The sequence below is a fragment of the Trichomycterus rosablanca genome, chromosome 2 (assembly GCF_030014385.1).
Source record: "Trichomycterus rosablanca isolate fTriRos1 chromosome 2, fTriRos1.hap1, whole genome shotgun sequence".
Classification (NCBI taxonomy): Eukaryota; Metazoa; Chordata; class Actinopteri; order Siluriformes; family Trichomycteridae; genus Trichomycterus; species Trichomycterus rosablanca.
Genome location: NC_085989.1, coordinates 29,252,247 through 29,317,355, shown reverse-complemented (window position 1 = coordinate 29,317,355; position 65,109 = coordinate 29,252,247). Strand labels below are relative to the sequence as shown.

Below are 65,109 nucleotides of genomic sequence, written 5' to 3'. Positions count from 1 at the left end.
AACCCTAACACCCTCACCCCCCCCCCACCCCCCCCACCCCCCCCCCCCCCCACCCCCCGCTCAGGTGAACAGGGTGTTCCTTATTTCCAGTTCTGAAAGTTGGCAACCCTAATTAGCGCTGTGTGCAGGGTCAAAACACGGATATTCATCTTTGAGAGGGCTGTTAAGGTAGGCTGCGCCGTGTATTCCCAGCTAACAGGGAACGTTCCCACAACTTGAAGGTTCTCCTAATGTTATGAGCAAACGTTCTCACTAAAGCAATAAGCCACGAGAGACCGTGCGTTACTGTGATTTTAGCACGGGGATGACGTTTTTGCCTAAAACTTCTTTCCCCGTGCTAAAATCATAACAGTAACGCACGGTCTCGAGTGGCTTATTGCTTTTATAAAACGGCGGTAACATAAAATACAATATATACAACAATGTTTAATTCATAAATGTATTTATTGTGTATAAACTTACAATAAAGCATTCTTCCGCGACGCAACGTAGTTCGTTTAACAGTGTTGCTAGGCAACATGAGGGCGAAAATAACATTAACTTTTTCTTTTCAGTGGCGTATTAATATGGAATGATGTGAGGTGGTCCTAGGTGTGCGTTTATCGGGGATTTTACAACGGCTTCGAACGCGGCTCAGCCAATCAGATTTTTGGACCGGAACTATTCGTTTTATAAAATAACGTTAATAGAACGTTCTATAAATGTTACGTGACCTTGATAAATATTCTGTTCAATGTGTAATGTAAAAACAAAATTCTAAAGGAGTATGTGTGTGATATTCTATAGACGCATATTAGGAAAATTTATATATATACATATATATACATATATACATTATATATATACATATATGGGTTTTTAGATACATCGTATCGAAACTCAGCTCTACCTTTCCGACTGGGTTGGGTGGCAGTATGAACAACGTTTGGCTGTTGTTCATGGGCTTAGCGGGAAGAGTCGGAGCATAGGTCCTCATAACTGGTACAACTGCGGCCCCTGCTGGTTGGCTGACGGCGCCTGCACAGGGCTGAGGAATAACATTGAGGGGGGTGTGACCCTCCGTGCGCAGTGTCTCTCGGTGTATGAACTCGGCTCGTGCGGGTGTAAAATGCAAGTCTGTACCGATTGCGTGCCGGAGGGGGCGCAATTCGGTTGAGTGGCGTCCTCAGTCAGCGGCAAGGGGTTGAACCAGTATAGAGTACATAATCAGGGTAATTGGATATGACTAGAATGGGGATAAAAATTGGGGAAAAAAGTGGGAAAAAAATATATATAAAAAAAAAAAATTATTGTTTTACTCACTAAATGTTGTGTCTACTTTTCATATTTAAGTCCGTTCCTCGCTGCCTCCAAAAGTTTACTTTTTGGCATTTTTACAGTGATCCTGAGCATGAGAGTGAGTGATTGACTCCCAATCCCAACCACCCAATCACAGACTAGCATTTAGAGGGCGGACCTTCTGCGATTGGCCAGTGGTAGCACTGTAAGCAGTGAAAGGAGGCTGTTAAACCAATGAAATACAAAGCATTTGTTCTGACATGTACCTGAGCCAATGACAGATAATATTAATCAAAAATGAAACCAGTTTACTCCAAAAGGAGGATTTTTAAGTGTCTGTCCTAGCGTTGCGTGAATGGAGTACTGGCAGCTAAAAAAACCGGACTGTCCGGCCTAAAACCGGACGTCTGGCCACCCTACTGAGAAGCCATGTGACTTTTATGGCAAAAGAACGCGGGGTAGCGTAGTCAGTAATGTAAACAATAATAAATAAATACAAATAATTATCTTTCAGTATAATACCAAACATCGTCTGTAAGTAGTGGCGTTTATATTCTCAGTTGTTTGTAAATGTTTAGTGAGTATATCACAGCGTTTTAGTTACAAATTTACCGTAATTAAATACAATTGTTACTGTTACTATAGCAATTAGTATCTTTACACAAAATGCTAACTCGTTAGCGCTATTTTACGCTTGGTTAAAGCTCATATTGTACCAGATGTAACACTTGACTACAGCTGTGTGCTTTTACTGTATTAAGTTCTTTATTGTTTTTATTGTTTGTATTTTTACTTCATTCTGGTGCACACAGTGTATCACACAGCTGGGAAGCTAATGAAACCGACTGTATTCTGAACAGAGCTGTCTGTCTGTCTGTCTGTCTAGCTGAGAAACGGGGATAAACTATTAGTGAGGGCAGAATGATTGTCTTAAAATACACTGTAAAAGCCTACATAAATGCTGATTTTGTGACCTGCAAAGTGACTGCATCCCACCAGTAGATGATGTTAAGAAATATTTACACATAATCCCAAAATGTAAAAGAAGATAAGTAAGAAAATTAAGCAGAAGGAGGAAATTTAATGAAAGTGAAAACAAGTTTGTGCTTCAGGAAGAAAAACGGTGCGTAATGACTTTTGTGTTATGAGGCCGTGTCTGTGGTAAAGGAGGACAGTATAAATGCAGAATTCAGCCTCCAAGAAAAACAACAGACTGCAATCACAGCAGGATACGTTACAATCGGCCCTTTGAGGGCCACAATAATGCTGATGTGGCCCTCTGTGAAAATGAGTTTGACACCCCTGCTCTAGTCCTTCATCAGTGCAAAAACAGAATTTTATTCATAACTTCAATAGCATTTAAAGTATTCAGCATATTAATAACCTCAATAGCTTTTAAAATATTCATCAGATTGCTCCAAAACAAGTTGTATTTTATCAAGTGTAATCCACATTACATACTACAGCTCTGATACTGACACTTTTACCTTTTATTACATAATAAAAAAGATTTTTATTCATAACTTCAATAGCATTTAAAGTATTTATCATATTAATAACGTCAATAGCTTACAACTTTTCATACTACAACTCTTATACTGACACTTTTACTCTGTGGACTATTCTCAGTGAAAAGAAGATTAATTAGATAAAAAGATTAACACTAAATTAGATATATGTGACATATATCCTACATTTGTCTGAACAGTTTTTAGTCCTAAACTAACGTGTATGCACAAAACAAAAATGCTTCACTTCACATGTAGGGTTGCAACTAACGATTATTTTCCTAATCAATCTGGTGATTATGTTTTTGATTAGTTGCTTAGTTTGATTATTTAAAATACAGAAACAGAAACAATATTTATTACAATTTTTTTTTTTTTAATAAATATTAAAACATTCACAACACTAGTATGATTTCCCTTTTTAATTTAGTTTAATCAAGCTGGCTGTTTAATTATTTTATGGCATATTAAATACCGCCATGTACCTCATGAAATAATGCTATTTCACGATTTTCACTGTAAAATCACACATACGAGTAATTCAACCATTAAAAAAGAGTCACAGACACCTCTTGCACTTTGAAAACTTAAATTAAATTAAAGACTGCAACATAACTTTAAGGAAGCTTTGTATTTTAGCTGCCCAGAATGACTTGGTTACAGTGTAAAATATTTTACATGTACTGATAAATATGCAGAAATACTTAAAAAACCTCTTTGTTTACTTTGCAGGTGGAGAATGCAGAGACGCCCTGAATTACTACCTAACTTTATTTTCCATTTATTTTCCATTACTACCCATTTTCCATTTATTTATTTACATTAGAATTTATATATATTTTTTCCATTTTCCATTGATTAATTAAAATTAATTGCTTGATAATAATAACATATAATAAATACAATATATTCTTACTGATTTTACCTCAGTTTATAATGGATAGAAAAATTTAGGGATTGTTTTTTTTTTCATTTTTCGTTCATTTAATTGAATTTGATTGATGATGATAAAACATGTTTTAAAATAAATATGTTTGCATTGATTTTGCCTCCGTTTATGTCAGTATTATCACATGAATAGTTTGAATTAGACCATCATAGCAAATGTTATCAGAGTGATTCAGATATTTTTTTTAATTAATAATAATGTCTGAGGGGGTTGGGGGGTTCAAGACTGTAGTATATTAGAATTGTATTTGGTGATATATAACTGTAAGTTAGTTAACGGTTAGAAGGTGGCAGTAAATAATTAATGACTATATAAGATAATGAAGGTAGAATTACTAAGCAAATGCACATGTAATGGGTTGTAAGCATGAATGTGTGTGTATGTGTATGTTGCAAATAAATGTGCATAGTTAAACGGATTCTCTCTCTGCCTGCAATCTCCTTCATCCAATATATCACAAAGACAGAGGGATTAACATTGTCTTGGATTAACATTATCTGTAGTTATGTTAAAAGTATGTTAAAGTAACATTTAAAACATTTAAAAATGTTTTTGGGTATGTTCTTTAACTTGTATTAAATGTCTTGAGAATATTAAGAAAACTGACAAAAAACTGACAAAATAACGTTGAAGGAACGTTCTAATAAAACATTCATACAACCAAATGGAACATTAAGGAAACGTTCAGAGGACCTTATTTAAAATGTTCTTAGAACATTCCAAGACAACGTTCCCAGAACATTAAATTATGGTTGCAAATGAGGTTTAGGTAACGTTCTATGAACGTTTTCATAACTTTAAAAAAACGTTCTGAGAACATCAAGAAAACTGGACAAAATAACGTTGAGGGAACATTCCAATGCAACGTTCCCACAACCAAAATGGAACGTTTGGGGAACGTTCTCAGAACGTAATTTTGTTAGCTGGGTTGTAGCTTCCATTAATTCTATAATGTAATTTACGAGTGTAATTTAATGACTGCAATGAATTGTGGCACTTTTCTTTAAAGCAAACTGAATCACTAAGTAAAAACACATCAGAAACGACTCCTTTCAAACGAGTTATTCATTGGAATCGAATCAGGGAGCTGTGCATGTGTTCCAGAGATTCAGTCATGGTTCAGGCCTTAATAAACAGCTGTATAAACCAATCAGAGCTTTTGATTTCAGATTTTAGGTGGGATTTCAGTTGTTCCTCTAATCCAAAGCAAGATATGCTATTTTTAGGATTTCTCCAATGTGCATCATTTAGGTGAGCTGGCAATGAAAAACTCTCTCTTTATTGGTTGTAGAGGTATAAGTGACAGCTTAGATAACAAACTATCAGTTTCAGCTTTTTACCGCGAAAGCCGAGAAAATAAATTATCTGACTAAGACATTAGTTTCATTAGTTAGGTGCACAAACACAGTTGGATATGGATTTATATTCTGGAAATATTCTGGAAACATACAAGATGGCCGCCAAAGTAGAATATATCACTAATGGAACAATACACGGATATAGATTTAGTCTCAATTTGAAAAGGAAAAGCTCAGGTAAGCAGTGGTTATGATTTTATGCTGCTGTGTGGTTGATCAGGGTCGCGGTGCTGCTGTTTACAGTGCGCTTTTAATCTTGCAATAATAGCAAAGCATTATCAAATACTGAACTTTTTCAGGATTTTTTATGCTCAATTATTTGAAGTAAAATGGACAGCATAAGTGTGATTGTGAGATTCTGCAGGTTTGTTTGATATAAATATTGTCAATATTAATACTGACGTTTTACCACACACCACTCAAGCCGAGCCTGAACAAAGCCACAGTCGCACACACGTTGAGTTTAAAGTAATAGTCGAGTTTAAAGGTACAAATTTCTTGATGAAGGGCGTCGAGTTTTAAAGATTTTGAGTTTAGGGGACAGGTTGAGTTACAAGATACCACTGTATAACCAAGTTTTTCACTTACTTGATACAAGAACAAAAATATAACCTGTACAGATTATACATACCAAAGATTGGGGGTGACTATCCTGTGTTTTTATCAGACGGCCTGTTATCTCCATATTCCTGTAAAGTGCAAAAGGAATTTGTGCAAGAATGTGCAGTCTTAATTGTTTTTTAAACATACGGATATAAATTTGGTATTATTTTGAAGAAGGTAAGCTTTTGTATTACTTTTCTTTGTATTTCGGTGCCCGTGATTAACGCTTTTGACAACAAAGCATTGAAGTATTGAACTTTTTGAAGTTCCAATGATAATTCATTTGATGATCATTTGTTTGTCAAATACATTTTTGTAATATTGATTTATTCATTCATTGTCTATTTTATTATCCTTATTTAGGGTCACAGTGGGTCCAATTCACTGGGCGAAAGGCACACACACACACAGACACATATTTCTAGGGGGACTTTAGTATCTCTAATTAACCTGACTGCATGTCTTGTCATGTCACTGTGGGAGGAAACCGGAGCCCACAGAGGAAACCCACACACATGCACACAGAAAAGACTGATCCACCTGGAAAGTTAACCCAGGACCTTTTTGTTGTGAGTGCTACCCGTCGAGCCCAGATCAGAATGTTGTTTTTAAGGTCACATATAGAATAAGCTAAAGTGTACATTGCTGAAAAGTAGGCATTCTTAGTTTTCAAATGGTATCTTTTTTGTATGTTAATGATACAGTCTCTTTAAAGGGCTGAGGTTTAACCCCACACATATGCAAATCACCCATGCTGTTGCACTGATGAACCCCCATTCCATAAGAGATGCAGGCTTTTGCCATTTTTGCTAATAACAGTCTGGAATGTCCTTTTCACCTTTGGCACTGCAAACTCGTCGTCTGTTTTTCCTGAAATAAAGTTAAACTGTAGACTCATCTGACCACAGCACATGCTTTCACTGTCATTTGGTCCATCTGAAATGTGCTTGAGCCCAGATAATTTTGTAGCGTTTCTGCATAAAATTGATGTATGGCTTTGTTGTTGTTTTTTACTGAAATAGGTTCAGTTTGCGTTTTTTGATGCAGCAGTAACTGTGTTAAGTGACAACGCTCTTCTGAAATACTCCAGAGCGTTTGTGGCTACATTTATCATAGTAGCATGGTGGTTTCTCATACAACACCATTTGAGGGCTTAAAGGTCAAGCACATTTAACTGTGATTTCTGGTGTTGTCCTACATGGACTGAGATTTTACAATATTATGTGTGGTAGATGGTGAAAGACTTAATTATTTTTTAAAGTAGTAATACATTAAAATTTAAGTTAAGGAAAGGCTCAAAAGAATAACGAAATTACATGTTAGGAAAATAGGGGTTGAATAAGCACTAAAGAGTTTAACTTTATATTTACAGGTCTAGCTGATGTTAGGCAAAGACTGTTCTCTGCTTTTTCTTCCCTTACATACATGCCTGTTTTAAACCACCAGATGTTGCTAGTCTTTCATTCATAGCGCATGGAAAAAGAGGAAGTAGATGTGTGTTGCAAACAATGCTTTTACCATGATTATGTAAATGATTGTAAAAAAAAACAAAAAAAAACGTTATGCATGAACAACCAAAACGACCAATAAATAGACAGTGCATTTTCTTTATTTATGTTTATTTTACAAAGTTTCTCTTTAAAAGCTTATCTTTATTTTGTTCATTTGCAAAACACATAAAAATTAAGCATATTATTCTGAATAAACCATAAACATGCATTTTTCTTTTCTTTCAGTTTATTTCTCTTTGATTGTCAATGTGGCAAAATTCAGTGTCTCTTTTTTCCTCCTTCCTTGTCTGGTAAAATCATTTGACTTTAAGAATAGGGGGAGGTGCAGCATGCCTTAGATTTTTCAGTTTTGTTCCAGGACTTTTAAGATTATATAGAGCTCTGTCCGTTTGTATTAAAGATCATGCATTAAAAACAACATAAATATACCATTTAGACAAAAACCAACAATTGTAAAAATATATGATTCAGTATTGCCGTTGTATAATGTTTACATAAAGTCATACATACCAACATAAGGCACACACTCCACTCTAAATAAGTCAGTCAGCTGCAGAAGCACTCTTAGTAAAGACAAGTTTAAAGAAAGATAATAACGATGTATTTTTAGTTAATTACTTCTCTTACACTATAATATGATAGAGTATAGGTGAAAAATAAAAATGAAAATAATTATGTGGCACAATAACTGGGATCCTTAAGGACTTTTTGTAACCTGGTACTTCGTGTTCTTGATTATTTGTCTTTCCAGAGGATCCAACCACAATAGTTTTAGATTTTTAGCAAGTCAATCAGATTTGAATTGAAAGCTAAAAAGATCACAAAGAAGTCACTTTATTTTAATACCATTTGTTTTTTAACTGGAATGTCCAACAAGGTGTCCAAATACTTTTAGCAATATAGTGTATGTGGTTAAACAAAAGAAAATGACACACCTTCATTTAAAAATGTGATTTCCCAATAGCTTTCTCAATCAGCAAGTTCACTAAATTTAATTCGCAAGCCAGTTTAGCTAATTAAATACAATTAGGCTTTATTCCAGTCATCTCACTTATCTTAAATCTTACCATCAAGGTCAAACGGTCACCTTAGATTTTCTACATGAAAAAGTTTTACAATCCAGTAAATCACAATGAGGGAAATTATAGCCAAATGCCTATACACCAAACAGTAGTGAATCTACCCAGTAGTGGCCATTATTTATCAATTTTTAGAAAAGGATGAATTCCACAATATTAGTTTTATTATTAAAAAAAGTCTTTTGTCTGGGAGCTAATGATAATGTCAAATTAGTTTTTGTGATCCAAAACCAAAACAGCAAGTTTATTCTTAGATAGTTGTAAAGAAACATACTGAAGGTTTGGTGGTCTTATCAAAGTCCTAAAAAAACCTAGCAGTGTCTCAATTTAAAGCTGTTGTGTTATGTTGCTGACATTGCTGCTAAGTGTGGTGTAACCATTTATTATTAATTCCACAAGGTTAAGCATGTTATTTAAATAAATACAATATTTTATGTTTTTTAATTAATTTATTTATTTTTTATCAATGTTTAATTGATGTTTTAAGATGAAGGGCACCAATACCTTTTCACAGTATGTACTGTAATTTTCTCAGTGCCATGTCAGCAAGGTCTCAAAATGACAAATGCATTATTCCTATGAGCCAGCTTGTATTTGCACAATAATAAATAGCTGAGGTTAGAGTTAGGGGCAGATTTAGATGCTTTTTTTGTTCATTTGTTCATTTTGTTCAACTGCACTTTGTTACCAACTTATTTGTCAATGTTACCCTTACACGTATCTTTCTTTTGGTTTTAAACATACCGTTTAATTTGGGCAGAAAGTTTCCTTAGCTACTGAGACATACCCTTCTGCCCTGCACCAACCACGTCAAGTTTAACCTCACACAGAGTATGCACTAAAAGAGACAGAGCTGGGAAAATGCATGAAAGAGGAGGCATAAGAGACAGGGAGGGAAAAGAAGGAAAAAGACAACGTGGCAGACAGCAATGCAGTTTAGCTATTGGTAAAGGTAAAACTAAGGTTGTCGAGGTCACTGTGTCAACTATAGAAAATAATTTTTACTAAATTAACTATACAATACAAAAAAATACATAGTTCAAGCAGTTCAACACTGATGCATTAAATTTTGGCTTTTAACTAAAACAAACTGCACTTGTAATGTATTTATTTGTTTTCACTAACCACTTCATCCTAATCAGGATGGCCATGAAGCATCCCAAGACTAGACAGACAAACAAGGAATGGCAGGAATACATCCCACATAACACACCAGTCCATTGTAGGGCATAACGCACTCACACATTTATTTACTTACTAATACAGGCAATTTAGAGTACCGATATTTATGTGTGAAGGGTGTACTCAGAGAAACACTACCTGGACATCGTAGACCATACCAAGCTTCTCACAGACAGTGACTAAATGTGATGTTCATATGCAGGTCAAGATGACTTGACTGTGACACCACCTGTAATAAATGGCAGAGTTGTTGTGTTAGACCTAGATTCAAGTTAAAGGTGGAAAATAAGTGCAATATGACAGCTGTAATTTGAGGACTTGCAGAAGTATAGCTTTTTATGAATGTTTTTCATACTTCAGTACATCCAAAATAATTTGACAATTGGCAACTCGGTTATTTACTGATAATTTGTGGGTCGCGTCAATAGTTAATCAGTTGTTAGTTAATCAGTAAATCGTTTGAAATGAATTCTGTGTTTATTTTTGAAGTCTGTTACCTGTTTCTCTTGTGGTTAATTATGGGACTTATGACTAATTAAACAGAGGTATGGGGTGGCATGGTGGAAAAACCAGCTACTGTAGGTAGGGCATTGCTCCTGGCCTCTGAGTTCCATCTATGGGTTTATTTATGTCAGGTATAAAGTATGATAAGTTGTATATATGTCCATATTGTGGTTAATAAGGGTGATTGATTGAAAGCATGTGGAGTACTGAGTCAGTGGCTTAATAAATAACTTAATCTGTTAAAAATGGGGTCATGGGCATACTTAACTGCTACAGTGATTGACTTTGAGATCTTTAAAATAGGTAGGTAACCAAATTAGGGTAAATGCTCTAAAATTCAAACTAGCAATGTGCTATAAAAGCTCAATGTGCTTGAGGCTCAATGTTTCATTTTACACCCAGTGTGCTGAGGTATGACATACAAACAAGAAAAAAAAGTTGTAAAGTTTAAAATGCTGTTTAAATTAAGTATAGTAATTTTCTTTTTGCAGTATAATACTGTCGTTTAATGTAATTTACACAACAGAGCCTTTCTCATGAGAATCTCTTGTAACAGCAGACTTTCCTGTTTATAATCTTCTGTTTACTATGTCTGTGGCATGGTGGCTAAGTGGGTAGCACTGTTGCCTCACAGCAAGAAGGTCCTGGGTTCGATCCCCAGGTGGGGCGGTCGGGGTCCTTTCTGTGTGGAGTTTGCATGTTCTCCCTATGTCTGCGTGGGTTTCCTCCCACAGTCCAAAGACATGCAAGTGAGGTGAATTGGAGATACCATGAATATGTTCGATATAAACTTGTGAACTGATGAATCTTGACGTTAAAAAATTACGTTAAAATTCTAATAAAACAAACAAAACCTATGACAGTGGAAAACAGATATCTGTGATCGCCTTAACTTCTCTGTTGACCTGACCTGAATTTTACTATGTTTGCAAATCTTACTGTAAAGTTTTAATCTTAATGTTAAAGTTAGTTTTCTTTTCTTGACTTGAAACATTGTCATTTGAATTTTCAGGAGAGCAGACACAGACTTCTGACAGAGCCTACATGATCCAACCTCCAAAACCTCCAAAGTTTATTACCCTAGAAATGGTGCAGTTCTCTCAACATGCAATCACAGTGCACATGCCTCTTGGGAGTCGCTTTACTCAACGCAGGCACAAAGTTGTGCAAAATACTTGAATTTTTAAATAGTTCATTACACTTACACTTACACTTAGTTTGGTACTATTACACCATTTAATTTGGGCAGAAAGTTTCCTTAGGTACTGAGACATACCCTCTTGCCCCGCACCAACCACATCAAGTTAAACTTTACAAAGAGTATGCATGTCTCCTGCTAGTCGCTTTACTCCACACAGGCAGTAAAAGGTACAAAGTTGTGCAAAATACTTGCATTTTTAATAGTTCAATTAAATACGCTGTCCTTAACATGTTAAGAGCTGTCCAGAAGAGCTGTCCTTAACATGTTAATTACGTATTCTGTCAAAAGAGGGGTGATGTATTTTAAATACATTTTCAAACATTTTAAAAATATATATTCTGAAAGACACAGATAAAACACCTAGGCCACAGAATCCCATAGTGTCATTGGTGATGATGTTTCTAGGGGGGGGTTGGGAATTAGGAGATAAAGTTTTCCTTTGGGCATTTGTCAGGGACAAATTTTATCAGAACAACAGTAAAGTTTCACTGAATGGAGCAAATGCCATTGTAACACAAGCTATTGCATTGCATTGCCATTAACTTATATGACATATACAGTGTAGATAAAAGTCTACACACCCCTGTTACAATGCCAGGTTTTTGTAATGTAATAAAAATTAGACCACCCTACCCCATAGTCCATATTGTCACATGTATGTAATATACAACCAGTACTTGCCAGAAATTACTGCAGCTCCTTTAATTTTGCTGTAGGCAACATTAAGAGATATGCAGCTGTTCAGAGTTTGGATTGCTAAGGTAGGTAGCAAGTGAAGAAGTCATTGGGGTGGTTGGTAAGGTCGTCAGATTGGGCAGTAATATTTGTTGTGGTAGATAGCTCTTTAGATGTCTTTTGCAGTTTTGTAGGATACATGGAGAAGTTTGCATTATGCAAAGCATCTGCCATTATTGAAGTTATTGCAATACAACTATTGCATGTTGTATAGTTACCGAGATGGAGAATGGCTAGGTTACAAAGTTAAGAGGGGCCGGGGGATGGGTTTATGCTAAACTAAAGTCTAAAGAGCCTAAACTTAAAGGTGGGGTGGGATGAAAGGGGGTGCTACTGTGAAACTAGTCCTGGCTTAACAGGACGGATGACATCATTTACTAGCAAGCTTTTGGTGACTAGCTTACTTCACTAACTTTTGTATTAACACATTTGAGATACTGAAGCCCATGCATTAGGTGGGCTGTGGGGTCTTGTTTCTCTTGTTTACATAGGGGTGGAAAAGACCAGAAAGTGGAAATCTGTAAGAAAGCAAGTGGGAAGGTGTTTAGTGTGAGAGTGACATACTCAAGCCCCTCCTTCTAAATAACCCCTTGTTTGTGAGATTGTCTAGCCCCTAGTACGATTACCCCCAAACTGGTCAACCTAATGACCACAGTACATAATCAGAGGGAGGAGAAGAGTCCCACCTACCTCTTCTCAGATATACTCATCTCCAGGCCTTTTCATTCTTTCCCTCTGCTGTGTTTTTTCCAGACCTGACAGGCTGAGACAGAGAGCTTGAAAAGAAGGGAGGGTGGGAGAAGGGAAGGAATAGGAATGGCTTTGGTGCTTGAAGATGTCTGTGGAAAATTAATTACAGAAGCTGACTCTGGGGGGAGGTAGAGAAGAGAAACACATCTGGCTAAAAAAAGACAAATGGGAAAAGAAAACATTCACATTCCTTTATACTCTTCTCTCTTAAGTTCTTTTGATTATTCTTATTTTCTAGTTTTATTAATTTTATTAAAAACCAAACTTAGTTGCCAAAACTGATGTTCGTTTCAACAGATTGTAACCAGCTCTAGAATGTGTTATTTATAAGCTTTTAAACAAAGAAAGAGTTCTGGACCATACCATCCACTAGGGTTGACCACATAGATCTACCACCTAAGACATTCACATAGGAGACTTGCCTCCCTCACCATTACTGCCCTCCTTTAATTTTATGTTTTTTTTTAAACTGCAGACGTCTGTCCTCAATTTTGACTAGTCTTTATCCTGAAGGAGGAGCTCAACAGCAAACTCATAGCATGGCTGCTAGACTTCAGATCTTTTTGGCTCACCTTGTATGTCATTAAGATTTTTTCCTTTTCTTTCTGGAGATTATACAGTAACTGCACAGGCCCTAAAATCCTTCCCTTAGCCACGTCACCCAGCGCTCAAACAAAAAGAATCAAGCTTTAGAGAAAGCAAAACTCTGAGCTGTCCTGTCAATATCTAGATTTATTGCATTCATATTAGTCTACCCTGAAGAAGAACCAACGTTTTGAGCAGTTTAACATGAAGAGGCATAACATGATGGTAGTGAAAAGGAGAAACTAATGCAATAAAACACCAGAACCAAATTAAGACATTTATCTGGGTTTTTTTTCTTTTTCCTTTGCTACTTTTGTTTCACCAGAGAGCAAATTTTCCTAAAGGGAATGTGATTTTAGCGTCCTAGACATCTTGAAAGAAAAACCAAGTACCTTGGACATGAATAGGGAGCTTTGGACAAGGAATTAAGCACATCAAACTCATCTTCTCAGTAAAAAGTACTTGAAAATCCTGAGCATGTGAAAATGATGACATATAGAGCAATTTTATTAAAACACCTAAAAGAGACGATTGAGGATCTAGGTAAAATCACTTTTACTTAAAGAAGCAGCATAAACACATGAAGTGTTACAATAATTATATGGTTGAAAATGATTTACAAGTATTTGATGCACTGATGGGAATTACACTGTTTTGCATTCAAATAACATGGTTTTACAATTTGGTCTGCAATTAAATTTAATTTGATGTCATATGTAAAATAATGTAAAAGTCACCTAAAAATTGGGAAACATCTGCAGGTTTAAAAAATGTAGAAATTACGAAGATGTCAGCCAGTCATAAGTTATGAAATATTTGTCATGATGTTACTTCAAGTCATTAAACAATAAGATTATTAAACAATCTATTTTGTTAAATATTTTGTAAAATGTATTTATTAACCCTATAAAAAGTAACCACTGCTTTTATTATTTAATTAATTACTTCTCCAAATTTAACTGGAAATCCAGTTAAGCTAAATAAACAGAATCAGACTTGTAGGAAAGTCTTAGCCTAGCAGTTAAGGTACTGGACTAGTAATCAACAGCTCGCTGGTTCAGGCTCACCACTGCCAGGTTGCTGCTGTTGGGCCCTTGAGCAACGCCCTCAAGCCTCAATTGCTTAGACTGTATACTGTCACTGTACTATAAGTTGCTTTGGATAAAAGTCGTCTGCTAAATGTCGAAAATGTTGTATTATATATATATAAAATAAATATTTCAGCCAAGTGTGAAACCAAGGGCTATAATGCCAACAGTCAATCATGGTAGTAAAAGTGTGATGGTGACGGTGGCTCTATGGGTAGCACTGTCGCCTCACAGCAAGAAGGTCCTGTGTTCAGTTCCCAGGTGGAGTGGTCCAGGTCCTCAATGAGTAGAGTTTGCATGTTCTCCCCATGTCTGCGCAGGTTTCCTCTGGGTGCCCAGTTTCCTCCAACAGTCCAAAGACATGCAGTCAGGTTATTTAAAGATATTAAATTACCCCTAGGTGTAGATGTGTGTGTATGTGTGTTTGCTCTGTGATGGACTGCTGACCTCATCCTGCCTTTTGTCCAGTGAATCTGTCTCCCACCATGATCTGTAATAGTAAAAATGTGATGGTACCACAGACAATGAATTAATGAATTCAACCCTTCATGTTGAAGGGTTGTAGCCTAGCAGGTAGGCACTGGACTAGTAATCGAAAGGTTGCTGGTTTAAGCCCCACCACTGCCAGGTTGCCACTGTTGGGCCCTTGAGCAAGGCCCTTAGCCCTCAATTGCTCATACTATATATACTGTCACAGTACTGTAAGTCACTTTGGTTAAGTGTCTGCTAAATGGCAAGAATGTAATGTAAATGTAAATGTTTGCAAGATAAAGCTAAACATGATTGGATTATGTAGCAAAACATAAAAACACAAAAGCAAATTCAGATCTGAGTGGCTGAAACTAAACATAATTTATAAATTATGAGGTGACTACATAAAAAAATATAAAATTAGTTGTATAAACAGGTTGGGGTTATAATTTTAATGTCGATGACTAATATCACAATACAGAAATGGTTCCTTTGCAGTTAGAGTTGGTCTGTCGTCACTGGGACTGAACTGGTGTTCCCTTTGCAGCCTACCAGCATACACACTGTGGTGATCACAGAGAAGAAAACACAGCAACCATGTTGTGAACTTGCGAGGGGAGGTCTGGGTTTCGGATAACAGACGAGTGTGTTTATCTTAAAGCCCCTGGGATCGGCAGAGGAAACAGCACTGATTCCAGTTCTGTAAAGACTTCTGCCTGTCACATCACAAGCAAATAACCAATCCCAGCTATACAAGCTAAACACTTAGATTTTTATTCTTTATACAGGACAAGAATTAGGGGTCCATATGAGGGCTTGTTAAAATGTGAATCAGGAAAGAGGAGGTGTGTTTATGTGGGGGGGATCGGGGATAGTTAAAGTAGGAAGTTTAATAGAAAGAGTATTTGAAGCTTAATTACACTGGAGAGTGCAGATGCTAGTGATGTCACACCAGTTCTTTAATACCCTACAGACTCATAAGCTTTCACCTTAAAACTTCAAAGTACACAGAGCTTGATGAGGCCCATAAAAAACACTAAGCAACATAATGGCAATGGAATTGAGAATTTAAAATTTTAACTTTAATAAGTCATTTTCTCATTTTATCATCATACTTTTATTTAGCTTCAGATGACAGTCCACTAGACCAACATTCTCTTATATTTTGTTCCTACAATTCATTTTTCCCTTTAGCAAGACAGCCCCAAACATTGTCCCCAAACCCTTAACCGCTTTACAAATAAAATTTTTTTTACACTTGCTATGCTTTTATCCTGAATGACTTCTTGTTATGATTGAATACCATACAAGTAGGGCTGAAACGATTCCTCGAGAAATTCGAGTAATTCGATTACTAAAAATCATTGATTCAAATTTTTCGCATCGAGGCATCATTTAATCCATACAACTACAGTATATACAGCTCATGGTGTTTGGCACGGACTTTCACCTTCACAACACGTTCACGCTGTGTGCAGGTGACGTGAAGAAGCCGAGGGCTGTGTCCAAAATCTCACACTTAAACAGTATTTAATAGGACTTAAACCGGGTACTTTTCGAGTACAGTTTAATGAATTCTACGTTTTTGTACACGCTCACCGCTCCTGCATACTGTTAAGTATGAAAGTAACGGTTTGAGACACAGCCGAGATTTGATAGCGCAGACTTTAAAATGGAGAAAGAGAGAAAATATCGAGGGACGAACAGACGAGACTGGACACAGAAAACGACAGAAAGTTTGAGGTCATTTTAGGCTGAAAAAAAACGAAAACTCAGAACAACATCCACACCATCAGAGCATCTTGTTGATACGTTTACTTTTCCTCATTGCAACCACCACAGGCTTTTTTGAAGACTTAGGCAAACACAAATGTACACACACACAAACGCCAAATCTACCCCATCCAGGAGATACAATCCTGACAGAACCTCCTACAAATGGCACAAAGCCTCCCAAAAAAATATTAAAGCTTTATGTTCTGCGTGAGTTGTAGCTGAAACCTTTAGTTCTAAAAGTTGCACAAATTAGAGGCGATATTTATGTAATATTGTTTATTATTATTTATACCTTAGGTTTAGGTTGCCTGTATATATTTATAAGTAATAAATAAGTAATTTGATTTATTTTTGATGTATTTGTTTTTGCATTTCAATAATGTTCTCTTTAAACTGTACTGTATGCAAGGAATAAAAATTTACAGTTTGTTTTAAACTGGCAATTTTCTGATTAATAGTCCAGTACCTTAACCACTGAGCTACCACTGTCAAGCATACTTTTCTGTACTTTATTTATAACACTTTGTACATCCAAAGACATGCAGCAATCTTGTTTGGAAAGTGCAGAAAGAGTTAAAACATTGCTGGTTCAGATGTTTATAATTTTGTGCATAAACTGTAGTATGACAATTTGGTAAAGCAAATAATTTATATAAAGATTATGCATGGGTCACAAGATCTAGCATAAAGTTCAAGCTTTTTGTTTCCTGATAACCAAGACGTAGACTCTGGGCAAATAAATGTCATAGTTAGATACAAATATTCTCTTTATTTATTGTCTATGAAATGTAAAGTTACAATGTTACCAGTAAGAGTTGAAATGATATTCTAGACTTTTTAACCTAACTTTTTGAGACCACTGTGCTAGAAAGTTTCTAATGGGTGTAATTTAAGTGAGAGCAAAACTGCAGCAGCACCAGTCAGGGCTTGTCCTCACATACATCATGACCCGAGGCTGTCAATTCTCCATTCTTCACTTTAAAAGCTCTCCTTAACTCTCCTTTACCCCCTTGTCCCTGTTCAGATAAAATGCCAGCTCTGATGTTTTTAACATTACATTTTACTCATAATCTACAAGCCCAGTTTTTAATGTAGTTCTATATTATTATTTATATACAGCGCCTAAAAAACCATCATACCCTATTAAAATCCTTGCATTTTGTCACATTATACCATGAAAGTTAAAATATATTAGGTCTAACATTCTCATCTTTTAAAAATCTGATAAATGATTATAATGAAATTAGTAAAATAACTGGTTTGGATTTTTTTGGATAATTAAAGGACAGTGGTAGCCTAGTGGGTATCGGCTGAAAGGTTGGGAGTTTGAATCCCTGTAGGGTCCTTGAGCAAGGCCCTTAAGTATTTCATTAAACTGTACACATGTATACGTACACTGATTAGCCATAACATTAAAACCACTTCCTTGTTTCTACACTCACTGTCCATTTTATCAGCTACAATTACTGACTGTTGTCCATCTGTTTCTATGCATGCTTTTTTAGCTTTCACCCTGTTCTTCAATGGTCAGGACCCCCCACAGGACCACTACAGAGTAGGTATTATTTGGGTGGTGGATCATTCTCAGCACTGCAGTGACACTGACATGGTGGTGGTGTGTTAGTGTGTGTTGTGCTGGTATGAGTGGATAAGACACAGCAATGCTGATGTAGTTTTCAAACACATCACTGTCACTGCTGGACTGAGAATAGTCCACCAACCAAAAATATCCAGCCAACAGTGCCCCGTGGGTAGCGTCCTGTGACCGATGATGAAGGTCTAGAAGATGACCAACTCAAACAGCAGCAATAGATAAGCGATCGTCTCTGACTTTACAAGGTGGACCAACTAGATAGAAGTGTCTAATAGAGTGGACAGTGAGTGGACACAGTATATAAAAACTCCAGCAATGCTGCTGTGTCTGATCCACTCATACCAGCACAACACACACTAACACACCACCATCATGTCACTGCAGGGCTGAGAATGATCCACCACCTAAATAATACCTACTCTGTAGTGGTCCTGTGGGGTCCTGACCATTGAAGAACAGAGTGAAAGCAGGCTAAAAAAGTATGTGGAGAAACAGATGGACTACAGTCAGTAATTGTAGAACTTCAAAGTGCTTCTATATGGTAAGTGGAGCTGATAAACGGACAGTGAGTGTAGAAACAAGGAGGTTGTTTTAACGTTATGGCTGATAAGTGTATATATGACAATTATACAACAGTTAGTTCCGACCTTACAATCTGATTGGTTGAGAAGCGTTCTAACTGTGCTGATATTCGTGATAACAGCACGGTCTTTTCACACCACAATTGTATTACTCCGCTGACGCGTTGCCAGTAACGACAAGCTTCATGCACACAAACGTGCACGCAGGTGACACAGCCTTTTTTTCCCGATCGCGTTTTAAATCCGTTATCTGATATACAATCTAGCGCACTGTGTAAATAACATAAATCAATTGTCTAACATATTGGCTAGTGCACTATGTAGTGAACATGAATGCGTTATCCGATACACAATCTAGTGCACTATGTAGGGAACATAAATCCGCGATCTGATACACAATCTAGTGCACTATGTAGGGAACATAAATCCGCGATCTGATACACAATCTAGTGCACTATGTAGGGAACTTGAATGTGTTTGTAATGCGAACAGTTAGCTTAATAGCCCAGTTAGCAGCTCCTAAAAGTTCTGTTATCACCCATATCCTTTGGTGTGTGTGAGAGGTTTTTTATTTCTTTTCCTTCAGAGGTTCTTGCCTTCTTCTTCTTGTTGTTCTTACCTCCCTAAAATTAGATTTTGCAACTTGGGATGTTTGCTTTGTAGTGTTAAACTTTATATTCGGTGTGGAACTACTTTTTGGAGGAAGGTATTGTCAATATTAAAGCATATCTAATATGAAATTCAGGGCTTCTTTGATTTATTTTCTTTCTTTATTTTGTAAAAACTGTTGTATAAAAGCAATAGAACACTTGAGGTCGTGTGTTATCGCGAATAACATCACGGCTGTGATGATCTACGGATAACACACTCCCTCTCATGTTCTATTGCTTAAATAAAGGCATTCTATTCTATTCTTCAGAATAAAAGTAGCTACTTCTTGAGGATTCCACTACTAGTAGTGCATGGTAACACAAAAATTCACCTCAGTTGGAAAGATGCTCCAAGTGATCTGTTTGAAGACAACCATACAGAGTACACTACCCCATATCTTACTTGAAGCTTGGTGTTTGCAGCATTATGTTATGGGAATGGTTACTTTTAAGCAGGTAATGGGTAATTGGTCAAGATTTGAAGGGAAATGGATGCTGCCAGGTGTTAGGATGTTGTCAAATTTAGTACTCAAATGTACTGTTTAGAATTCACACTACAATGATCAGTTTAGTCTTTATAGGAAGGTAGAAAAGAACCCAATGAAAACAGCTCCAATGAAAACAGCTCCAAAAACCACAAGAGTATTTACTAAACAGCCAAAGAGCACTTAATACTCAATTGCCAGTAAAACTGCCAAAATCATACATTATCAAATAAATGCGCCATACACATATTGCTAGACGAGTACTGCTAGATAAATGTTGTACACTCTCTGCCCCAGCCTGGCATCATGGTTCTTTCATCTATAATCATGGTTTGGCTTTGGTTTGGTTGACTATCTCTATTGCTACTGCAGCTGTATTTTCTTAGCTTTCTTGACGACGCCCATGCAGTTTGAGTGCAGGTGAGCATTGTGGGTGTTCTGATGTAAACAGAACTGAAAAGTAAAGCACAAACACACACACACATGCTTTATTTCAAACAGCTTTACAGAGGAGCATTAATTAAAGGAAGTCAATACTTATTTAAATGTGTTGCATTATGCTGCAATGCACATATGGAATAGGTCTGATTTAGGACAAAGTGGAATGAAAATTATCACTCTATTGTTGACTCCTCCTATTTTGTTTAGCCTGCAAAAATGTCTAGAGAAAAAAGGGGCAGCTGTCCCTGTGTAGACACACCCAAAAGTTTACTGTCTCTTATTGGAATAAAAAGACAACCTTGAATCTGTCTAAATATATTTAATCCAGAATTAATCCTGACTGTATTAGTTCATTTCAGTTAATAAAAATGTAATGTTGTTGTGCCAGATAGTAGGTGAAACAAATGATGTTTTACCTATGAAAGATCTTTTCATGTAACTCATCTATCTGAACAGATTTTAGGGAGCTTTATATAAAGTACAATATTTTAAAAGGGTGCTGGACAACAAAGAGAACAGCTTAATCTCAACTGTTGAGTGAGAAAGAGGTAGCATCATAGTTTAAGGTTGCCTTTCAGCCTCAGAACCTGGATGCCGTTTGGTCATTGAAGAAACAATGACTTTAAATGCATTAATAAGTTTTAGCATAGTAGTTATTTTCTAAAGATTAAAAAAAGTTGATTCAACAATACAATGACAAAACACACAAGTGAACCAGCAGAATCAGCTCTATGATTCAAATTCATTTTAGTTTCCTGACTATGTCTTTTAATACTGTTCTGTTACTGCCTGACAATGTCTTTCAGTTCATTATTTTTAAATTCATCATTACATAAATGATTCTTGGTAAGCACGTCAGCAGTACACAGCAATATCCACAAGCACAGCCATATTCTAGACATGCAGTTAAAAATGTTTGTAAATGATGAGATGGTAACTATTTGCAAGTGCTTTGGTTGTCTTTGTTGGTAAATGAGGACAGGTAGAATGAGAGCGAGAGAGGTAAAGACAGAACGAGTAAGAGAATAGGGAAAAGGCTAAAGATTTCATCCAGATGCTGTGGTTTGATGTTGGAAGGAAGCCAGTAAGCATGTACTCATGCTGCAGCTATTTAGTGAGAGCAGTTCTCTCAAACCTTTTCAACCCCCCTCTCATATGTTTCCACACTTTCTGCTTTTGTTATAAGTGCAGACACAGCACTGAAGGCACAGCACTGCTTTTAAAGACAATTTAAAGACCTGATAAAGAAATAAAAACCATGAGTGACATTTTCTATAACATGTGACATGTCATTTTTCCTTCTTTATGGTTTTCTTCTGTCTTTGTTTATTTTCAGAATAGTGGAGAGATACAGGGTGATGCCTAACTGTTATTAATTGATTAACTCATTTGCAGGCAACTTGTGATGTAAGAAAGAAATACTTTCTACAAAGTATTAAGTCCAGCTAGCTAACTGCATTCAGTCTACTAAGCTGAAAATGTTAAGACTATGGGGCTGCAACTCTTGTTAACAGTGACCAAGATTTTCCACTGCAAGAGCTCACAGAGCGGAGAGGAGGAGGAACCAGACAAAGAAGGAAAAACTAAACTTTTCTCTACTGGAATTTCTGGCATCATCAGTTAGACCTGCATTTAACCAGAATAGTAGGAAAATAGTACATATGGATAGTATTGACTGTTTTAAGGTACACAGACTCTGTAACATTCCAATAAAATAAAATCAAGGACTAATGCTCCAAGTCTTAAGATGACTGAGCTTTAAATATTTAGCTGAAATTGGTGTTACTAAAGCAGAAATACATTTTTACCATATTTAAGAAAGCACTATAGACTGAGTCTGCCACTCTTTACAACACATATGCTCCTCAGACTTTTGCCCACGGATGTAATGTTTTCCAGGTGCCTTTAAGGGATTAGTCCTGACAGGATGCCAAAGTCAGATCTTTAACCAAGCCTGAAATTTAGAATGGTTAATCAAAGGGAGTACATCACAATAGCTTGGTATCTACTGTCTCAGCCACTGTCTGTATCACAGTCATTATTTTATGACAGTCTCTAGAAGTAATAAAGGTTTTGTCTACTCTATGAAAAATGCTGGGACGATGTTCTGTGGCAAAGACTTAAAACATAAATGTGAAGTACTGCTCAGTTCCTAATTTTAACTATGAAGCAGATTATCAGGTAGTTAATGACATGAGGTTGGTTTGCTTCCTTGGGAACTGAGCAGCTAGCAAACATTAAAGAAGCAGTCTGTTACATGATGCTCAATGTAAGGAAAATAATGTAAAAAAGGATAACTACTTGTACTGATTAATTATAGAGAGGTGTCAGGATATATCCCTCAGGACCTATAGATTGAATACCACAAATGTACCCACCTTCCTGCCCAACAGTCATTGTATAACCTCTTGTCAAACTAACAAACAAGTAAAGTGTATAGTTTCAAAAAAGACTAGTTGGTCAGTTTTCATAATGACTAGCCAGCCCATCGATTTTAAGTCTTGTATATTCATTTCCAGCTAATAAAATCTGATGCATTTCTTCATATGAATATGCAAAAGTATCCGTATACATCCATATTTCCAATAATAATAATAACAATAAACTGTTTTTATATTTAAAAGCATTATCTACCACAGCCAGACAATTGATAAAACCTTTAAATATCAATAACTGGACATACACTGATCAGCCATAACATTAAAACCACCTCGTTGTTTCTACACTTACTGTCCATTTTATCAGCTCCACTTATCATATAGGAGCACTTTGTAGTTCTACAATTACTGACTGTAGTCCATCTGTTTCTCTGCATGCTTTGTTAGCCTGCTTTCACCCTGTTCTTCATTCTAAGCACTGCAGTGACAATGACATGGTGGTGGTGTGTTGGTGTGTGTTGTGCTGGTATGAGTGGATCAGACACAGCAGCGCTGCTGGAGTTTTTAAATACCATGTCCACTCACTGTCCACTCTATTAGACACTCCTATGTAGTTGGTTCACCTTGTAGATGTAAAGTCAGAGACGATCGCTCATCTATTGCTTCTGTTTGAGTTGGTCATCTTCTAGACCTTCATCAGTGGTCACAGGACGCTGCCCACGTGGCGCAGTTGGCTGGATATTTTTTGGTTGGTGGACTATTCTCAATCCAGCAGTGACAGTGAGGTGTTTGAAAACTCCATCAGCATTGCTGTGTCTGATTCACTTATACCAGCACAACACACACTAACACACCACCACCATGTCAGTGTCACTGCAGTGCTGAGAATGACCCACCACCTAAATAATATCTGCCCTGTAGTGGTCCTGGGAGAGTCCTGACCATTGAAGAACACCACAAAAGGGGGCTAACAAAGCATGCAGAGAAAAAGATGGACTACAGTCAGTAATTGTAGAACTACAAAGTGCTCCTATATGGTAAGTGGAGCTGATAACATGGACAGTGAGTGTAGAAACAAGGAGGTGGTTTTAATGTTATAGCTGATCAGTGTATTTGTGCTGGACAACTACAAAATTTGTATTGGACACCTAGCTGACTAGTGGATTATTCTGATCTATCACTATTATCTATACATACAGTTAATCTTCACAGAGGTTGTGTGTCTGTGGGAGAAACCATAAGTTTTGTGGAAAGGGTGTTTTTAGTTGCACCATAATAGCTCAGCCACCACAGTGTTTTTCTGCTTATTAAAAAGCATTAAAAAGCATTAAAAACATTAGAATATGAGGATACAATGGTGACACTTTCCCTAAACAAACAAGTTTTAGACCACCATAGGTTTATGGGCCTTTGCTCCAAAGTTACTATTTTACAGCTTGACAGAATTTTTCCAATTGAAATCATTAAAATTTAAAGATTACTATGACTATATTTAGTCAGACATACATACGCATCTTACCTACATCAAGGATTGGCCAATATACATAAGGCCCTTAGTGATAAAGAATCAAAATGAACAAATGATTGCAACCAAAATGTATGCAAATAAAATACAAGATTTATATTTCAATAATACTTTCATGTATTTTATGAAGGGCAGATGACATCAGTACCAGTAATGCTACTTTATTTAACAAAGCAGACATCTAATGGTAGCTAACTCTGTTTCCTTCATTTTTCACTGTTTTGTTCTAAAATCATAAAAACATTTTATGATAATTTTTCCACCCATCTATAGTTCACCTTTTCAATAAAAACAGGTCAAGTAGAAGGCTCCTTGCTGGCTTTTATTTATGGGAAAGCAATACTTAGTGCACCATTTGTTTTCTATAAAGAAGTGAGGCAGTCATTAACTGAGCACAACTACTGGGTACAATGTTTAGCCTGCTTTTCGCCCTCTCATTTTAAACAGTGCACACCCCACCTTTCAGTCTACAAAAAAGATTAAAACAATGCATGCTACATCTAATGAGATTAATCATTCAGTACAAAATCCACAGTGCATATAAAAGAAAATTTTCAATTTCATTGTCATTTATTTTACTGACAAAAAACAAATGTACAACCCCAATCCCATGTGTGAGATGATAATATTCATGTTTACCAATGATGTCAATAACGTTTAAGATGACTTTACAAATAGCCTAGACGTTTTAACTAGGGCTGGCTCGATACCACCATGGTTAAACTAGCTATCTAAATAACAATGCTCAGACTGTAAAACAAATCTTCTAAAGGAATAAATACAGAACATACAACATCACACTTATACAAAACTGCTGTTTTTATTTTAACTTTTACACAGAGCATTTAGCAGCATTTTTGGTTTCTCCTACGTTCGAGCTGTCGTTCACGTGACGCATCTCACTTTTCGGCGTGTCGTCCAAAGTGTCTACAATTGGAAGATGTGGATGTGAGTCAAACGCAGTGGACCAATTAGAATTGACGCAGAGTTGAGATTTTCCGTTAAAATTCTGTCACGTTTTTAGATTATTAAACCCTGCTGGATTTTGAAGAGGACATCTGTGTCTAAACGGGAAACGGTGTAGTTTGTTTTATTTCATAACAGTAATGGATTAATCATTGAGGATGTGAGAGATCTCCAGATTTTCTTTATCCCAGGTGAGCGATTTATCATTTTTAAAGCAATTTTTATTGTGTTTAAACAGTGTGTTTAGATGTGGCAATAGTATATGATTTTTATTGTGTTTAAACAGTGTGTTTAGATGTGGCAGTAGTAGATGATTTTTTGAAATGCTAAAAGTTTAAGTAGATCAGTGTGTTTTAATTCTGAATTGCTGTTCCACATGAGTTGTAGATCAGTGGTGCATGTTAATGATGTCATCAAGATGCACCTTGTTGGCAGTTGCTGAGTGAGCTGGCAATAAACGGCACTCTGTTGGAATGTATCTTTGTGTGTTATTTGCTTTACACACAAACAATGGCCTTATTTACATTAAGTGTTATTTACATTAAGTGTTATTTACATTAAGCAACAGTATCGGACTGGATTACACGTTTTTTTCCTTCCGATATCTGATACAGTGATTTGAGTCAATATTGGACCGATACCGATACCGAGTATCAGATCGGTGCCAGCCCTAGTTTTAACATTTAGACCTCTATCCAAAAAAATGACAACAAAATCACACCTACAGTGCTAGCAAGGAATAACTGCACTACAGATTTAAGCAGAAGATATATGGAGAGCAAGTAGGAGAATTGTGGAATTTCTTAATTATAAGAATTATTAAAACTCATATTTTTGTCCATAATAACTTAGTTCTTGTGTGTAAACTTTTGACTGTAAATGTAAACTTCTACTTGTGTAATTTTCAGAAAGTAGATGAAGCAATGTAGCCTAAGGACAGGGAATGATGTGAAGCTTAATGGCAGCCAGTTAAAAGGAGATTTGTGAGGTAGGTAGGGGTCTCATTAAAAGCAGGTGGCACAGTGTCATCTTCTTTTAGCGGAGGATGCAGTCTAATAAGTCATTACCTAAATCACAGCAGGAGAGAATATTCCCGAACAACTGCAACAGAGAGAGTAATGATTGGATGTCATCAATGACTGTAAATAGTAATGATTCTGTTATGGAGAAAGTAGGGGTCAATTGTCAGGTTGCAAATCATTGCAAATCAGAACAGTCATTCAAGGAAATTAATACAATACAATATTTAATTCTGATATGACTGGTGTCTTCTTGCTTCTCTTAGCTATTTGCAGGGCATAAGGGGTGACAATATGGTTTGATGGGTAAGTAATGATGCTATTTCCTATTTCCTCAATAAATCTCAAAGCCAGTTAAACCTCAACCATTATCAAAACAGCAATTGGGGGAATACCTTTAGAAAACGTATGTTTAACTGCTTCTGAACAGTTTCAAGCCCTTGAAAAACCTGTTAATGTGTATAAAGCTTTACATACTTCATAGCATTAAATGGCTTTAGATATTATATTGTTTGTTTCTTTTTGACATTTTTACATGTCTGTAGAAATTACTCAGCATGTTACATTATTTTGTTTAATATCCATGTTATATGTTGTATATATTTATTAATGTGTTATACATTTATACTGGGAATTCCTCACACATTTTATTGTGTTGTAAATTTGGATTTGAAGGGATATAATTGGCTTCTCACCCATAAGTGTATACACAGCCAAGATGCCAAAGTGAAAACATGTTTCAAGAGTTTAAAATAAAAATAAAACTAAAATCTCAGACCCTTTGTTTAATATTTTGTAGTAGCCACCGTTACAAATTTAAATTGTCTTGAATATTGTCACTGCAATATTTGGACATGTGAATATGGGCATTAATATATATATTATTTTTTCAGATCCTCTCAAGCCCTTCATATTGGATGGTGAATGTCTGAGAACTGCCATTTTCAGGTCTCCCCACAGATGTTCAATGGGTTTGGCTTTGGCTGGGCTACTCAAGAACTTTCAGCGACTGGCACCAAAGCACCTCCAATAGTGTTTTGGCTCTATGCTTTGGGTCATTAAACAATCTGTCAATCAAAAGTGTTCATGTTTTTTTCATGCTGCATTTGTCTGTCCCTCTTACAGTCCATGTCCATATCACTGAGAAGCACCCAAATAATGATGCTGCCACCACCATGTTTTACTGTAGTGTTGGTATTGATGGTATTAGCCGGGTCATGTGCAGTTTTTTTTTTTTTATAGTGCTTGCTGTTCTAAACAAGAGTTACATTTTTGTCTCATCAGACCAAAGAATCTTTAAACCAGAGAGTCTTTAACATGATGTTTAGCAAAACACAAGCAGGCTATGATTTGCTTTTTACTCAACAGTGGCTTCCTTTTGCCACTCCGTCATAAAGACAAAGTTATGGAGTCCTGTGACATGGTTGTCAGGCCAACAGGTACTTCCATCTGTGCACTGGAGCATTTTTAGACAGGATGCATTCAAGCACTATTTGAAGTGCCACAGAAAAGGTTCTTAATGCTTTTGTGAATTAGATTGTTCAGTTTTTTAATTACATTAAATTAATTAATTACACCAACTAACATCTTTTCACTTTATCTATTGATGTAATTAAATGTAGATTAAAGGGTAAAAATGGCAATCATGTCAATTAAAAATGGCAATTATAGTAATTCAAAATCTAATCCACAACACTATAAAGTGTGCAAAAAGCCAAGGGGTTTGAATACTAAATCCACTGTCCTGGGCACAATAATGCCCCAAAGACACAGTTTCTTTATGCTGACCATAGGTCTTAGTAAATAAGTGTTTGATGGCTCATGTAGGAGTCATTTAAACAGTTTTAAATCTCAGCAACTTAAGAATTCTGCCCAATGATTTGATGTTCATTTTAAAACCATGGCAGAAATATGAATTCATTTATTATTGGTTTTACCACTGCTTTATCCGATTCAGGGTCGGGGTGGGTACAATGCACTGGGCGAAATTTAGGAATTACCCTGGATAGGTTGCCAGTCCATCACAGGGCAAACACACATTCACGCACACACACACGTACACATCAGTTTAGTATCTAGTTCTTTGTATCTCCAGTTAACCTGACTGCATGTTGTTGGACTGTGGGAGGAAACCGGAGCACCCAACACTTCTTGCTGTGATGCAACAGTGCTACCCACTGAGCCACCCGGCCGCCCTATGGCAGAGACAGCACAGTAGCTACTTTTATAACACAGATATAGATTTAACAGGGGGATGTAAGTGGGGTAATGGGTGAGGTAAAACATTCTTATCTCTAAAATTTTTTAAACATACATATTTTAAAGACTTTGAAGCTACACAAATGTTTGGATAAATAAGGAAAATGCTTGTCTTAAATGCTAAAGTTTTAAAAAGAAAGGAATTTGTATTTGCAAATTTCACTGTGGAATAAAAAAGCTGATTGCCCAGTCTTTTCCATCCTAAAACAATACAGACCAGCCCTTGCTTTAAACTTGCCTTACTTATCTAATGTTAATTACAAAAAGTAGACAAACATGAAAGAGGTACTCGTGCCAGATTTACATGTGAGTTTAACATAGTTGTGTGTATTTATCTTAGAATGTTATATTTTTTCATTTGCTGAAAGGAATGAACTTTAAAAGCCAGTAAGGTAAGAATGTAAGTCAGTGTTTTTCTCTAGTGATGTTTCAGACTTCCCACAGTACCAAAGCCCACTTCACTAAAACCCTGTAATTAATGTCTTCACTAAATGTTTTATGCAGTTAAACCAGCATTACCTTTTTTAAGGTGCCAGCTGTTTATCTTCACCGTGAATTAGCTTTGGTGTTATATAGTTTGTATTTTAAAAATGACTCAAGACATAAAGATACTGTGAATTAATTTCTTTATATAACTATGCATACACATTCAAAGTCAGTTTTCCAGATGTATAATGATATACTGCACAAAAACCACCCTCTCACAGAAAGAGAGAGACAGAGAAAGAGCAAGAGAGAGAGAAGACCAGAGCAGGAGTAGGAGAGAGAAAGATGACCTGAGTGGGGGTGAGAGAAAGAGAGAGAGATTCCAGACAGCTGGACTTGTTTAAGTTATTCCTCATGTGTGCTGTTCCTTAAAAAAAGTTCTACATTAAACCTCATGCAGGGAGTTTTTTTATAATTTAACTTGATAGCACATTGTTCCCATGTATTATCTTTGTCTAGTCCCAAGCTGTTGAAGCTCTTTGCACAACATTTAAAAAATCAGTTCATTTTCATTAAACACTTCATCCTGGTCAGGGTCATTGTGGGCCCAGTGCCACCCATGAGCATTGTGACCATGTCAGTAATACACACTGTACAGGGCACCAGCCATCTCAGGGCACCACACACCCATTTACTCCCTTACTCACTTCCAGTTTTGAGGAGGTGGGAGGCAGCCAAAGTACACAGAACAAACCCATGCAGATACAGGAAAAATATGTTAAACTCCTCACAGACAGGGATTAAAGACAGGCCCCAAGCACCCATACATTGAACAACACCCACTGTACCAGTTGTCCATTTGTGCCATCTACAACCACAAATCAGAAAAAGTTGGGACCTTATGGAAAATGCAAATACCATAAAAATGCAGTGTTCCTTACATTTACTTTGACTTTTATTAGATTGCAGACAGTTTAAACCCAAGATATTTCATGTTTTATCTGCTTAACTTCATTTCATTTATTAATAAACATTCATTTCTGCATTTCAGGCCTGCAACACGTTCCAAAAAAAGTTGGGATGGGGGCAATTTAGGGCTTGTAATGAGGTGAAAAAACTAAATAATGATGTGATTCCAAACAGGTGATGTGAACAGGTGATTGTAATCATGGTTTGGTACAAAAGCAGCATCCAGGAAAGGCTGAGTCTTTGATGAGCAACGATGATCAGAGGATCTCCAGTTTGTCAACAAATGCATGAGAAAATGATTGAAATGTTAAAAAACAATGTACCTCAAAGAAAAAAGGGATTTGCATATTTCTCCCTCTACAGTGCATAATATCATTAAATGATTCAAGGAATTGGGAGGAATTTCAGTGCATAACAATAGCTGATATAACCACATGGGCAAGGGATTACAATACAATACGGAGTTACATGCACGAATGCCACTTAAAACTTTACTGTGCAAAAAAGAAGCCTTATGTTATCCATGTCCAGAGACATCTCTGAGCTCTGAGACATCTAGGATGGACCATCACACAGTGGAAATGTGTATTGTGGTCAGATGAATCAGCATTCCAGGTCTTTTAGGAAAAAATGGATGCCATGTGCACCGGAACAAAGATGAAAAGGACCATCCAGACTGTTATCAGCAACAAGTCCAAAAAACAGGGTCTGTCATGGTATGGGGCTGTGTCAGTGCGCTTGGCAAAGGTCATTTACACTTCTGTGATGGCAGCATTAATGCTGAAAAGTACATTGAGATCTTAGAGCAACATATGCTGCCTTCAAGACGTCATCTTTTCCAGAGACGTCCATGCTTTTTTTATCAGGACAATGCAAAACCACATGCTGCACACATTACAAAGGCATGGCTGTGGAGGAAGAGGGTATGGGTACTGGACTGGCCTGCCTGCAGTCCTGACCTGTCCCCAGTAGAGAATGTGTGGAGAATTTTGAAAGGAAAAATGCAACAATGATGACCCCGTACTGTTGCACATCTTAAGACATGTTTGCAGGAAGAATGGGACAAAATAAAACCTGAAACATTAAATCACTTGGTCTCCTCTGTGCCAAAACGTCTTTTAAGTGTAGTGAAAAGGAATAGCAACATTACAAAGTGGTAAATGCTTTGCTGTTCCAACTTTTTTTGGAATGTGTTGCAGGCCTGGAATGCAGGAATGGATGTTTATTAATAAATGAATTGAAGCTGACCAGACAAAACATGAAATATCTCAGATTCATCCTGTCTGCAATCAAATAAAAGTCAAAGTAAATGCAAGAAACTCTGCAAGAAATGCTGTCCCAACTTTTTCTGATTTGGGGTTGTTATCTGCCTGAATCTGTAGCTGTGAATTTAAAGATAAAAAATCTAGACATTTTGCGCCATAGCATACACTTCAATACAAGTGCAGGTACATTTCTGACAAAGAATAAAATACACAGTGACAGTTTGTCTGAGAAGGAACAATTACTGAAAGTACAGTATCCCTGGTCAAAACGTTGACATTCTTTGAACTTAAATTTAAACCTCATACCCTATGGTCAGAAATATATTTTTTTCTGCTGGGAACCTTAGCAGACATTAAATTGTATTATATGTTAGGTCTTTGCTCTAAAACCACAAGCAGAGGTATCCACCAATTTGACTTACTGTGTACACCAGTGACATTGTGTGAGGATATTTTTATGCCTTTTATTATGCCTTTGCTGACCAAACTGTGAATCATGTGGACGCTGAAAAAACCTAACTATGTGTTAGGCAGAGCTAAGGGTGCCTCACTGCAGCATTTTTTTCCTCTTTTCTATAGCTGAAATGCATCCAATGCATCCTCTAGAAGAGAGGACCAAACTATATGACTATGTTTAATCACAAGAAGTTTTCAATGCCAAACTGCAATACCATGTATTGGCCTAATAAAGTCCAAAATGTTTTCCTTATCTAAATCTTGGTCTCTGTCTTGAGTGCTATAATTTAAGATATTTCCCCTCCCCCTCTTCAGGGAAAAGACTCAAAGTCCCACCTACACAAGTTTATGACTCTGAAACAGTGGAAATAAAATGGCGAGCAGATGAAAAAGTCTCCCACACTAAGAAGAACACTACTGTTATTAGCCTTAGTGATTCTTTTCTGTTGTAGATACAGATTTAAAACACAATTCAAACGGTCATCACATTCGGGTGCAGTGTGTGCTCAGGCCCGTTTTCTTCAACTATTGCAATTACTTATGTGCAATTACTTGATGCTAGTCAAGCTCTACAGACAGTTTTAGAGAAGCTAAAATTAGCCTGTATTTTAAAACCTCAGTCTAATCTCTCTCTTTCTCCCCTTCTTTCTCTCTCATTCATGGATAATTAACTAAATATTTTACTGCCAATTATTGCCCATTGCACTGCTGAGAATGGCCCACCACCCAAATATTATCTGGTCAGTGGTGGTCCTATGCAGGTCTCTTTCAATTGATAAATGGTGTACAAAGCAGTGACAAAGTGCTTAGTGAGTGTACATACACCGATCAGCCATAACATTAAAACCACCTCATTGTTTTTACACTTACTGTCCATTTTATCAGCTCCCCTTACCATATAGGAGTTTTACTGACCATTACTGACTATAGTCCATCTGTTTCTCTGCATACCTTTTTTACCTGCTTTTACCCTGTTCTTCAATGGTCAGGACCACCACAGAGCAGGTATTATTCAGGTGGTGGATCATTCTCAGCTGCAGTGACAATGACATGGTGGTGGTGTGTTAGTGTGTGTTGTGCTGGTATGTGTGAATCAGACACAGCAGTGCTGCTGGAGTTTTTAAATACCATGTCCACTCACTGTCCACTCTATTAGACACTTCTATCTAGTTGGTCCTCCTTGTAGATGTAAAGTCAGAGACGATCGCTCATCTATTGCTGCTGTTTGAGTTGGTCATCTTCTAGACCTTCATCAGTGGTCACAGGACGCTGCCCACGGGGCTCTGCTGGCTGGATATTTTTGGTTGGTGGACTATTCTCAGTCCAGCAGTGACAGTGAGGTGTTTAAAAACTCCATCAGCATTGCTGTGTCTGATCCACTCATACCAGCACAACACACACTAACACATCACCACCATGTCAGTGTCACTGCAGTGCTGAGAATGACCCACCACCCAAATAATATCTGCTGTGTATTGGTCCTGGGAGAGTCCTGACCATTGAAGAACAGCATGATATGGGGTTAACAAAGCATGCAGAGAAACGGATGGACTACAGTCAGTAAATGTAGAACTACAAAGTGCTTCTATATGGTAAGTGGAGCTGATAAAATGGACAGTGAGCATAGAAAAAGGTGGTTTTAATGTTATGGCTGATCAGTGTATACTACCTGTCACTTTATTAGAAAAAGTATACTTGAACTGAAAAGGAGAGCTCTTTTGTTGTCAGCACAACCTCAATCTAACTAATCAACATTCTAATTGATCCCACAACTGTTTAATATACTGGAAGTCAGCAGCTCTACACCAAACTCATTAAACCATGTCTTTTATAGGCCTTGCTTTTTGCATGCTGGAACAGGAAGGGCTATTTCTGTGTCACAAAGTTGAAGAAATGTATTTTTAGTTGATTTTTTTTATACACCTGGTAGCATTGAGGTTGGCTAAAACACCTGAATTACTGTTCCAGTCTTTAAATAATTTGTGTTCGTATAGTGTACATCAGCTTCAGTGGCCAAAGTTCTAAGTAGGGTAGATTAAAATAAACCAGTTTATTCTTTAATACGTCCAGGTTAACAATTTAAAGCTTTAAAGGATTTAAAACATTTTCCCTAAAGCATCATAAAGTAAATAAATTCTGCATATAATATATATTTTGTGTGTGTGAGTGTGTGTGTGTGTGTGTGTGTGTGTGTGTGTGTTCTCAGATTAGTCAGTGAAATGAGTATGTTATGGGGAGCTCCTCCTTTGTAATGACCCTGTTTCCTCGGCTGCTGCTGTTTTCAGACAGTTTATCCTAAATGCCACGGTGGCGGTATAGTCTGCCTGCTTGATTCTCCTCAGCCCAACTTCAACACAGCAGAGTAGCTAAGCCTTCTTCATGAAAGTGACACATCAGCAGTGTAGGATTTCAACATGTTTACTATTGTTCCTTATTTTTTCCATTTTTGAAAAGATTCTAGAGTACACTTTGCTGTTCACTTGCAATAAGCTGGAACCAGTATAAAATTGTATATATTTTTTTTCAATACATATGTTTTTGATATATTAGAAGTCATGTATCCTTAGTATCTTAATATTGGATTAGAAACTTTGGACACAAGGCAGAAATGAATTCTAGAAAGGGCATCAGTCTATGACAAGCCATCACACACTTAATCATTTACTATCTTATATATAGGGGCAATTACGGCAGTGGATTCACCTTCTGCATGTCTTTGGGAGGTTGGGGAAAATTCGAATATTTAGAGGAAACCTGTATGGTCACAATTGTAAGTCACTTTGTATTCATGCTTTGTGTATCAGAGTGTCACTTGTAGCACCACAACCCTGATCAGGATGAAGTGGTAACTACTGATATAATAAATTAATGAATGAATAAAACTTGTAGTATCTGAAAACAGCTTGTTTTATTTTAGGGGCTCCAGGAGAGACTTGTCTGTAAGTGTTTTATCTGTAGCTTTGCTAGTCAAATATTGACACTAGATTTGTTTACAGTATTGACACTTCTGTGTAAGAATATTAGAAGCTTGTTGTGAACCTGGCATAAGAATTCGCACTGATCCTGTAACATTTGTCTTGTGGGTGTAGTGTACGTAAGTTCTAACATGAACTGCATGTCCTTTTTGCCTTCTCCTGTGGGTGTGGAGAAATCTGAGACACTGAACCTAAGTCCAGTATAAGGATATTCCTAACCAACCAGAGTCAAGCACATCTGGAATGCAGCAACATGCAGTTGAATGCCATGTGCAGCCTGGAGTACATAGAGGAAACAGAGACAGCTATGGAAACTTTCTAACAGTGTCTGGGATTTGCATTTATTAGTAATGATTTGTTTAAAAAGCAATAGTAATGAGAGAGAGAGGTGAATAGATATTATAAGCTCAGAAGCATTTAATAAGCTTTAATTGTCCTTTAGATGCCTCAAAACGTAACATAATTTTTTAGGTATTTAATAAGTCTATGTACGTACAGTACAGGCTGTTTAGGATTTTAAAACAAATGAAAAGCATATACACCAATCAGCCATAACATTAAAACCACCTCCTTGTTTCTACACACACTGTCCATGTTATCAGCTCCACTTACCATATAGAAGCACTTTGTTGTTCTACAATTACTGATTGTAGTCCATCTGTTTCTCTGCATGCTTTGTTAGCCCCCTTTCATGCTGTTCTTCAATGGTCAGGACTCTCCCAGGACCACTACAAAGCAGGTATTATTTCTCAGCACTGCAGTGACACTGACATGGTGGTGGTGTGTTAGTGTGTGTTGTGCTGGTATGAGTGGATCAGACACAGCAATGCTGATGGAGTTTTTAAACTCCTCACTGTCACTGCTAAACTGAGAATAGTCCACCAACCAAAAATATCCAGCCACCAGCGCCCAGTGGGCAGTCCTGTAGACTTCACGTCTACAAGGTGGACCAACTAGATAGGAGTGTCTAATAGAGTGGACAGTGAGTGGACACGGTATTTAAAAACTCCAGAAGCATTGCTGTGTCTGATTCACACATACCAGCACAACACACACTAACACACCACCACCGTGCCACTGTCACTGCAGGGCTGAGAATGATCCACCACCTAAATAATACCTGCTCTGTGGTGGTCCTGTGGGGGGTCCTGACCATTGAAGAACAGGGTGAAAGCAGGTTAAAAATGTATATATAGAAACATATGGACTACAGTCAGTACTTGTAGAACTACAAAGTGCTTCTATATGGTAAGTGGAGCTGATAAAATGGACAGTGAGTGTAGAAACAAGGAGGTGGTTTTAATGTTATGGCTGATCAGTGTATATACTTATTCTGCCTTATTATATAAACATCCAACTAGACGCCTGTTGCACATACCTATTCTATGGCCAACTGTTGCCCCTTCCTAATCCTTTGTGGCTATAACAACCACAATTCATCTCAACTGTGTCACTGAAGTTCCTCGACATCAAACTAGACATTCTGTCATTATAGATCTTGCTTTGCGAACAGTTGCAACAGTCGTGCTGGAATGGAAAAAGGACTTTTCCCATACTACTGCTAAAAAAGTATTTGATATAATTTACTTCATACATCTGTTAGTGATGTGTGTGGCTGAAACACCTAAGTTTGACAATTATGATGAGTGTCTACATACTTTTGTCCAAATTATATACTTTGGACTAAATAAAAGTAATAAAATACTCATCTTGGGGTATTTATATTCTATAACTACCCAAACCTAGTTAAAATTTATTTATTTTTAGAGGTTTAAACACGAGGTAAGATTTTTGTCATTAAAAACGCTAAATCAATGGTTTAGTCTAACTCTTACACAGGTATTTAAACCACCTCCCTTGTGTGAATGGCAATGATCCCCTAAAGTGGTGTTTTGCCACATCTCTGTTTTGAAACCAAGATAAAATGGTGTTTTGAGTTTTAAGTAACTTAAATGGTATTTTAATTCTACCTATACTTTGTATATACTACTGTATGTGAGTGTTTAGTTTTTAATGAAGAGCTGCTAACTTTGTAGCACCACATTTCTGTTTATGTTGCCATGATGGTGAAGCCAGCTTTTTAGGTACTTTTCACTTTAATTAACAGTGCAAATGGAAATATTCAACCTTCCTTAACTTAAAAGGGGTCATGATAATGTGTACAGAATTTAATGAAAGTATAAAAAAGAAGCCCCAGTAAACAGAAAAAAATATTTATTGATGCATACAAGTAATTTGAGTACTGAATTAATAAACACCATCTAGTTTTCTTGATAAATGTGCGCTATTATTCAACCCCAGCCTCAGCACTTGCTTTGGTTAAATCTAAATAATGAATTAAGTGCTAACAAGCCTCTGACTTTTGTGCCACAACTGCTATAAATTCTACCAAAGATTTTTTATAGGATTTAAATCTAAAGACTAAGAAGGGCACTCCATGATATTTCAGGTCAAATTTCTTAACTAAACTTTGATTAAGTTGGAAATCTGTTTGGGATCAGTGTCTTACTGGAAAGTTCAATTATCACCAAGGTTCAATTTCACCACAGAAGACATAACCTTCCTCATCAAAATATCTTGCTATTTCCGTAAACCTAAGATGCCAGTCACACAGTCAAGATCCTACACAGTCAGTTCCTGCAGCAGAAAAGCATCCACATCATCACTGACCCATCTCCATATTTGACCACGGGGATAGTATTTTTCTGGTCATAAGCCTCCCCTTTCAGTGAAATGATCTCCTCTCTCAGCTTTTGTAACAGCTCCTTAGTTTTTAACAATGGTAACAACACACCCTGAACAGTTGAATCTCTGGGTAGTGTTTATATAAGCAATTTAAGCATCATTGTTACATTTCTAAAGGTTTAATCATGTTGTAACCCAACTTTAGTTTATACAGACAAGCATGAGATTTTAAGACCAGCAATATTATGTAGGGGTTAAATAATTGTGACAATGCAGTAATATCCTGCAACTCATTGTCTTTGTTCATTTGCAGTATCCTTCCATTGATAAAAATTTAAGCACATAAAGCAATATCTAGCTTTGCAGGGAAAAAGTAGTTATGTGTCATTTCCATTGATGTACGCTATATGGCCATGGAGTTGATTATTTACAACTGCAACAGCATATGTGAAGTTGGTTTATGAGTCACACCAGCAGAATACCCTTGCAGTTTCTCTTGATCTTGCTGGTTACGTGTAAAACATCCTGCAGTTTTGGCCATCTCTGAAGCACATTTTCTTTTTTGTGTTCCTCCACTTGAGTTCCTAGGCGAGAAATTTAGATATTCCAGAAGTGACTACCATTTTTTGACACAGTATTGCAAAGCCTGTGTAAAACGAATAGTGCACAAGCCATTTTGAGAAATCCTGTTTTCACTAGGTACATTTAATCAATCCTTAAAACTAAAAAAGGCTACGCAACATAGACTACATGGACAAAAATATTAGGACACCCTAATTTTTGAATTCGTTTTTCATTTTATAAAGTGAACTGCAGCAACAGTTTAGGAAAGACACCTTCCTGTTCCAGTGCTATGCCCCTGTGCACAAGGCAAGGTCTATAAATACATAAAGAAACTTGTAAAGATTGACTTTATTCTGTATACCCAAAATGCTCAGATAACTTAAGCTTGGGTAGTCTATTCCAATTTAAACATGACATAAAAAAAACACAGGAGAAATAAACATTGTTTTTTAATCAACAATTTTTTATTAACCAATTGGCAACACCAGTTCTTTCAGAAATAGTTGTCCACACATACATATTTGTGTGTGTGTGTGTGTGTGTGTGTTCTCCTGCTCATGCTGGGTTAGAAAGGCGGTTAAACATGCCTAGTCCGTGAACTCTCCCATTCAATTAACCAATGAAACGGTCGGGGGGAAATTACAGCCTTCTGCAGTCCATTAAACGGGGGAAACAGCAGGTATGGCTGTATAATTACTTCATAATAATCACTTTTACTGTCAGTCCTTAATAGTAACGTAACCGTGGGGACAAAATGTGTGTGTCTTCTGAAACAAGCTAAAATAGACATAAAAGGTAACTTCACCATGGTTTTGTGAAAAAAAAACTGAAGTACCTAGGGGAGAACATGCAAATGATGATTGAACTTATGTCAGAACCCATGTTGCTGTGTGGCACTCACTATACAAGCTGTGCCACCATGCTGCAAATATGTTTTTTTTTTATATATATATTTTTTTTCATTTCATTTAGTATTTGATCAACTGTTTCATTTTATTAGGTTTACTATGGGTTCAGCATTACCCAGGAACACCAGCTGCATGCAGGAATTCACCCTAGAGAGCACACCAGTCCACTGCAGGCACCACACTCGCCTGTTCACTCACTCACACAAAGAGCAGCCCATTTACCTTCTTTCTGTTCATAGAGAGTAAAACACATACACAGAGGAAACATGAATGTGGAGAGAACATGCCAAACATCTCACAGATAGCTTTTAAATGCACTGCTTTGAATTTGGTTAAGTTCCTCAAATATTGATTGTATTATTGACAGCATTCCCTGACTATAAGTGTATAAGTTCAACAGTGAACCTGGAGAGTGCTCATTGTAAGTGTCTTTAGCTCCCTTTCGTACAGAGTGCTCAGTGGTGAAGCTCAGCTGTGGACATGTCTGGTCCTGTGGCCTGCTAGGAGCAGTTTGCTAAAACTGAGAGTTGGAACAGGATCTATCTCAACTGCCTTTAGTCGTTTAACCTCTTTAGCTGCATGTCAGCCATATACTGATGGCATGTTTAAGTACAGGGGGGTCCAAATTCAGTACTTTCAAGCCCAAATCTTTCAAGTCCAAGACCTGTAAACAATTGAGGCAGACTATTTAATCTGTAACTGTGCATTGTTAGGAACTGGACCTAAAGTCTAATGTGTACTGACTTCAGTCCCACAAGATGACTGAAAAGAAAAAAAACTATTTGCAAAGAAGCTGTTATGAAGCTTTGGAGGTTTAACAGAGAGAATGCACAAAGCAATTTAATTGCTCTAGGTAGAACCATTCCTAACTAAAGTATCATGTGAAGGATAGGAAAGGGTTGGTTGGTTCCATATATGCTTCCACCTTTATGGCAACAGTTTGATGTAAGCCCCTTCCTGTTCCAGCATGATTGTAAGGTCCATAAAGACGTGGTTTTTTTAAGTCTGTTGAACTCTAGTGTAGGTTGTTTCAGCACACTGTGAGGGGACAGCATGGCCATGGTTTTAAAACTGATCGTAGGGCTCCACAACTTTTGGACATATATCGTAGCTTTCATCCATGTGGACATAACCATGTGGACATTTTATTCTTCTATGTAAAATTCAGCAACGAATCATGTTCTGTGTATATGGATTTGATGCACACCTCTGAACACTGTATATAAGGAGTTTTATATGTTCCCCGTGTGCACCACATTAGTTTCCACTACCAAAAATTTTCTTTGGTTAATAACCAAATTTTCTTTCGTTCATTCCTGCCCTGTGCCCAGTGTTTCAGGGTGGTGCTGGTATCACTGCAATCCTGACATTTTTACTTATTCTTTCTAAAACTCTTGTGGTTGCATTCTGTAGAACCATCAAGAACCAAAGAACCTGGTTGGATGCTAGATGGACCTTTTTTATAACACTTTTAAATTGTATAGATTGCAAATGCAGCAAGAACAAAACACAGAATAAAACAATTTCTTAACTCCATAAGAGTGTGTTCACATCTCTTTAGCTGCATGCAATCAATGTCATGCAGTCCAACTGGTCAAATTCCATGTTTTGTTAATTTTCTAAACCTGAAAATAAGTTAACACATCATCTCAAGAGAAAATATGTATTGCATCTTTCTGCAAATATTTGACATTTTTACTAATTTGCTGCATTTAACATGGTGGGGGGGGGGAGTAAGTGAAATATATGAAAATGTGGCATAACTTTTACGCATGCCACATTTTATATTTTAATTTCAATGTAATATTTCAATAAAAACCCTCACTAAACTTACTAAGAAAATGAATGTGTTCCCTGTCCAAGATGTGCTTATTTAAACAATTTACACACTGGTGTCCAAACTTTAAATAGAAACCCTTACACATAATCAACCTATTAAAGTTTTTTAGCTTTATTTGAACGTTAACAGCTCTGGGTAGAATATTTCTATCTTTTAGAAACCTCTTAAAATATAAAGACTACCCCAAAGGGTTTTTGCACCTCAGATGGCTCTTCTTGACTTGTTGGCAGTTTGAAGAGGTTTAACATTTTTGTTCATCATTGTTTTATTAAAAGGTTCCTCAAAAAACGTACACAAAGGGACAGACAGGACAACATTGTAGAGCTTGTTTAATCCTGGTCCTGTTCTGAATACTGTCAGTTCAAGATGATTAACCAGATGGCGTGTGAAATCAGAACTTATGGCAGTAAAACAGTTATTTAGGCAGCACAAATTAACACAAATAATCACATTTGGAGCATTAAACGCCTAGACTAAGACACATAAACAGTGATTAAGTGCTAGATGGAACCTAGAGTGCAAAGTATCCAGTATCCAAAAAAAAAAAAAAAACACTAATCCACGACCCTACATGAGTGTCTCGGTCGGTGTTCCTGCTCTCAGGTCAGGTCCGTTCTCCCTTAAATCTGTGCATCAGAGCGCTGCGTAAAAGCGCAGGCATCTCCAGTGAGGAGCTGCAGAGCTGTCCGGCTCCAGCACCAGCAGTAATATAAACCCATTGCACAGTGGCATCTCAAATATGACTGGATAAAAAAACGCACGGGTTCCGGAGATCTTCAGTGTCCACGTCCTCAAAAGAATGGATCTAATTAAAAGGTTGAACACATCACGAGCAGCCGGCTGCCAAAGTTTGCGGGGAGAGACAGAGGGCTGGGACGATGCGCATCACGTGACCAGTTCGGGCTGTTCTGGGCTCCTGACTCCTCTAGAGTTGCTCTCATGCCATTGGTGCAGCTGGGGTCGATTGACGCGCAGCCTTAGGTACCTCCTGCCGTATAAATAGGGCTGATTAGACTTTGTTATTCCAGCATCACGGCAGCAGGTTTCCCGCTACGTTTGGAGTTGTAACTTTGCATCACCACGGCTGTATGCCTGCTTGAGAAAGAGTGGTGAGATACCCAGGCACCGCGGCACAAGGAGTCTGCATGTCGGACTAAACATGCTCAGCTTTGTGGATACCCGGATTCTGTTGCTGCTTGCAGTGACTTCGTACCTAGCATCATGCCAACAATGTAAGTTTTAAATGTGCCTTTTTCTTTTTATTGGGTGTCTTCCAAGGACCCTTAATCCTTAATTATTTCTTATGCTGAGTGAGGATCCAGGCTTGACTTTGCCACTGAATGAGTCGACCTGAGGAAAAGAAAAAAATCCATAGGAATTTAGTGCTTTTAAAGGATGCTTTTTTTTTTTAATATATATCTTTTGCATTCTTAAATGAAAACAAGTCACCTGAATTTAGAAATGACTAGGTTATATAAGTAATACACCTTGAAGGAAATAGTATCTTCTTGAAATTAGTCTTTATTTTTCTTAAACACTCAGGTTTGGGCGTTTAAATTTGATGTAGTTCAAGCTCCTGAACATCTTACTCTAACCAAAAACACGTCCCCTGCTGGGCAAAATTTGGTATTGCATGTATTGGCTATGGTCCTTACTCTTAAAAGCGCATCTTGTATCTTTTTCATATTAATAAAAATTGAACTATACATCAAATACAAAACTGTTGCGTAAAGAAAGTTAATTGGAAGGTACACTTTTAGTAAACATTTTATTTGCTCATGTGAAAATTGACATGATGTGATTTTTTTTAGTGCTCATTTAATCAGCTGATGAATAAAATATCTTTTTAGTTAACATAAATAGCAACATGCTGATAGGGAATTATTCTCAAATGGATTGAAATTCACTGAAAAGGATGCCAACATATTGCAGCGAAAAGTCAGACAATCCAAAATGCTGCACTTTTAATTAAAACTGTATTATAATCATTATTATTATCATTAGTATTATTATTAGCACCTTAAAAATGTAACTTCTTTATTAAACGCATTTTGTGGGGAAAAAAAAGTGGGTGGGGTGGTGTGTTGGCTTAGAATAAAAAGCCTGGATGCCCCATCTGGTGGAAAATCAGCGACATGACGACTCCACCCAAAAGTGCAAACGTACCAAATAGTATTTTAGAACAGAGCGCCACTTCTGGTTGTAAGGAGAACTGCAATATACAGTATTGGGTTTGAAGAACCAGTTAGCCCCACCCAGGGGTAGGGGGCATTTAACTCCTCCTGAAGGGGGCCACAAATCACTGATGCCTACTGGATGACCCATAACATGTAATGTATCCATAAGGCCTAACATGCTAACAACACTTGTCATTTAAACCAGAGTTTTGACATTTTTCTCATATCATCTATAAAAAAAAAAAAAAAAAAAAAAAAAAAAAATATATATATATATATATATATATATATACATATATTTGTTTTCAAATGTTAAATGGTTTTGCATGATATTCTCATTAATAATAATAGTTATGATTGTATATACTTTGTAATACTAGCATTTTCCAGTATTTGTACTATACAAGTCATATCAAAATTGGTGACAGTAGTACAGATCCATAAACATGAGTCAGCTGAGGGCTGCTGCTTTAGAAAATGTAGTTGTGTTGTTCAGAACACAGCGTTTCCATTAAATTTTTTTTTAGTACAACACATTTGATCTCAAGTGTTTTCTGAAGTGTTTCTTAATAATTGTGTTTTTTAATAATTCAGGCTGTGCAACACTTTTCAAATATGCACTACTTAAAGCAGTTCAATGTATATCAAAGCTCAATATGCAAGTTATTTAAAATAGACATTAATGAAATGAAAAAGGATAAAACATTAAAGGGGTGCATATTTATTAATTTTTGTCTATTTAGTACTTATATGAAAGAATGAAGTTGTTTTATGTCACCAAGAAGATTACTATAAAGCAATTTAGTACTGTTTTCTAACTGATGGTTTCTTCCTCTCTCTCCCTCTGTTTCTACATGCTTCTTCTCCTCCTGTTTCATCACAGCGGTCAGTACACTTACATATAACATTTTAAGTAACATAAAAACAAAGTTCTTACCTATTTTATCTGATTCCATATAATAATGAGTGATATTCCATGAACAGAACCATGGCCACCTCAAATACACTGCAGCAAAAGTACATTTTTCTGCTATGCAAGATTTTTTTTTCTTTCCTGTCACAAGGAGAAAACGAAAAGTTCCTATTGGCTAAGTTGAATGTCAGTGAAATTAAAAACCACCCATTTTAAAGACCACTGGGCAGGCTGCTTGGGCACAATGAACCTTTTCAGGTGGCTGTCTGAAGGTGAGGCCTTTCAGCATTATCAACATAGTGTGGACATTCCTCAGATTAACCATGTTACCCAGTTTGTTATCCATTAAAAAATAGTTGATACGTTCTCCATCATTGTACACTAAGGTGGATTGCTCATTGGAATATCACACAAATGTTCACTTATGTTGATGCCTATTAGAAAAACACACCAACTATGTCATGTTGGAATGTTTTAACAGGGCCTTTGCATTCCTATAAGCATCTGTGCTGCAAATGTCCCAGAATACATAACATGTGAACTGTTTAGTTCTAATCAGTAATACTAGACCACATCTATAAATGTGCATGCCTTATCAGATTTTAGTAAGCTTTATTGTTATATAATCTGATTGTTTAATATTTGAAGAGATTAAATTAATAATTGTTGCATTTATTTATCTTTCTTCTTGTCTAGGCATACACAAAGGTGAGCATAATTTTCTATGATTATAATGGTGGTAGTGTGGCATGTGTGAATTTGCATAAGTTAATATTATTCACACAGTTGATTATACGTTATCACTAGTGTGTAAAAACAAGACCTTTTCCCAGTGCTTTTCCCCAACCCAAACTTAAGTATATTAATGTATCTAACACATTTTAAGAAGTAGCTCTAAAGCTAGTATGTTAGTTCTAAATCTAAACAAAAACCAACAAATGTTTGCTTTTGAATGCTAATAAGGACATGTATATAAATATTGTACTAACATATGGATTTACTGACTCAGTGGCCTTATGTTTTGATTTGTAAATAGGGCCCAAGAGGAGATAAGGGACCAAGAGGCGACAGAGTAAGTCAGAAATATGATTCTGTTTTTTGTTTATTAGTTTTTACATAAGTCATTTGTTTTTAAATGTTTGTTTTTAAATGAGGTCTTGAATTATAGCTTCAATGAGATCATTGGCCAAGCCATGTTGTACAAACAAAACTCACCTTCAAAATACACCACTGATTGTAGAAGTACTGGCCTGGTAACCTGGCAGAAACCACATTGCATTGAACATCGTTGTAACAAGCAAAATCTTAGTATTTTAATTTACAAAACAACAACAACAAACAAACATTTGTCCATTTGGCCAATACCTTTTGACTGTGTTGGTTATTTTATGAGTTGCTATATTATTAAACAAATATTATAGTAGTAAAACATCTGTAAGTAATTAGCAACAGGAAAAACAAGTAACTAGCAACAGGAGAAACAAACTAAACTGTAACATAAACAGTAAACGGTAAAATGTAAAGTTGCTGTATTTGGCAGCTCCAATATTGCTTCCAGTTTCATGCTAAATTTCCAATGTATATTTAGCATATTTATTTTTTACCAGGGTCCAAAAGGACCAGATGGCAAACCCGGCAAACATGGACTTCCTGGGCCTCCCGGCCCTCCTGGCCCCCCTGGTCTTAGTGGAGTAAGTTGTTATGTTTTTTTCACACTGTTTGCTTAGTAATGCACTGCAAAAACCGTATCAAGTAAACCATATGTATGTAATAATTCTAATTCTGAAATGAATACATGGTATTTCAGCCTAATCACTCATGCTTGTAACTATAATTTGTCTACCAGTACAGTAAAGTAATGTTATTTAATAATTATTTGATTGTATTGCATTTAATTACCTAAACGTCTAAAAAATGGCCACTAACTGCTGTAAAAGTCATTTGAAAATGACTAATTGACAAATCTAAGTGAAAGGTGTAATTTTTGCAGCATAAAAAGAATGTATTCTGTGTTTTTATTGACCCATGAAGGGGGTGTTTAAATAACCTGACCCTAACCTGATGACCTAATGACCTTTAATATGTTAACCTTTAATGACTTCATGTGTCATCATTTAAAGGTTCCAAGACACTTTTCAAATATGGTCTTTTATCTAAGTAAATGCAATCTGTACTATCTGCTTATATGTTTGAGTAATTGAATTTTGCCTTGATTTTGAACAGAACTTTGCTGCTCAGTATGATGGCTCTAAAGGACCTGATCCCGGCCCTGGACCTATGGTGAGCACCAGTGCTAAAACATGCAATAGAAGAATTTAGATTTATAATTACAACCATGTCCCTTAGCCCCATCTTACTTTTTTTTTTAAAAATTCAATAAAGCACATGTATTTTTTCCTTGTAGGGCATGATGGGAGCCCGAGGACCTTCTGGACCACCTGGTCCACCTGTAGGTGGCATTATGTGTAACAAGATAATTCTATGTACAGAAATTTTTTTTTTTTAATCTAAGATTAATCAAATATTTTCCTCAATTCAAAGGGACCCCAAGGTCTCCAAGGACATGCTGGTGAGCCTGGCGAGCCTGGACAGTCTGTAAGAAAATTAGCTTTATTTTATTTTATGGCACAGGTTGGCACAGAAAATTATTTAGCATTAATTTAATTTTTTTTTTATTAGGGCGGAGTTGGATCCCGTGGACCCCCTGGGCCTTCTGGCAAGAATGGTGAAGATGTGAGTATTTTATTATATGTCTGTAAATTAGTCAGTGACATCATGCAATTTTTTTGTATCTTAGAATAATTGTTGAACATGACATATTACTTTATTTTTTACTTTATTTCCAAACTTATCAGGTGCTGCAAGCATCTGACCATACATTCATTAAAAGGAAAAGAAAACATTTTAAAAGCAATTGTCATATAACAGTTTACGGATCATTAGGGACATTTATTTTTCAATAATTCAGGCTTTCTTAAACCTAGGGAAAATCTGCATATTAGAAGAAATTGGTATTGCATTCCAGAAACATTAATATGAAGATGTCTTGTTATCAATATAAGTAAATGCACACATGCACACATTTGAGTAAAATGACAAAGGTTTATACAGGTTTCCATTTATATGCCAAAATATACATTAAAACATGTATTATTTACCCATGGTTGAGTCACATGTCATTTACTGTGTGTTAAATGAATTAGGTTGTTAAGTACTAAATGTATAACCTTATAGGAGCTACAAAACAAATTATAGTTATACAGTGAATAGAGTTTTAAGGACACTTCAGTGCATATCCTGCATTTCATACATTGTTTTGTTTTAAATTAGCTTATTTATTATTTTCTTAAATGTATTTGATGGAATTCTCTGTAACTTTTATGTAGGGTAACAATGGCAGACCTGGAAAGCCTGGAGACAGAGGAACTGTTGGACCCCAGGTAAGTCACCTCTTAGACTAGTACAATTTAAATTTGCATCTATATTTAAGTATAATTTGCTTCAGTCATTAGGATAGTCTCAAGGCTGGAAATAGAACTGACCAATTAATCAAGCTTAAATTAACTGTTATATTTATGTCTGCACTATAGAGAGACATTTATGCTTTACAGCCATACATAAATGATTATATTAGAGATGCAACACAAAGACAAACTGCTAGGTTAAATCAGGTGTGTCTGAGCAGAGGCATCATCACTCCAAAATCAAAAATTTTACATTGTGAATTACATGATTGGCATATTGATGCTTTGTGTTCTATCTGGCTAGTGTCCTGTAGAGTTGTTAGTAATTTATATTAAAATTCATAAGCTGGCAAAATAGGTAAATACCAAATAATAAACAAATACATCTAATGCTAATATTCCATTTTTTGTGTTATAGGGTGCTCGTGGTTTCCCAGGAACTCCTGGACTTCCAGGCATGAAGGGACACAGAGTAAGTAATACTTCTAAAGTAATTATTTTGTTGCAAAGGTTTTATTGTATACATTACGATTTCGTTCAATGCAGATAATTTGATATGAACGTTAAAGCTTTATTGTTTACAACATAAATTATCTTCAACAAAGCATTTGCATAATGCATTAATATTATAAACAAATCAAATTTAATCAAAATTCATATATGATTTTCTTCAATTATTTTCTGTCTCTGTAGGGCTACAATGGTCTTGATGGACGCAAAGGAGAGCCTGGTGGTATGGGCACTAAGGTAAAATTGATTTATATCAATATTAAAACAAAAACAAACTAAAATTAAAACCTTTACATTATTTATTTGAATCAGTCGGTTCTGTTATTCATATTCATATGTTGGTTCTGTTGTACATAATATATCAGTGTACATTAAATATGAATAACAGTTTCATTACCATTAAAAATTTTGATTTCATACCATTAAAACATTTAATTTAGGGGGGGAAATGTGATTAAGCAAAACAAATTGAAATACAACATTTACCAGAAAAAAATATCTGTTATAATGCCATTTCTTGTTGTTTTTTAATAAAATACAGGTTTTACACTGGCATCCCCATCTGAAATCTGTTGATTGTAACCATTTTCAACAGCTTCGCTTCACTTTAAACTTTTCAACTGTTTGAACCCACTTTTTTCTCTTTTAGGGTGAGAATGGAGCTCCTGGAGCTAATGGAACCCCTGGACAGAGAGTAAGTTATCACTTGTCTAAATTTAAATGCATATTACATCTAACTTAAATTTTAAGACTATTTAGTCTTTTTATTAGATGTTTTTAGAATATGTATTTGTGTTTGTACAGGGTGGTCGTGGTCTTCCTGGTGAGAGAGGCCGAGCTGGTCCTGGTGGTCCGGCTGGTGCCCGTGGTTCTGATGGTAACACTGGTCCTGCTGGCTCTGCTGTACGTATTTGATCTTTAATATGTCTGACCATCTCCTCATTCAACTATTGAACTCAATCTAAAACAATATTTTTGAACCTTTCTTTTCAGGGTCCTCTGGGCTCTGCTGGCCCTCCAGGTTTCCCAGGCGCACCTGGTCCTAAAGTAAGTGCATTTCTTTTCTATAAGCTTACCATCATGTCATTACTTATACCAATCAGTGAATTAGCTAAAGGCCAAATTTTGAAATACTAGTGGATTGACAGTAAACAATTTGTCAGTGCCCTCATTTTTTTTAATCTTATATCTACTAGGGAGAGATTGGACCTGCTGGTTCCACTGGACCATCTGGACCTCAGGGACAAAGAGGAGAGCCTGGTTCAAATGGTGTTGCTGGCCCAGTTGGTCCAACTGTAAGTATGCAGACTACTTGATACTTTAATAATTATAGTCATGATAACATGAAATGAAAGGACTGACATTCTCTTTCTACTTTTCTACAGGGTAACCCTGGTGCCAATGGTATTAACGGTGCTAAAGGAGCTACTGTAAGTATGCACTAAAACTGATACATTTTCATTGATTTTTATTAATCACATATCCTATTTATCATTCAAAAGAGACCCCCATAGCACTGGTGAACTATTCTAAGCACTGCAAAAACACATAACATGGCAATGATGCCATGCTGGGAGTGTGTTGTTCTGGTATGAGTGTATAAGTGCAGCAGTGTTGCTAAGAATTTTAAACACTGTTAGGACTCTTTACATGTGCGGTTGGAGACTTGAGCTCTTTTAATGCACAATGTGAGTTAATCTTTCTCTAGTCTTTTACCAGCAGACACTCTCTGATCTCAAGATGCTGTCTTGACATTGAGGTGTTTAAAAACCCCAGCTACACTGTTGCACCTGATACGCTAATTTCAGTACAAATACCCTTTAGCATACTAGCGTCCACGGTGGCTAAGTGGGTAGCACTGTCGCCTCACAGCAAGAAGGTCGTGGGTTCGATCCCAAGGTGGGGCAGTCCGGGTCCTTTCTGTGTGGAGTTTGCATGTTCTCCCCATGTCTGTATGGGTTTCCTCCGGGTGCTCCGGTTTCCTCCCACAGTCCAAAGACTGAAGAAGAAGTGAGGTGAATTGAAGATACTAAATTGTCCATGACTGTGTTCAATATAACCTTGTTTGAACTGATAAACCTTGTGTAATGAGTAACTACCGTTCCTGTCATGAATGTAACCAAAGTGTAAAACATGACGTTAAAATCCTAATAAACAAACAAAGAAACATACTAGCATCATTGCAGTGCTGAACATCATCTGGTCGGCGTCCTATGTTTGTCCCTTTTAAATGAAAATGGGGTACAGAGTGGGTGACAAAGAGTACAGAGCAACAGATTGAATATAGTTAGTAGCTGTATACCAACAAAGTTATGTATGTCTGTATGGTAGGTGTAACATATAAAATATTGTAAATAGTTTATATGTGTACCTAATAAAGTAATCAGTGAGTGTAGAGATTAAAAAATCAGTGTATATTCAGCCACTCCCATGTGAATACAGAAATAAAATGACCTAACATGGACAAAGTGTCATAAAGGTCATGCATTAGACACCTAGTGCATATGCCTTGCATTAAATTACCATTTTACATCATCAACCAAATGTGGTCAGTACCTATTTTGTGCTATTCCCACTTTTAAGGTTTAAATGTATTTTAGTATTGTCAGTAATTGACAACAATCTGCCATTACAATATAATACCTATAAAAAGTACAATTTAAAAAAATTGTCTGTCAGTCTGGACACAGTACATGATTGACATTGTAAATAAACGTATTAATTTATTGGAGGTAGTCCCAAAATTAGAAGATGTATTGGCTGTCTAAAATAAGCACACAAACAGAGGCTGATGGGAAAAATGAAAATTAGAGTGGATAGTTGAATTTTATAGCTAGTAACAAAGCATAATCTCTGCTGTTCCAATACTATTAGATTAGTTGTAAGATTTATTTATTGTCAGTTTCATTTTAGCTGGTTTACCAATTTCATTATTTAACTGATACAAGTAGAAAGAAAATGGTTTATTATTATTTATTATTGGTATGTATTTATTGCAAGCTTTGAGTTCACTGTCTAATGATTTGTACAGGGTGCTGCTGGAGCTGCTGGTGCTCCTGGATTCCCTGGCCCAAGAGGAGGCCCTGGCCCACAAGGATCTTCTGGACCTGCCGGTCCAAGAGGCCTTTCTGTAAGTTCCACCTAACTAGACCTGAGTACAAAAACGAGCATTAAATACTCGTACACACAGTACACATTTTGAGTTCTAAGAGTAAAGTATTGTTTTGAATGCTTTTGCTCATAGGGTGACCCTGGACCCGTTGGAGTGAAGGGTGATGCTGGTCCCAAGGGTGAGCCTGTAAGTATAATGAGACCTTGTATTTCATTCCCATGCATGGATTAAACATTGTATTACCTGGTGTGCCCCAACAACTTGGTGGTTGTTCTGTGCAGGGTAGCTCTGGTCCACAGGGACCTACTGGTGCTTCTGGTGATGAGGGCAAGAGAGGACCTAATGGTGAGCAGGGACCATCTGGCCCTGCTGGCATGCGTGGACCCAGAGTGAGTTTTGTTTTATATATTTATGATGAAACTATAAGTATACGTGTAAGAAATTCTGATATTCACTCTTTACTGACTTTGTGACACTTTCATTAAGGGAGCTGCTGGAAGCCGTGGTCTTCCCGGTGCAGCTGGTAGAGGTGGCCCAATGGTAAGAATGATGTCATATTTGATATTAAACTTTATTACATTTAATATTAAGTATATTTTTAGTTAAATGGACTACTAATACTGCTTTCTAAATTTCCTCCATAGGGTATGCCTGGAACAAGAGGTGCTTCTGGCCCTGCTGGCGCACGTGGAGGCCCTGGTGATCCTGGCCGTGCTGGTGAGCCTGGCCTGGTTGGAGCCAGAGTAAGTACTAGAAAACAATACAGCTAGCACTTTCAAGTGGCAAAACAATTTGTTCAATATGCTTGCCCTAAAACTGGAATATCACAATTTCAAAATTTTGACAGTGCTGTAGAACCTACACCTAATAGTGCAGTGGTAAATACTTTGCCCGATAGTCTGGGAAAGTTTGATTTTGGCATTGGCTTATCCACTGCCATTTGTGACAAGGATGCCAAGGAAGCATAAATAATCCTGCTCTCCACTCAGTGTTATTGCACTCTCTAAATGATTGATACGATGACATCTGTCAATTAACTGAAACTAGCCCATTGCTGGCACAAGTAATTACATGGATAGAGAATAGATCAGTTACAGCTGTTCTCCAGGTGTGTCCAGCTGCATTAGTAAATATAATTTGGGGGTAAATTGAGTGCTTAATTAAAAAAAAAAGCTTGTTATTAGTTATCCTTCTAAACAGGCAGATTTAGTTGTGAAGAGAATTAGCCAGCAGGTTGAAACCTGGAAACTAAATAAGTAGCAAATTTGACTGAAATCATATGTCTTATCAATAAGACTACAAATGCATCATGCACAGGCAGCTTTATAGTGCTAATCATTTGTGAAATAAATGTCTTTTGAAGGGCACTGTTCATTAATTTCTTTCTATCTCTGCACATAGGGTCTTCCTGGCAGCCCTGGCAATGCTGGACCCCAAGGAAAGGAGGGACCTGCTGTAAGTATCCTCTAGTAGAACAGCCAAGCTATAGCTCATATTAATACCAAGAGATTTAGTAAAGAAAAAGGTTTTCTAATAACTGTGTCTCCGTTTTCAGGGTCCTCCTGGTCAAGATGGTCGTTCTGGCCCACCTGGCCCCACTGGACCTAGAGGCCAGCCCGGTAATATTGGATTCCCTGGCCCTAAAGGACCCTCTGTAAGTATTGATAATTGTGTATATCCATTACATATATACCAAACCATTATGAATATAAATAATATAATGTAAATAATGTTATTACGAAATATAATATAATAATATTGAAAATTTTCATCGAGAGCAAATCTGGTCACACATCTCTATGTCTTTCTTTAGGGTGAGTCTGGCAAACCTGGAGACAGAGGACCTGCCGGACCTAATGGTCTAAGAGTAAGCATTGTGTCATTTTATATGCCTTTTACTAGCATCAACACTGATAGATGTGTGATGGTCATGTAATTGTGTTGTAACTGAAATACCTGTTTCATTCTTAGGGTCCTCCTGGTCCTGATGGCAACAATGGCCCTGCTGGTCCCCCTGGAGTTACTGTACGTAGATTTTCAGAATCATGCCTGAATTTTGCTAATAACTTGATTGCTCAATGTGAGGTCTCTAATAATGTTGATTTTTGCTTTGACTTGCAGGGTGGATTTGGTGAGAAAGGAGAGCAAGGACCTGCTGGTTCTCCAGGTTTCCAGGTATATATCTAACTTTTAATCATTTATTTAATGCCATTTATTCTGAATTAGCTTTTTACAGATTTTACAGATTACAGGTTTTTACATGCATCTGTCAGAGTAAAAATTAAATTGGTTTTTGGTTTGATTTTTAGAGCTAGTAATTAGAACTTGTATGAAGTTAAAAAGCCTAAAAATGCTATTTTTTAACCATGCAGAGAAATGACAAAAATTGCCCCAACACATAGGACTGCACATAGGCAGTGCTAACATATATATTTTATTTATTTTTATTTCGGCTGCTTCCATATTTAGGGGTCAATGCAGGGGATCATTTTGGTCCGCATAGCTGATCCAGCACAATTTTTATGCCAGATGCCTGCATGGGCTTGGGACCAGCATTGAGAGGGCTATGACAATTGCACCTTTCAATGACTAGCCTGTTCAGCCATCTCCTCACCCCCTGCGAACCCAGACATAGCAATCATGTCTGTGTTGATGACTGGCCAATAGCACTGCTGAGATTCACACCTCAGAGCTAGCGCGTTTTACTTTTGTGCTAACCAAACACCTATAGGCAGTGCTAAATAAACAGTTAAAATGTTATTTAATGCATTTAAATAATAACAAATAATAAATCTACACAAAAAGAAATCTGTGGCCCCTGACAGATTGACTTATTATGACTATAGATTAATGCATTAATGTGTGGCCTGCATAAATAGATTTTTTTCAACTCATTTTGATTATTTGCAGCTCATTGTAGCTAAGCTAACAAAAAAGTTAATTATCACTGTTGTACAAGGGCTGTTTCTTTGGATTTTAGTTTAACCAGATTACATTTCTTAAAATGCCTCCAATAATGCATACCATATTAGGTTTACTTTAAAACAGTACATTTAAACGAGTGGGAATGTCTAAACCTTTTTTTTTTTAATCCTGACCAGGGTTAGTTACTGAGTTACACTTGACACCTGTTGAGGTGACTGATTTAAAACACTGCAATTAAGTTACAAAGAAAGGAACTACTGGCCAAGCATGCATTAAATCAGTGGAACAGCCCCACAGTGCAGTCTTTTAAGATTACAAGTAAAAGTAAATCACTCTGATAAGGCGTGCTAGAAAAAGAAATAACAGTTGGTTAACAGACTCAAGTGTTTGAAATAAAATATTTTTAGGTCACATGATGTGTGATTGAACTATAGTGGAGTGGGCTAAAAGTGTAATATAAGCAGGTTTTGAATGTGTGTGTCACTCATTACTTTCTCCCATCATTAAAGGGTATTCCTGGACCTCCTGGCTCAGCTGGTGAGGTTGGCAAACCTGGAGACAGAGTAAGTACATTTTACAGTGATTATGATAAACTAAAAAAGTAGAATTTTTTTATTTTAAATCATTAATGCGTTATGGGAGCCTATACTTGTTTCATTTGTTTTGGTTATCAAAAGGTAAGCTAATTGAAATGCTGATTTTACTTGATAGGGTATTCCTGGAGATCAAGGTGTATCTGGGCCTGCTGGTGCTAAGGTATGACATTTTTATTTTATTTTTATGCACTGACCATTCATGCAATAAAATTTTATCCCTAAAACGACTTGCTCATCATCTTCTACTCCTTTTATGTTTACATGTAGGGAGAGCGTGGTACCTCTGGTCCTGCTGGTGCTGTGGGTGCCCAGGGACCAATTGGTTCTCGTGGTCCTTCTGGTCCTCCTGGCCCTGATGGAAACAAGGTCTGTCATTTGTGTTACTGCTTTTAATGATTATATTTTTCTTATTGCATTTGAAGTGTGTTTTACCCAATTGCTGCATGTGTAAGAAAAAATTTATATGTTGTTTAGGGTGAGCCTGGTGCTGCTGGCCTTTCTGGTGCCCCAGGACACCAGGGACCTGCTGGTATGCCTGGTGAGCGTGGTGCAGCTGGTACTCCTGGACCTAAGGGTGAGAAGGTTAGTTCTAAAGCGGGTATTTAGTCTTCTTTTATGACAACATCATATTCAGAGCTTTTTAGCATTTTTTCTATGTCTGATTTAATGTCAAAATGTGTTTTTTCCTTCACTTTTCCATTCAGGGTGAGTCTGGTTACAGAGGCCTAGAGGGCAATGCTGGAAGAGATGGTGCTCGTGTAAGTTCCATCACAAGCTCCTTTAAAAATTTTTATAACTCAATAGTTATTAAATAGTTATTCAATTCATAACTTTTTTTTCTTTTAATCAGGGTGCTCCTGGACCCAGTGGACCTCCTGGACCTGCTGGTGCTAATGGAGATAAGGTAAAGCATGTGGAGCATCAAAGGCGAGGTGAAAGCGTGTTTCCATACCCAAAAAAAGCTCACCAAATCATACCAAATAGCACATCAAATCTAAAATAACACTAACATTATGTAAAAGAATGCCTATATAAAACAGAAATAATGTATGTACATTGTAGTTTCATTTAGTACTGCTCACACTGCTTGGCGTGTACACTGCCTCCAAAACAGCTTTGTGCAAAACAAATACTGAACACTGTGCTTTTCACCCTTCTTTTATAAAAAAACAAAAAAGTTTTTACACTTTGAATCTTGTGAAAACAGGTTATTAATGTAGGTATTTTGATATATATTTATTAATTTAAACAATAAAATACAACATTTAAATATAAATATTAAAAGATTCTGGTTGACACTAATAGTAGTACAGTAGTACACGATTATTTTAGTTTTTTAATATGTTCTTTTTTTGTTTTCATAAAGACTTTAGTCTGGGCAAAAACACATTAATCTATTAATAATTAATACTACTTGTCACAAATGCATTTACCAGTGTTTACCAGTGTTCTTGCATTATTATAAGTTAAAAAGCTGTTGAAATTCAGATTCTGTATTTTAGATTTGACAGTGAAAAAACTGCCCTAGTATTATTAACAGGTGTTGCCTTTGAATTAAATGAACAATTATTAAAGTTTTAATTTTGTTCTGATTCAACTGTAGAAAATTATGTCATTCATGTGGAAATACATACACAATTTTATACTAAGCAGGTTGGTTACACTAATCTAATTTAATTGCACAGCAGATCATAATGAGAAGTGTTATGATGAACACATTATTCAGGTTTTATACAATTTATATGAGTTTAAAGATTTAATAAAAAATTTTATGCATTATACCCAAATCTGTCTCCAAGTCTAGTCATACCCAGTTTACCAGATCGTATGTTACCTCTACTCCTGCAGACCTCCACTCCTGACCAAGGAGGGCTGTAACAAACACACACTCTGACACGTGTGCACTAGTGATCATTTATCCCCTGTCTATCCCATTATCCCGTCTCATTGTGCAGACGCCATCAACCAGCCAGCAGAGGTCATAATTGCAGCAGTTATAAGGAATCTCTCCAGCTCTCCCTCCCCCCCAGACAAGCCAACTATTGTCTGAACTCATAAGTTCGAAATGTCAGCACTGGTGGGCTAGCATATTTTACCGCTGTGCCATCTGAGCACCCTAGATTATTAGATTAACACATTATTAAATTCAAAATACTTCACTAAATGTTGCAAAGCAGTGGTAACTTAATGGTTATGTACTAGTAATCAGATGGTTGCTGGCTCAATCCCTGTCACTTCCAGGTCACCACTGTTAAGTCCCTGAGCAAGTCCCTTGAACCCTCAATAGCTTGCATTGTATTCCTAACAATTGTATGTCGCTTTGTACAAAAATGGCTGCTAAATGGTATAAATGTAAGGTGTTCAAGTATGGAAAGGGGTAGTTAGCATAGATTGGCTGTAGCATAGCAGCATAGAGGTTCAGCATAAATATTGGAATTGATTTCAATTCATTAAACTTAAATCACTTAACTAGATAGAAGTCACTGGCTGCTACATCCACACATTAGAAAGTGTACACATTTGTACACAAAAATGCTGGTAACATTGTAATATTAGACTTGCCTTTTCTCTTTCAGGGTGAGGGTGGCCCTGCTGGTCCTTCTGGCCCTTCTGGTGCTCGTGGTGTTCCTGTAAGCATTTTCAAGATTTTCAAGATAGATTACATATAAAAACAATTTAACTTATTAATTTGTCTTGAGGCAATACAACATCTACTACATTATACATTTATATACATTTCCTGTAATTATCCAATAGGGAGAGCGTGGTGAAGCTGGCCCTGCTGGACCTTCTGGATTTGCTGGCCCCCCTGTAAGTACACATGCATATCTTTGTATCTTCTGACATGCAGCTCTTTTTTGTCATAAAGATAGAATTTAATGTCATGGTGCTTTTTAGGGTGCTGATGGCCAGACTGGTGCTAGAGGCGAAAGAGGCCCTGCTGGTGGAAAGGGTGATGGTGGTCCTCCTGGCCCCGCTGGTCCCGCTGGAAACTCTGGACCTCTTGTAAGTCTAAAAAACTTGTTTTTAAATGATAATTTCTAAGAGATCTAATCTCTGTGTAACAGCTTGGTTAATACACAACACTTCTCTAAAACCATTGGTTATTTGCTGTGTGTTTTAGGGTCCTGCTGGTCCTGCTGGCCCCCCTGGTGCTCGTGGTGACAGCGGACCTTCTGTAAGCACTTTAAGTAACACTTGTGAATACCGTGGTTGTTGTTGTTTCTTAAAATATTTCTCATCTGTAACATTTTACAACTTTTTTGTCCTAGGGTTTGACTGGTTTCCCTGGTGCTGCTGGCAGGGTTGGTGCACCTGGTCCTGCTGTAAGTATTGCAATATCTTACAGCGCCTAAAATGCTCATAGTAATACTGCACCTAACACTGGGTGGAATAACAGTAGCCTTGGTCAAAGGTTTTCAGGTATGGGGCTGTGGTCTGGGCACACAGCTTTACCAATGATATTTACCCAATCGATCAGTGGAATAAAACACCCATGAACTAAATTTTCTGTTCAACAAACATGTGCACTAGGGTCACCATATCAAGAGATTTTGGGTAAATTAGGCCATTTATAGGGCCACCAATTGTTCTGCACCAGTCTCTAGGTTGGGATAAATTAAGGATTACATCACGTTTTGGTTAAGGATAGTAGGAGTCCATCTCTGGATTTAAATCTATATACCCATTACTTCCATACATGTTCATAATGTGTAAATGTATGTGTGTGTGGAACTATATTAAGACTGAAAGTCACCTGGAGGACTCTGGGAACTGCACCGCCTCACCATAGTTGTTGAAATGCAGACACCAAGACTGTGACTCTGATCAGGCCTCCTGGCTTGCACACCAGAGCAGACACATATCCTCTGCTGGACCTTATTTTTTATGCTATTTGGTCAGTTATTGGTATCACAGTGTCTTATCTTTGTGGTGATGACAGTCACTTTAATTAGGCAAATGAATGTTTTGTCTAAATGAATGGAAGATTTGATTTGAACTATTCCTGGAAGGGGTTATATAGAACACTTAAAACTAGATCTATTTGTTAAAACTCTATTCATAATATTAATATTCATCAAGGCTGTGATTAATGTGATCATGTTTAAAACGAACTGACTCATAATCATGACTTTAGATTGAACCCCTGACTGTGCATCTCAAACTCAGGTATCACAACTGATGCCTATTGTCGAGTTGAAATAACATCGTAGTCTTGTTATAATTTTACATGATTAAATTGTAAATTATTATCATAACTGTATTGGAATTCTGTGTGTAGTGTTGCTGCACTACAAACATTTGAGTTCACTTTGAAATTGATTGGTCTTTCATAAATGCTAAAGGCTATTAAGCATTCTGCATTGTTAAGAAGTTTAGAAATCCTGACATTTAGTACATGTGTTTATTGCCTCTTGATCTAAGCCTAAAAGAGAGGTTGTATTCCATTAACAATAAGTTTTCTTAACTTACAGGGAATTACTGGTCCTCCTGGTGCCAGTGGAGCTGCTGGAAAGGATGGTCCTCGTGGTACTCGTGGTGAGTCTGGACCCGCTGGTCCTCCAGGAGAGAACGGCATGGTTGGACCTCATGGTCTGGCTGGTGATAAGGGAACCCCTGGAGAGACTGGTGGCCCGGTAATTTTTTTCACAATCATTTTATAATCATAATAATTACATCATAATATCATCACTGCATTATATTCATTTTATAATTAAGATTTAAGATGGTCTTTAAGGAAGAATATTTTTCTGTTCTGAACACAGGGACCACAAGGTATTTCTGGACCAAGTGGTCTGAGTGGACCTCAGGGTATCACTGGTCTTCCTGGTTCCAGAGGTGAACGTGGTACTCCTGGTAGTGTTGGTGGTGTTGTACGTATCCTCATATTTCTCTAACTAGTTATATTTAGTGTAACATTCTGAATTTTAGCAAATTGTCCTATGCATTACCTTTCGGCTGATAGCTAACCAAGTAATGTGATGTGTTGCTTAGGGTGAGCCTGGTAGAGTTGGCCCTGCTGGTTCCCCTGGTCCTCGTGGTTCCGCTGGAAACATTGGATTGCCTGGTATGACTGGTCCTCAGGGAGAAGCTGGACGTGAGGTAAGTATACAGGGTCCTATCTTGTTCTAGGGACAAGTTTACTTGTAATACTAAATATGGTTCTTAGCTACAGTACAGGAGGGGCGAAGCAGGCAATATGGGGGCTAATCACTGTCAAACTTTTTGCATCAGTAAGACAAGGACAAAAATGAATTAAGGAGAGTTGAATTAAGAATAACAGCAAACAAACCATTACTATCACAAAAAATTGGGACTGTGGGAATTTGCATCATAACTTTATATATAAATTAGCTCTCCTGGTAGAATTTATTAGACCAGCAATTCTCAAATTGTCTTGTGTTTTGGAGCATCTCATATATGCTTTTAACAAAGGTAAAGTAAGTAATGGTCCTAAGTAATTAAACAATTGTTTTACCAGGTGTAGCTAATTCTTAGAAATATAACTTTACCAATCCATACTACATGCTGGTAAGTTATTTTTCATTCAGTCAGCTTCAATAACTACTTTATAATTATTAGGCTCCAGATTGTTCCAGAACTTTCCCTGTTACACTGGATCAGGGTGGAGTGCACTCTGGACACATCATCAGCCTTGTCAGGGCCACACACACACACTTACTAGCTCACTTATTTCAGCCTGAGAGCATTTAAAAAAATCCACTCCACATACTGGCATATTTCTGGGATGCAGAAAAAAATGATAACCAACCATTATTAGTCAATGGCCAATAATAATCAAAAGCTTATAGCACTTAATCACTAATTTTCATATCAACTTGTCACACATGCATTATTGATTAAAGACAGTGTATCTTAGTGAAAATGACAGTAATATTGAACATGTAAGATGATCATAAACCTGAGCAGAACCAGTTCAGCAGCATGAATGTAGATTTTATACAATAGCTAACAGTCCATTACAAGCACTATTTAAACATGGTCTTCAAATAATAGAGATGCAGTCGGTATATTAAAAATTTCCTGACAACATTAGGGTAGTTATTATAGGATGTTTATCAGAGCTTTATCTACATAATGGAGTTTGATGCAAAACATTTACGATTTTTAACATGCAGTTTGACTCCATAAAAACCTAAACTAACTTCACAATTTGTAATTTTAATCTGCAACAGTTCAGCCATTCATTGTTTAAATGATAAAAATGCTGAAATGTTTGCCTGTTTAGGCTAAAAACTCCTAATGCAGCTGTACGCTGAGTTGGCACATGCACAATCAGGGCGAGTAAGAGTGTGTTTCAAATCAGTGTTCTTGATTGATTGATTGATTTTATTGAACCATTTCACATTTTCTAAATAGATGCAATGCCTCTTATAAGAAACTGAAACAGTCAGGGATAACACAAAAAATCCGTAGACTTATTTCCATTGTGGTCCCTATACATAATCTAGTCCATCAATCAGCAGCAAAGCAAGCTTGACATCATAATACAATCATTATAACATAACACAATATAGTCAATTTAATTCATAAACATTATTAAAACTTTTAATTAACTAACGTCCCCCTTTCATACAACCATTCTTACTCTGCACAGACTCTCAGTTGGAATCAAGTGTGAACTGTTAACAGTTTGAATTTAAATGGCATTTTAACTGACATTAATCAAATAGTTTGTCAGTTATTAGTTAACCGGTTAATCACTGATATCCCAATCAAGAACATCCTCCTAAGAAAGAGTATAGACAAGCATTACAAAAATAGCATTTCCAGTTCAAATGTATTTTAGCATTAGAATTATACAGTGTGTTGCTCAACTGTAATTGGATCTCAGCGTGATTAAATCTCATTTGAATTGTCGTTTTAAAAGAGCAGCATCCTAGAAACATCCTGCGACACAACTACACATTAAGAATCACTTTGTGTTCCTCTATAGGGTAGCCCTGGTAATGATGGTGCTCCTGGACGCCCTGGATCTCCAGGTGTTAAGGTAAGGATATCTAAACAGATATTCAACATGTAAGTTCATTCTCAGTTTGAAATAATGACTTATAATGAGCTGAGTAGCATGTATTTAACTGGTCTGCTTCAAACTGACAGGGTGACCGTGGAGAGCCTGGATCTCCTGGTCCCTCTGGAATGTCTGGTGCCCCTGGACCTATGGGACCTGCTGGATCTGCTGGCAGACATGGAAACCGTGGTGAATCTGTAAGTGTCAGGAACTGAACATAGTCTCTAAAGTACTTGACATTTTATATTCATTAATTTCAGCTGCTGTTTTCCTTGAAGTAGTGTGATAGTAACCTGGCAAACGTAAATAACCACATGCCCTTTTTTAGGGACCTTCTGGATCCGTTGGACCAGCTGGCCCTGCCGGTGCAAGAGGTGCCCCTGTAAGTAAAACACCTACCAAATGTGTTTTTGACACAATGCTTTTCTGAATGACATTTTTTTCTGACATTTCTGTACGTGATGTATAGGGCCCTGCTGGACCCAGAGGTGAGAAGGGTGTGGCTGGAGAAAAGGGAGAAAGAGGCATGAAGGGACTGCGTGGACATCCTGGTCTTCAGGGAATGCCTGGACCCAATGTAAGTGCCCTATCTTAATTGTAGTTTGGGGTGGTACTATTAGTTAAAGTAATGGAGTGTCATGATTAACACCCACTTCTGCATATCTTCTGATTCTGCTGTTTCCATATTACAATTTCTATAACAATGTTTTAATCTTACAGGGTCCTTCTGGTGACAGTGGTCCAGCTGGTCCCGCCGGTTCTTTTGGTTCAAGAGTAAGTAATTTGACTTTCCTTACCATGGCAGTATGTATCTCTGAACTATTTGGCCATGGGTAACATTTTTCTAATTCACTTTTAGGGTCCATCTGGTCCCAATGGCCCATCTGGCAAGGATGGTAGACCTGGCACTAATGGTCCTATTGGACCTGCTGGACACAGAGGTGCACCTGGATCAGTTGGACCATCTGTAAGTAATAATTTTAATGTAAAAAATGTCTAGTGCACTACACTGGGGGACATCCTGAAGCACAGAATAATTAACCTACTGTTTTGATGTAAAGGGACCTCCCGGAATTCCTGGACCTGCCGGACCCCCTGGTGCTGCCGGCGGTGGATATGATGTGTCTGGTGGTTATGATGAATACAGAGCTGACCAAGCTGCTCTCAGGGCTAAGGACTATGAGGTGGATGCCACCATCAAGTCCCTGAACACTCAGATCGAGAACCTGCTCTCACCTGAGGGCTCCAAGAAGAACCCTGCCCGCACCTGCCGTGACATCAGACTCAGCCACCCAGACTGGAGCAGTGGTGAGTGCCTGAAGCTTGTTTAACAATGATCTTTTATTTTACACCAAGCTACTTTATAGATTCATGGTGTTGTGTAATGTTCTGTATGTCATATTGTCATATTACCAACTATGAATCCTTATCATATAATCTGTATTTCTTCTTTGGGATATTTATTGAATCTTAGGTTTCAGAAACCAGGCTTAGTTGTGCTTCTGTAAACTCTTTTTAGGTTTCTACTGGATCGATCCAAACCAGGGCTGCACCATGGATGCCATTAAGGTCTTCTGTGACTTTACCACTGGTCACACCTGCATCCACGCTCATCCAGAAAGCATTGCACGCAAGAACTGGCACAGAAGCACCCAGGAGAAGAAGCATGTCTGGTTCGGTGAGACCATCAACGGTGGCACTGAGGTACATTCAGAATTTCCTCAAGTCCAATATTCAGAAGTGATATATCATTTCACCTGTGGATTTTTATTAATATACAATTTATTCTTTATTTATTATCTCCAGTTTGGCTACAATGATGAGACACTGAGCACACAGTCCATGGCTACACAGCTTGCCTTCATGCGTCTGCTGGCCAACAAGGCTGTCCAGAACATCACTTACCACTGCAAGAACAGCATTGCCTACATGGATGGTGAGAACCGCAACCTGAAGAAGGCTGTCCTGCTCCAGGGCTCCAACGATGTTGAGCTCAGGGCAGAGGGCAACAGTCGCTTCACCTACAGCGTCCTGGAGGATGGCTGCACTGTAAGTTTAATATTTAATACCTGTTTGTCTGTGTTTATTATCAGCACCTACAGTATATGTATAGCAATATGTTTTATTAATTGACTACATTTTAGTTTATGGTTTCCATATTCTGAAGTTGTACAAACTGGGTGTTGCACAGTGGGGCAGCTGGTAGTGTTGGGGCCATAGAGTATCATGGTCCTGGAGACACGGGTAACATGGGTACATGTAATTCTTGCCTCAGATCACTGTCATTTACCTTACACCTTCCAAAAACATGCAAAAATAGATCCTATTTGAATTTGTGAGTAGATAAGATAAGGGTTTGTCTTACATTAAATTTTGAAACATGTGTTCTTTAGCATATTTTAGGAGATCTTTTATGTAATTTTTTGACAAACTTTCATTACTTTTTACTAATATCTGTGTACCTTTGTTTTCCTTTGCAGAAACACACCGGTCAATGGAGCAAGACAGTCATCGAATACAGAACAAATAAACCATCTCGTCTGCCCATCCTTGACATTGCACCTTTGGACATTGGTGGCGCTGACCAGGAGTTTGGTTTGGACATTGGCCCAGTCTGTTTCAAATAAATAGACTCATGATAAATTAAAACGAGAGAAAGAAAAATGAAAAAAATCTCTGCCCTACTTCTCTGTGTTGTTTTTTATACTGAATGCTGATTTCCTCTGCACATCCACTTGCTTAAGCTGGGCTCTATCGGAGAGGACCATTGGACTGTATGGAGCGTTGCACAATACAAATTAATACAGAAGCCCAAAAAGAGATGCTGGGAAACACCATGGTTTGGGACATGGCATCATTTTGTAAAAAATGAAAGTGTAATAAAAACAATGAAAGTATGCATCACTTTGTGGTCTTTATGTATCTTCCAAAGAGGAGGTTTAAAACCACAGTTTCCAAAAGGTTTAAACTACCTCATGCCTGTATAAAGAAAGTAATATTACTAGACCTAAACCACATTCTACTCGTTGGTACTAAGGCTTTAAGTTCTGTCCTGTGTCCAAAGGTGCTCAAACACTTGAAGTGCAGATATATGGTGCTACATTTAAAGCTGTGGAGGAAACCACTTTTACTGTATTACTTTGTATTGATTTTAAGGAGCATTGCACAGGTCTTACTGATAACCCCATTTTTAAGCAGGTGGACAAAATTCCTAAATCTCATGTTTGTTAGTTGGTTGTTTTGTTTTTGAGTTTTGTTTGGATTCCTTTTTTTGTCAAGGCATTTAGTTCTTCTGCATTCCCAGTGTTCCCAACGGCATCACATTTCATCCATCTGAATGGGTCTGGAGGCCTCTCTCTCGCAAAATGAACCACAAAGTTTATTGTACCTATTTTGTATATGTGAGATGTTTAAATAAATTGTGAAAAGTTCTGAAATAAAGCATGTCCAATGTTCTAAAACACAACATTTCACGAGTTACGTGCATTAAAGTGTTTAGAACTGAAATAAACAAAATAAAGCATGACTGTGTTGTTAGAAATGCAACACTAATAACTATTAAGCACAAATTAAAAATTATGCCTGGCTGGCATCATTTGGTATCATTTTGATCTTGTAGTCAAAGTATTTAAGAACGTTCCTTGCTATGTATGTACAGTTTTGCCTCTGTTGTTTGCTACAGGTAATTGCATTTTAAGCAACAGCTTGTTAAAAAATGTATAAAAAAATTTTTTTCTATAACATAAACTAGCCAAAAAAACATTTGGTTCTAAATGTTTAATTCTTTAATTCTGCACTGTACTAATAAGGATAAT

At 37.0% G+C, this 65,109-nt stretch overlaps 1 protein-coding gene across 1 annotated transcript; it reads left to right on the top strand.

The window, feature by feature from the left end:
- Positions 1–41,602: 41,602 nt before the first annotated feature.
- On the top strand, positions 41,603–64,193 carry col1a2 (collagen, type I, alpha 2). The gene is made up of 49 exons (XM_063014065.1): positions 41,603–41,793; positions 44,689–44,726; positions 45,262–45,345; positions 45,878–45,934; positions 46,059–46,103; positions 46,196–46,249; positions 46,334–46,387; positions 47,041–47,094; positions 47,537–47,590; positions 47,812–47,865; positions 48,278–48,322; positions 48,433–48,531; positions 48,622–48,675; positions 48,825–48,923; positions 49,014–49,058; positions 50,660–50,758; positions 50,873–50,926; positions 51,022–51,129; positions 51,227–51,280; positions 51,385–51,483; positions 52,142–52,195; positions 52,296–52,394; positions 52,554–52,607; positions 52,712–52,765; positions 52,862–52,915; positions 54,175–54,228; positions 54,377–54,421; positions 54,529–54,627; positions 54,736–54,843; positions 54,966–55,019; positions 55,112–55,165; positions 56,838–56,891; positions 57,019–57,072; positions 57,160–57,267; positions 57,386–57,439; positions 57,534–57,587; positions 58,737–58,898; positions 59,028–59,135; positions 59,257–59,364; positions 61,220–61,273; positions 61,384–61,491; positions 61,623–61,676; positions 61,764–61,871; positions 62,015–62,068; positions 62,154–62,261; positions 62,356–62,602; positions 62,814–62,998; positions 63,101–63,343; positions 63,775–64,193. The coding sequence occupies exons 1-49, from the start codon at positions 41,724–41,726 to the stop codon at positions 63,919–63,921; spliced, it is 4,059 nt and encodes a 1,352-aa protein (XP_062870135.1). The 5' UTR covers positions 41,603–41,723; the 3' UTR covers positions 63,922–64,193.
- The last annotated feature ends 916 nt before the right edge of the window (positions 64,194–65,109 follow it).

Coding starts and splice junctions, on each gene's coding strand:
- col1a2 (XM_063014065.1), top strand. CDS start 41,724: ATGCTCAGCTTTGTGGATACCCGGATTCTGTTGCTGCTTGCAGTGACT. Junction 51,484..52,141: donor CTGGCCTGGTTGGAGCCAGA/GTAAGTACTAGA, acceptor CTCTGCACATAG/GGTCTTCCTGGCAGCCCTGG. Junction 61,677..61,763: donor CCGGTGCAAGAGGTGCCCCT/GTAAGTAAAACA, acceptor CGTGATGTATAG/GGCCCTGCTGGACCCAGAGG.